Source organism: Perna viridis, chromosome 10, assembly GCF_037379345.1.
Source record: "Perna viridis isolate PV_CMFRI_1.1 ecotype Kerala chromosome 10, ASM3737934v1, whole genome shotgun sequence".
NCBI lineage: Eukaryota > Metazoa > Mollusca > Bivalvia > Mytilida > Mytilidae > Perna > Perna viridis.
Genome location: NC_142454.1, coordinates 36,717,706 through 36,789,794, shown reverse-complemented (window position 1 = coordinate 36,789,794; position 72,089 = coordinate 36,717,706). Strand labels below are relative to the sequence as shown.

At 35.7% G+C, this 72,089-nt stretch overlaps 3 protein-coding genes across 6 annotated transcripts; 1 reads left to right on the top strand and 2 right to left on the bottom strand.

Annotated features, from left to right (window-relative positions):
* Positions 1 to 49,326: 49,326 nt before the first annotated feature.
* LOC148605641 (heat shock 70 kDa protein 12A-like) lies at positions 49,327 to 59,413 on the bottom strand. 2 transcript variants are annotated; one of them, XM_088548689.1, is made up of 5 exons: positions 59,253 to 59,413; positions 55,974 to 56,334; positions 54,577 to 54,795; positions 52,983 to 53,142; positions 49,327 to 52,004 (listed from the first exon to the last, which is right to left on the bottom strand). In XM_088548689.1, exons 2-5 carry the CDS (start codon positions 56,271 to 56,273, stop codon positions 50,950 to 50,952), a joined length of 1,734 nt encoding a protein of 577 aa, XP_088404815.1. In that variant the 5' UTR covers positions 56,274 to 56,334; positions 59,253 to 59,413; the 3' UTR covers positions 49,327 to 50,949. The 2 variants fall into 2 exon arrangements, with proteins under 2 accessions (XP_088404815.1, XP_088404816.1); XM_088548690.1 differs by having other exon boundaries at positions 59,247 to 59,395.
* Positions 59,414 to 59,964: 551 nt separating this feature from the next.
* On the top strand, positions 59,965 to 62,806 carry LOC148605640 (uncharacterized). Of its 3 annotated transcripts, none has more exons than XM_088548694.1 (6): positions 59,965 to 60,490; positions 60,642 to 60,863; positions 61,318 to 61,469; positions 61,582 to 61,714; positions 61,982 to 62,134; positions 62,530 to 62,806. In XM_088548694.1, exons 3-6 carry the CDS (start codon positions 61,363 to 61,365, stop codon positions 62,656 to 62,658), a joined length of 522 nt encoding a protein of 173 aa, XP_088404820.1. In that variant the 5' UTR covers positions 59,965 to 60,490; positions 60,642 to 60,863; positions 61,318 to 61,362; the 3' UTR covers positions 62,659 to 62,806. The 3 variants fall into 3 exon arrangements, with proteins under 3 accessions (XP_088404820.1, XP_088404821.1, XP_088404819.1); XM_088548695.1 differs by having other exon boundaries at positions 59,967 to 60,490; positions 61,318 to 61,449; XM_088548693.1 differs by lacking the exons at positions 59,965 to 60,490; positions 60,642 to 60,863 and having other exon boundaries at positions 61,331 to 61,714.
* A 1,793-nt stretch (positions 62,807 to 64,599) lies between these two features.
* Positions 64,600 to 67,963, bottom strand: LOC148605639 (uncharacterized). Its single transcript, XM_088549288.1, has 4 exons — positions 67,906 to 67,963; positions 67,055 to 67,087; positions 66,093 to 66,191; positions 64,600 to 65,556 (listed from the first exon to the last, which is right to left on the bottom strand). The coding sequence occupies exons 1-4, from the start codon at positions 67,921 to 67,923 to the stop codon at positions 64,615 to 64,617; spliced, it is 1,092 nt and encodes a 363-aa protein (XP_088405414.1). The 5' UTR covers positions 67,924 to 67,963; the 3' UTR covers positions 64,600 to 64,614.
* Positions 67,964 to 72,089: the final 4,126 nt, after the last annotated feature.

Genomic DNA, 72,089 nt, shown 5'->3' with positions numbered 1-72,089 from the left:
TGTAGGAGGAATAGGGCATATGCTGTAAAGAGCCTTATATGATTTGTTTACATTTTTCTTTTGTTTCCATATTATCCAACAATACCGTCAAACAACACATATACACGTAATCAGTGTGTTTTGATCTTTTAGAGTTGTGAACACTGCTCACTTTCTGTACCTCCCATTTTATTAGATCTCTAACTATAATCAATTAAAGCTAAGCCATGCTCAAGTTACAATGTATCTCAAATTATCCGCCTTTTGCTTATAAAATCCATTAAACTTGCTCGATTCATTATATATATATATAGGCCGTTATGAGGGAAAAAAGCAACATACGTAGATACATGTAAAAGTGGTCAAAGGTGTACATGTACGGCACTATAACGTTTTTGAAAACTTCACATGCAACCTGCTCTTATCACGGCCTTGCTCGTAAACATATTGTGTTTTATTTCGTCGGTCCTGATCGCCATGCAGTCAAGGTAGAAGTTAGCTGGCGCACGGGGAAGCGTGCCGAGGGGAGTGAAGGAACTTCGATGTTATAGAAAGACGAAGCTAACGATACCCCAAGAAGGTGATGCGTTGTAAAATCCATGGTGCATCCGTAAAATCCGCGGCGCGACCAAACCAGTACATTCCCAAAACAGTGCCACTTTTAATGACAGAATCATCGAAATCTTTCCAAAAGATTCTTAAATTGATATTTATAATAAAATGCTCAAGGCCCTGCTTGATACAAGTTTCTAGTTACATGTATGCGCACTAGCACTGATAATTACAAAAGACCCCACATTACATTTTAAAGTTTTACGCCGTATTCACATCTTAAATCATAAAAAAAAATTTAAATAAAATAAAATTGAAGTAAATTTTATCTTCTTCAGACCTACAGAAAAACACTTAAATTACAAGTTTCTGCACGTAGGCTAATCGACACATTTTCTGTCCATTCAATGGCAAACGTTGCACGTTTTTTTTCTTTTAAATCAGTACTGACAGGCGCTTGACGATGGTTTACTTATTTAGCAAATAATTGTGTTAGTATCTTTTGTATTTACAGGCTTAGAATTACTATATTAAAGGCAAGTTGCCGCCAAAATATCCTTTACTCTACATGATAGAACAGTAATTCTGATTGGTTGGAATTCCCAGTGAAATTTCAATCCGTGGTATAAAAGGAAAAATTGTGCCTAGACAGTGTGCCATGTCATACAGAGTATGAATTGGTAAAGTAGTCGCCAGGGGAAGTAAATGAGAGAAACGAACTCATAGATTCTCGTATCTGAATACTCTTGAGGGAAGTCAACTAGCTCGGACTGGTGAACTACCAGCTTTTGTGCCATACAAGCCAAGAAGAGATATGTACTTAGATGCCAAAGAACATCCACTCAGTCTGAAGGTCGCAGACTCCGAGAAGATACCAGATGATTTTCATACATAAAACAGCCCTTCTAAGGGCTACCTAATATATTTCAAAAAGATTCTTCAATTGAAAAAAAAGAAAGAAAATGGCATAAAAAGGGTCCCCCTACTGTAGTTTTGTCCCTTCAAATCTATAAACTACATGTACCATACATGTAAGACCTCCGAATTGATGAGAAAAAAAAACCGAAAGCCATTTTATCAGTCAATGGAAGTAGTTCAATTCGAACTTAATATACTTGTAACTTTTCTTCATGTATAAAGTTCATGTACATCTACAAGGTAGAAATTTGAGCCCGATGCATGAATTTTTATGTGTCGATATGCACAGGCACATAATGTAACACTGACCAAATTGTGTATTATGCTTTTACTACACGACTCATTTTCAAAGGACGAGCTTGGTACATGTATTTGTTACAATCATACATGTTCGTTAATGTAGGAGGAATAGGGCATATGCTGTAAAGAGCCTTATATGATTTGTTTACATTTTTCTTTTGTTTCCATATTATCCAACAATACCGTCAAACAACACATATACACGTAATCAGTGTGTTTTGATCTTTTAGAGTTGTGAACACTGCTCACTTTCTGTACCTCCCATTTTATTAGATCTCTAACTATAATCAATTAAAGCTAAGCCATGCTCAAGTTACAATGTATCTCAAATTATCCGCCTTTTGCTTATAAAATCCATTAAACTTGCTCGATTCATTATATATATATATAGGCCGTTATGAAGGGAAAAAAGCAACATACGTAGATACATGTAAAAGTGGTCAAAGGTGTACATGTACGGCACTATAACGTTTTTGAAAACTTCACATGCAACCTGCTCTTATCACGGCCTTGCTCGTAAACATATTGTGTTTTATTTCGTCGGTCCTGATCGCCATGCAGTCAAGGTAGAAGTTAGCTGGCGCACGGGGAAGCGTGCCGAGGGGAGTGAAGGAACTTCGATGTAATAGAAAGACGAAGCTAAAGATACCCCAAGAAGGTGATGCGTTGTAAAATCCATGGTGCATCCGTAAAATCCGCGGCGCGACCAAACCAGTACATTCCCAAAACAGCGCCACTTTTAATGACAGAATCATCGAAATCTTTCCAAAAGATTCTTAAATTGATATTTATAATAAAATGCTCAAGGCCCTGCTTGATACAAGTTTCTAGTTACATGTATGCGCACTAGCACTGATAATTACAAAAGACCCCACATTACATTTTAAAGTTTTACGCCGTATTCACATCTTAAATCATAAAAAAAATTTAAATAAAATAAAATTGAAGTAAATTTTATCTTCTTCAGACCTACAGAAAAACACTTAAATTACAAGTTTCTGCACGTAGGCTAATCGACACATTTTCTGTCCATTCAATGGCAAACGTTGCACGTTTTTTTTTCTTTTAAATCAGTACTGACAGCCGCTTGACGATGGTTTACTTATTTAGCAAATAATTGTGTTAGTATCTTTTGTATTTACAGGCTTAGAATTACTATATTAAAGGCAAGTTGCCGCCAAAATATCCTTTACTCTACATGATAGAACAGTAATTCTGATTGGTTGGAATTCCCAGTGAAATTTCAATCCGTGGTATAAAAGGAAAAATTGTGCCTAGACAGTGTGCCATGTCATACAGAGTATGAATTGGTAAAGTAGTCGCCAGGGGAAGTAAATGAGAGAAACGAACTCATAGATTCTCGTATCTGAATACTCTTGAGGGAAGTCAACTAGCTCGGACTGGTGAACTACCAGCTTTTGTGCCATACAAGCCAAGAAGAGATATGTACTTAGATGCCAAAGAACATCCACTCAGTCTGAAGGTCGCAGACTCCGAGAAGATACCAGATGATTTTCATACATAAAACAGCCCTTTTAAAGGCTACCTAATATATTTCAAAAAGATTCTTAAATTGAAAAAAAAAGAAAGAAAATGGCATAAAAAGGGTCCCCCTACTGTAGTTTTGTCCCTTCAAACCTATAAACTACATGTACCATACATGTAAGACCTCCGAATTGATGAGAAAAAAACCGAAAGCCATTTTATCAGTCAATGGAAGTATTTGAATTCGAACTTAATATACTTGTAACTTTTCTTCATGTATAAAGTTCATGTACATGTACAAGGTAGAAATTTGAGCCCGATGCATGAATTTTTATGTGTCGATATGCACAGGCACATAATGTAACACTGACCAAATTGTGTATTATGCTTTTACTACACGACTCATTTTCAAAGGACGATCTTGGTACATGCATTTGTTACAATCATACATGTTCGTTAATGTAGGAGGAATAGGGCATATGCTGTAAAGAGCATTATATGATTTGTTTACATTTTTCTTTTGTTTCCATATTATCCAACAATACCGTCAAACAACACATATACACGTAATCAGTGTGTTTTGATCTTTTAGAGTTGTGAACACTGCTCACTTTCTGTACCTCCCATTTGATTAGATCTCTAACTATAATCAATTAAAGCTAAGCCCTGCTCAAGTTATAATGTATCTCAAATTATCCGCCTTTTGCTTATAAAATCCATTAAACTTGCTCGATTCATTATATATATATAGGCCGTTATGAGGGAAAAAAGCAACATACGTAGATACATGTAAAGTGGTCATAGATACATGTAAAAGTGGTCAAAGGTGTACATGTACGGCACTATAACGTTTTTGAAAACTTCACATGCAACCTGCTCTTATCACGGCCTTGCTCGTAAACATATTGTGTTTTATTTCGTCGGTCCTGATCACCATGCAGTCAAGGTAGAAGTTAGCTGGCGCACGGGGAAGCGTGCCGAGGGGAGTGAAGGAACTTCGATGTTATAGAAAGACGAAGCTAAAGATACCCCAAGAAGGTGATGCGTTGTAAAATCCATGGTGCATCCGTAAAATCCGCGGCGCGACCAAACCAGTACATTCCCAAAACAGCGCCACTTTTAATGACTGAATCATCGAAATCTTTCCAAAATATTCTTAAATTGATATTTATAATAAAATGCTCAAGGCCCTGCTTGATACAAGTTTCTAGTTACATGTATGCGCACTAGCACTGATAATTACAAAAGACCCCACATTACATTTTAAAGTTTTACGCCGTATTCACATCTTAAATCATAAAAAAAAATTTAAATAAAATAAAATTGAAGTAAATTTTATCTTCTTCAGACCTACAGAAAAACACTTAAATTACAAGTTTCTGCACGTAGGCTAATCGACACATTTTCTGTCCATTCAATGGCAAACGTTGCACGTTTTTTTCTTTTAAATCAGTACTGACAGGCGCTTGACGATGGTTTACTTATTTAGCAAATAATTGTGTTAGTATCTTCTGTATTTTACAGGCTTAGAATTACTATATTAAAGGCAAGTTGCCGCCAAAATATCCTTTACTCTACATGATAGAACAGTAATTCTGATTGGTTGGAATTCCCAGTGAAATTTCAATCCGTGGTATAAAAGGAAAAATTGTGCCTAGACAGTGTGCCATGTCATACAGAGTATGAATTGGTTAAGTAGTCTCCAGGGGAAGAAAATGAGAGAAACGAACTCATAGATTCTCGTATCGGAATACTCTTGAGGGAAGTCAACTAGCTCGGACTGGTGAACTACCAGCTTTTGTGCCATACAAGCCAAGAAGAGATATGATATGTACTTAGATGCCAAAGAACATCCACTCAGTCTGAAGGTCGCAGACTCCGAGAAGATACCAGATGATTTTCATACATAAAACAGCCCTTTTAAGGGCTACCTAATATATTTCAAAAAGATTCTTAAATTGAAAAAAAAGAAAGAAAATGGCATAAAAAGGGTCCCCCTACTGTAGTTTTGTCCCTTCAAATCTATAAACTACATGTACCATACATGTAAGACCTCCGAATTGATGAGAAAAAAAAACCGAAAGCCATTTTATCAGTCAATGGAAGTAGTTCAATTCGAACTTAATATACTTGTAACTTTTCTTCATGTATAAAGTTCATGTACATGTACAAGGTAGAAATTTGAGCCCGATGCATGAATTTTTATGTGTCGATATGCACAGGCACATAATGTAACACTGACCAAATTGTGTATTATGCTTTTACTACACGACTCATTTTCAAAGGACGAGCTTGGTACATGTATTTGTTACAATCATACATGTTCGTTAATGTAGGAGGAATAGGGCATATGCTGTAAAGAGCCTTATATGATTTGTTTACATTTTTCTTTTGTTTCCATATTATCCAACAATACCGTCAAACAACACATATACACGTAATCAGTGTGTTTTGATCTTTTAGAGTTGTGAACACTGCTCACTTTCTGTACCTCCCATTTTATTAGATCTCTAACTATAATCAATTAAAGCTAAGCCATGCTCAAGTTACAATGTATCTCAAATTATCCGCCTTTTGCTTATAAAATCCATTAAACTTGCTCGATTCATTATATATATATAGGCCGTTATGAAGGGAAAAAAGCAACATACGTAGATACATGTAAAAGTGGTCAAAGGTGTACATGTACGGCACTATAACGTTTTTGAAAACTTCACATGCAACCTGCTCTTATCACGGCCTTGCTCGTAAACATATTGTGTTTTATTTCGTCGGTCCTGATCGCCATGCAGTCAAGGTAGAAGTTAGCTGGCGCACGGGGAAGCGTGCCGAGGGGAGTGAAGGAACTTCGATGTAATAGAAAGACGAAGCTAAAGATACCCCAAGAAGGTGATGCGTTGTAAAATCCATGGTGCATCCGTAAAATCCGCGGCGCGACCAAACCAGTACATTCCCAAAACAGCGCCACTTTTAATGACAGAATCATCGAAATCTTTCCAAAAGATTCTTAAATTGATATTTATAATAAAATGCTCAAGGCCCTGCTTGATACAAGTTTCTAGTTACATGTATGCGCACTAGCACTGATAATTACAAAAGACCCCACATTACATTTTAAAGTTTTCACGCCACATTCACATCTTAAATCAAAAAAAAATTTAAAAAAAATAAAATTGAAGCAAATTTTATCTTCATCAGACCTACAGAAAAACACTGAAATTACAAGTTTCTGCACATAGGCTAATCGACACATTTTCTATGCATTCAATGGCAAATCTTGCACGTTTTTTTTTCTTTTAAATCAGTACTGACAGCCGCTTGACGATGGTTTACTTATTTAGCAAATAATTGTGTTAGTATCTTTTGTATTTACAGGCTTAGAATTACTATATTAAAGGCAAGTTGCCGCCAAAATATCCTTTACTCTACATGATAGAACAGTAATTCTGATTGGTTGGAATTCCCACTGGAATTTCAATCCGTGGTATAAAAGGAAAAACTGTGCCTAGACAGTGTGCCATGTCATACAGAGTATGAATTGGTTAAGTAGTCTCCAGGGGAAGTAAATGAGAGAAACGAACTCATAGATCCTCGTATCTGAATACTCGGACTGGTGAACTACCAGCTTTTGTGCCACAGAAGCCAAGAAGAGATATGTACTTAGATGCCAAAGAACATCCACTCAGTCTGAAGGTCGCAGACTCCGAAAAGATACCAGATGATTTTCATACATAAAACAGCCCTTTTAAGGGCTACATAATATATTTCAAAAAGATTCTTAAATTGAAAAAAAAGAAAGAAAATGGCATAAAAAGGGTCCCCCTACTGTAGTTTTGTCCCTTCAAACCTATAAACTACATGTACCATACATGTAAGACCTCCGAATTGATGAGAAAAAAAACCCGAAAGCCATTTTATCAGTCAATGGAAGTAGTTCAATTCGAACTTAATATACTTGTAACTTTTCTTCATCTATATAGTTCATGTACATGTACAAGGTAGAAATTTGAGCCCGATGCATGAATTTTTATGTGTCGATATGCACAGGCACATAATGTAACACTGACCAAATTGTGTATTATGCTTTTACTACACGACTCATTTTCAAAGGACGAGCTTGGTACATGTATTTGTTACAATCATACATGTTCGTTAATGTAGGAGGAATAGGGCATATGCTGTAAACAGCATTATATGATTTGTTTACATTTTTCTTTTGTTTCCATATTATCCAACAATACCGTCAAACAACACATATACACGTAATCAGTGTGTTTTGATCTTTTAGAGTTGTGAACACTGCTCACTTTCTGTACCTCCCATTTTATTAGATCTCTAACTATAATCAATTAAAGCTAAGCCATGCTCAAGTTACAATGTATCTCAAATTATCCGCCTTTTGCTTATAAAATCCATTAAACTTGCTCGATTCATTATATATATATAGGCCGTTATGAAGGGAAAAAAGCAACATACGTAGATACATGTAAAAGTGGTCATAGATACATGTAAAAGTGGTCAAAGTTGTACATGTACGGCACTATAACGTTTTTGAAAACTTCACATGCAACCTGCTCTTATCACGGCCTTGCTCGTAAACATATTGTGTTTTATTTCGTCGGTCCTGATCGCCATGCAGTCAAGGTAGAAGTTAGCTGGCGCACGGGGAAGCGTGCCGAGGGGAGTGAAGGAACTTCGATGTAATAGAAAGACGAAGCTAAAGATACCCCAAGAAGGTGATGCGTTGTAAAATCCATGGTGCATCCGTAAAATCCGCGGCGCGACCAAACCAGTACATTCCCAAAACAGCGCCACTTTTAATGACAGAATCATCGAAATCTTTCCAAAAGATTCTTAAATTGATATTTATAATAAAATGCTCAAGGCCCTGCTTGATACAAGTTTCTAGTTACATGTATGCGCACTAGCACTGATAATTACAAAAGACCCCACATTACATTTTAAAGTTTTACGCCGTATTCACATCTTAAATCATAAAAAAAAAATTTTAATAAAATAAAATTGAAGTAAATTTTATCTTCTTCAGACCTACAGAAAAACACTTAAATTACAAGTTTCTGCACGTAGGCTAATCGACACATGTTCTGTCCATTCAATGGCAAACGTTGCACGTTTTTTTTTTCTTTTAAATCAGTACTGACAGGCGCTTGACGATGGTTTACCTATTTAGCAAATAATTGTGTTAGTATCTTTTGTATTTACAGGCTTAGAATTACTATATTAAAGGCAAGTTGCCGCCAAAATATCCTTTACTCTACATGATAGAACAGTAATTCTGATTGGTTGGAATTCCCAGTGAAATTTCAATCCGTGGTATAAAAGGAAAAACTGTGCCTAGACAGTGTGCCATGTCATACAGAGTATGAATTGGTTAAGTAGTCGCCAGGGGAAGTAAATGAGAGAAACGAACTCATAGATTCTCGTATCTGAATACTCTTGAGGGAAGTCAACTAGCTCGGACTGGTGAACTACCAGCTTTTGTGCCATACAAGCCAAGAAGAGATATGTACTTAGATGCCAAAGAACATCCACTCAGTCTGAAGGTCGCAGACTCCGAGAAGATACCAGATGATTTTCATACATAAAACAGCCCTTTTAAGGGCTACCTAATATATTTCAAAAAGATTCTTAAATTGAAAAAAAAGAAAGAAAATGGCATAAAAAGGGTCCCCCTACTGTAGTTTTGTCCCTTCAAACCTATAAACTACATGTACCATACATGTAAGACCTCCGAATTGATGAGAAAAAAAACCCGAAAGCCATTTTATCAGTCAATGGAAGTATTTCAATTCGAACTTAATATACTTGTAACTTTTCTTCATGTATAAAGTTCATGTACATGTACAAGGTAGAAATTTGAGCCCGATGCATGAATTTTTATGTGTCGATATGCACAGGCACATAATGTAACACTGACCAAATTGTGTATTATGCTTTTACTACACGACTCATTTTCAAAGGAAGAGCTTGGTACATGCATTTGTTACAATCATACATGTTCGTTAATGTAGGAGGAATAGGGCATATGCTGTAAAGAGCATTATATGATTTGTTTACATTTTTCTTTTGTTTCCATATTATCCAACAATACCGTCAAACAACACATATACACGTAATCAGTGTGTTTTGATCTTTTAGAGTTGTGAACACTGCTCACTTTCTGTACCTCCCATTTTATTAGATCTCTAACTATAATCAATTAAAGCTAAGCCCTGCTCAAGTTACAATGTATCTCAAATTATCCTCCTTTTGCTTGTAAAATCCATTAAACTTGCTCGATTCATTATATATATATAGGCCGTTATGAAGGGAAAAAAGCAACATACGTAGATACATGTTTTAGTGGTCAAAGGTGTACATGTACGGCACTATAACGTTTTTGAAAACTTCACATGCAACCTGCTCTTATCACGGCCTTGCTCGTAAACATATTGTGTTTTATTTCGTCGGTCCTGATCGCCATGCAGTCAAGGTAGAAGTTAGCTGGCGCACGGGGAAGCGTGCCGAGGGGAGTGAAGGAACTTCGATGTTATAGAAAGACGAAGCTAAAGATACCCCAAGAAGGTGATGCGTTGTAAAATCCATGGTGCATCCGTAAAATCCGCGGCGCGACCAAACCAGTACATTCCCAAAACAGCGCCACTTTTAATGACTGAATCATCGAAATCTTTCCAAAAGATTCTTAAATTGATATTTATAATAAAATGCTCAAGGCCCTGCTTGATACAAGTTTCTAGTTACATGTATGCGCACTAGCACTGATAATTACAAAAGACCCCACATTACATTTTAAAGTTTTACGCCGTATTCACATCTTAAATCATAAAAAAAAATTTTAATAAAATAAAATTGAAGTAAATTTTATCTTCTTCAGACCAACAAAAAAACACTTAAATTACAAGTTTCTGCACGTAGGCTAATCGACACATTTTCTGTCCATTCAATGGCAAACGTTGCACGTTTTTTTCTTTTAAATCAGTACTGACAGGCGCTTGACGATGGTTTACTTATTTAGCAAATAATTGTGTTAGTATCTTCTGTATTTACAGGCTTAGAATTACTATATTAAAGGCAAGTTGCCGCCAAAATATCCTTTACTCTACATGATAGAACAGTAATTCTGATTGGTTGGAATTCCCAGTGACATTTCAATCCGTGGTATAAAAGGAAAAATTGTGCCTAGACAGTGTGCCATGTCATACAGAGTATGAATTGGTAAAGTAGTCGCCAGGGGAAGTAAATGAGAGAAACGAACTCATAGATTCTCGTATCGGAATACTCTTGAGGGAAGTCAACTAGCTCGGACTGGTGAACTACCAGCTTTTGTGCCATACAAGCCAAGAAGAGATATGTACTTAGATGCCAAAGAACATCCACTCAGTCTGAAGGTCGCAGACTCCGAGAAGATACCAGATGATTTTCATACATAAAACAGCCCTTTTAAGGGCTACCTAATATATTTCAAAAAAGATTCTTAAATTGAAAAAACAAGAAAGAAAATGGCATAAAAAGGGTCCCCCTACTGTAGTTTTGTCCCTTCAAACCTATAAACTACATGTACCATACATGTAAGACCTCCGAATTGATGAGAAAAAAACCGAAAGCCATTTTATCAGTCAATGGAAGTATTTGAATTCGAACTTAATATACTTGTAACTTTTCTTCATGTATATAGTTCATGTACATGTACAAGGTAGAAATTTGAACCCGATGCATGAATTTTTATGTGTCGATATGCACAGGCACATAATGTAACACTGACCAAATTGTGTATTATGCTTTTACTACACGACTCATTTTCAAAGGACGATCTTGGTACATGTACTTGTTACAATCATACATGTTCGTTAATGTAGGAGGAATAGGGTATATGCTGTAAAGAGCCTTATATAATTTGTTTACATTTTTCTTTTGTTTCCATATTATCCAACAATACCGTCAAACAACACATATACACGTAATCAGTGTGTTTTGATCTTTTAGAGTTGTGAACACTGCTCACTTTCTGTACCTCCCATTTTATTAGATCTCTAACTATAATCAATTAAAGCTAAGCCCTGCTCAAGTTACAATGTATCTCAAATTATCCGCCTTTTGCTTATAAAATCCATTAAACTTGCTCGATTCATTATATATATATAGGCCGTTATGAAGGGAAAAAAGCAACATACGTAGATACATGTTTTAGTGGTCAAAGGTGTACATGTACGGCACTATAACGTTTTTGAAAACTTCACCTGCAACCTGCTCTTATCACGGCCTTGCTCGTAAACATATTGTGTTTTATTTCGTCGGTCCTGATCGCCATGCAGTCAAGGTAGAAGTTAGCTGGCGCACGGGGAAGCGTGCCGAGGGGAGTGAAGGAACTTCGATGTAATAGAAAGACGAAGCTAAAGATACCCCAAGAAGGTGATGCGTTGTAAAATCCATGGTGCATCCGTAAAATCCGCGGCGCGACCAAACCAGTACATTCCCAAAACAGCGCCACTTTTAATGACAGAATCATCGAAATCTTTCCAAAAGATTCTTAAATTGATATTTATAATAAAATGCTCAAGGCCCTGCTTGATACAAGTTTCTAGTTACATGTATGCGCACTAGCACTGATAATTACAAAAGACCCCACATTACATTTTAAAGTTTTACGCCGTATTCACATCTTAAATCATAAAAAAAATTTAAATAAAATAAAATTGAAGTAAATTTTATCTTCTTCAGACCTACAGAAAAACACTTAAATTACAAGTTTCTGCACGTAGGCTAATCGACACATTTTCTGTCCATTCAATGGCAAACGTTGCACGTTTTTTTTTCTTTTAAATCAGTACTGACAGGCGCTTGACGATGGTTTACTTATTTAGCAAATAATTGTGTTAGTATCTTTTGTATTTACAGGCTTAGAATTACTATATTAAAGGCAAGTTGCCGCCAAAATATCCTTTACTCTACATGATAGAACAGTAATTCTGATTGGTTGGAATTCCCAGTGACATTTCAATCCGTGGTATAAAAGGAAAAATTGTGCCTAGACAGTGTGCCATGTCATACAGAGTATGAATTGGTAAAGTAGTCGCCAGGGGAAGTAAATGAGAGAAACGAACTCATAGATTCTCGTATCTGAATACTCTTGAGGGAAGTCAACTAGCTCGGACTGGTGAACTACCAGCTTTTGTGCCATACAAGCCAAGAAGAGATATGTACTTAGATGCCAAAGAACATCCACTCAGTCTGAAGGTCGCAGACTCCGAGAAGATACCAGATGATTTTCATACATAAAACAGCCCTTTTAAGGGCTACCTAATATATTTCAAAAAAGATTCTTAAATTGAAAAAACAAGAAAGAAAATGGCATAAAAAGGGTCCCCCTACTGTAGTTTTGTCCCTTCAAACCTATAAACTACATGTACCATACATGTAAGACCTCCGAATTGATGAGAAAAAAAACCCGAAAGCCATTTTATCAGTCAATGGAAGTAGTTCAATTCGAACTTAATATACTTGTAACTTTTCTTCATGTATATAGTTCATGTACATGTACAAGGTAGAAATTTGAACCCGATGCATGAATTTTTATGTGTCGATATGCACAGGCACATAATGTAACACTGACCAAATTGTGTATTATGCTTTTACTACACGACTCATTTTCAAAGGACGATCTTGGTACATGTACTTGTTACAATCATACATGTTCGTTAATGTAGGAGGAATAGGGTATATGCTGTAAAGAGCCTTATATAATTTGTTTACATTTTTCTTTTGTTTCCATATTATCCAACAATACCGTCAAACAACACATATACACGTAATCAGTGTGTTTTGATCTTTTAGAGTTGTGAACACTGCTCACTTTCTGTACCTCCCATTTTATTAGATCTCTAACTATAATCAATTAAAGCTAAGCCCTGCTCAAGTTACAATGTATCTCAAATTATCCGCCTTTTGCTTATAAAATCCATTAAACTTGCTCGATTCATTATATATATATAGGCCGTTATGAAGGGAAAAAAGCAACATACGTAGATACATGTTTTAGTGGTCAAAGGTGTACATGTACGGCACTATAACGTTTTTGAAAACTTCACCTGCAACCTGCTCTTATCACGGCCTTGCTCGTAAACATATTGTGTTTTATTTCGTCGGTCCTGATCGCCATGCAGTCAAGGTAGAAGTTAGCTGGCGCACGGGGAAGCGTGCCGAGGGGAGTGAAGGAACTTCGATGTAATAGAAAGACGAAGCTAAAGATACCCCAAGAAGGTGATGCGTTGTAAAATCCATGGTGCATCCGTAAAATCCGCGGCGCGACCAAACCAGTACATTCCCAAAACAGCGCCACTTTTAATGACAGAATCATCGAAATCTTTCCAAAAGATTCTTAAATTGATATTTATAATAAAATGCTCAAGGCCCTGCTTGATACAAGTTTCTAGTTACATGTATGCGCACTAGCACTGATAATTACAAAAGACCCCACATTACATTTTAAAGTTTTACGCCGTATTCACATCTTAAATCATAAAAAAAATTTAAATAAAATAAAATTGAAGTAAATTTTATCTTCTTCAGACCTACAGAAAAACACTTAAATTACAAGTTTCTGCACGTAGGCTAATCGACACATTTTCTGTCCATTCAATGGCAAACGTTGCACGTTTTTTTTTCTTTTAAATCAGTACTGACAGGCGCTTGACGATGGTTTACTTATTTAGCAAATAATTGTGTTAGTATCTTTTGTATTTACAGGCTTAGAATTACTATATTAAAGGCAAGTTGCCGCCAAAATATCCTTTACTCTACATGATAGAACAGTAATTCTGATTGGTTGGAATTCCCAGTGAAATTTCAATCCGTGGTATAAAAGGAAAAATTGTGCCTAGACAGTGTGCCATGTCATACAGAGTATGAATTGGTAAAGTAGTCGCCAGGGGAAGTAAATGAGAGAAACGAACTCATAGATTCTCGTATCTGAATACTCTTGAGGGAAGTCAACTAGCTCGGACTGGTGAACTACCAGCTTTTGTGCCATACAAGCCAAGAAGAGATATGTACTTAGATGCCAAAGAACATCCACTCAGTCTGAAGGTCGCAGACTCCGAGAAGATACCAGATGATTTTCATACATAAAACAGCCCTTTTAAAGGCTACCTAATATATTTCAAAAAGATTCTTAAATTGAAAAAAAAAGAAAGAAAATGGCATAAAAAGGGTCCCCCTACTGTAGTTTTGTCCCTTCAAACCTATAAACTACATGTACCATACATGTAAGACCTCCGAATTGATGAGAAAAAAACCGAAAGCCATTTTATCAGTCAATGGAAGTATTTGAATTCGAACTTAATATACTTGTAACTTTTCTTCATGTATAAAGTTCATGTACATGTACAAGGTAGAAATTTGAGCCCGATGCATGAATTTTTATGTGTCGATATGCACAGGCACATAATGTAACACTGACCAATTTGTGTATTATGCTTTTACTACACGACTCATTTTCAAAGGACGAGCTTGGTACATGCATTTGTTACAATCATACATGTTCGTTAATGTAGGAGGAATAGGGCATATGCTGTAAAGAGCATTATATGATTTGTTTACATTTTTCTTTTGTTTCCATATTATCCAACAATACCGTCAAACAACACATATACACGTAATCAGTGTGTTTTGATCTTTTAGAGTTGTGAACACTGCTCACTTTCTGTACCTCCCATTTGATTAGATCTCTAACTATAATCAATTAAAGCTAAGCCCTGCTCAAGTTATAATGTATCTCAAATTATCCGCCTTTTGCTTATAAAATCCATTAAACTTGCTCGATTCATTATATATATATAGGCCGTTATGAGGGAAAAAAGCAACATACGTAGATACATGTAAAGTGGTCATAGATACATGTAAAAGTGGTCAAAGGTGTACATGTACGGCACCATAACGTTTTTGAAAACTTCACATGCAACCTGCTCTTATCACGGCCTTGCTCGTAAACATATTGTGTTTTATTTCGTCGGTCCTGATCGCCATGCAGTCAAGGTAGAAGTTAGCTGGCGCACGGGGAAGCGTGCCGAGGGGAGTGAAGGAACTTCGATGTTATAGAAAGACGAAGCTAAAGATACCCCAAGAAGGTGATGCGTTGTAAAATCCATGGTGCATCCGTAAAATCCGCGGCGCGACCAAACCAGTACATTCCCAAAACAGCGCCACTTTTAATGACTGAATCATCGAAATCTTTCCAAAATATTCTTAAATTGATATTTATAATAAAATGCTCAAGGCCCTGCTTGATACAAGTTTCTAGTTACATGTATGCGCACTAGCACTGATAATTACAAAAGACCCCACATTACATTTTAAAGTTTTACGCCGTATTCACATCTTAAATCATAAAAAAAAATTTAAATAAAATAAAATTGAAGTAAATTTTATCTTCTTCAGACCTACAGAAAAACACTTAAATTACAAGTTTCTGCACGTAGGCTAATCGACACATTTTCTGTCCATTCAATGGCAAACGTTGCACGTTTTTTTCTTTTAAATCAGTACTGACAGGCGCTTGACGATGGTTTACTTATTTAGCAAATAATTGTGTTAGTATCTTCTGTATTTACAGGCTTAGAATTACTATATTAAAGGCAAGTTGCCGCCAAAATATCCTTTACTCTACATGATAGAACAGTAATTCTGATTGGTTGGAATTCCCAGTGAAATTTCAATCCGTGGTATAAAAGGAAAAATTGTGCCTAGACAGTGTGCCATGTCATACAGAGTATGAATTGGTAAAGTAGTCGCCAGGGGAAGTAAATGAGAGAAACGAACTCATAGATTCTCGTATCTGAATACTCTTGAGGGAAGTCAACTAGCTCGGACTGGTGAACTACCAGCTTTTGTGCCATACAAGCCAAGAAGAGATATGTACTTAGATGCCAAAGAACATCCACTCAGTCTGAAGGTCGCAGACTCCGAGAAGATACCAGATGATTTTCATACATAAAACAGCCCTTTTAAGGGCTACCTAATATATTTCAAAAAAGATTCTTAAATTGAAAAAAAAGAAAGAAAATGGCATAAAAAGGGTCCCCCTACTGTAGTTTTGTCCCTTCAAACCTATAAACTACATGTACCATACATGTAAGACCTCCGAATTGATGAGAAAAAAAACCCGAAAGCCATTTTATCAGTCAATGGAAGTAGTTCAATTCGAACTTAATATACTTGTAACTTTTCTTCATGTATATAGTTCATGTACATGTACAAGGTAGAAATTTGAACCCGATGCATGAATTTTTATGTGTCGATATGCACAGGCACATAATGTAACACTGACCAAATTGTGTATTATGCTTTTACTACACGACTCATTTTCAAAGGACGATCTTGGTACATGCATTTGTTACAATCATACATGTTCGTTAATGTAGGAGGAATAGGGTATATGCTGTAAAGAGCCTTATATAATTTGTTTACATTTTTCTTTTGTTTCCATATTATCCAACAATACCGTCAAACAACACATATACACGTAATCAGTGTGTTTTGATCTTTTAGAGTTGTGAACACTGCTCACTTTCTGTACCTCCCATTTGATTAGATCTCTAACTATAATCAATTAAAGCTAAGCCCTGCTCAAGTTATAATGTATCTCAAATTATCCGCCTTTTGCTTATAAAATCCATTAAACTTGCTCGATTCATTATATATATATAGGCCGTTATGAGGGAAAAAAGCAACATACGTAGATACATGTAAAGTGGTCATAGATACATGTAAAAGTGGTCAAAGGTGTACATGTACGGCACCATAACGTTTTTGAAAACTTCACATGCAACCTGCTCTTATCACGGCCTTGCTCGTAAACATATTGTGTTTTATTTCGTCGGTCCTGATCGCCATGCAGTCAAGGTAGAAGTTAGCTGGCGCACGGGGAAGCGTGCCGAGGGGAGTGAAGGAACTTCGATGTAATAGAAAGACGAAGCTAAAGATACCCCAAGAAGGTGATGCGTTGTAAAATCCATGGTGCATCCGTAAAATCCGCGGCGCGACCAAACCAGTACATTCCCAAAACAGCGCCACTTTTAATGACTGAATCATCGAAATCTTTCCAAAATATTCTTAAATTGATATTTATAATAAAATGCTCAAGGCCCTGCTTGATACAAGTTTCTAGTTACATGTATGCGCACTAGCACTGATAATTACAAAAGACCCCACATTACATTTTAAAGTTTTACGCCGTATTCACATCTTAAATCATAAAAAAAAATTTAAATAAAATAAAATTGAAGTAAATTTTATCTTCTTCAGACCTACAGAAAAACACTTAAATTACAAGTTTCTGCACGTAGGCTAATCGACACATTTTCTGTCCATTCAATGGCAAACGTTGCACGTTTTTTTCTTTTAAATCAGTACTGACAGGCGCTTGACGATGGTTTACTTATTTAGCAAATAATTGTGTTAGTATCTTCTGTATTTACAGGCTTAGAATTACTATATTAAAGGCAAGTTGCCGCCAAAATATCCTTTACTCTACATGATAGAACAGTAATTCTGATTGGTTGGAATTCCCAGTGAAATTTCAATCCGTGGTATAAAAGGAAAAATTGTGCCTAGACAGTGTGCCATGTCATACAGAGTATGAATTGGTAAAGTAGTCGCCAGGGGAAGTAAATGAGAGAAACGAACTCATAGATTCTCGTATCTGAATACTCTTGAGGGAAGTCAACTAGCTCGGACTGGTGAACTACCAGCTTTTGTGCCATACAAGCCAAGAAGAGATATGTACTTAGATGCCAAAGAACATCCACTCAGTCTGAAGGTCGCAGACTCCGAGAAGATACCAGATGATTTTCATACATAAAACAGCCCTTTTAAGGGCTACCTAATATATTTCAAAAAAGATTCTTAAATTGAAAAAAAAGAAAGAAAATGGCATAAAAAGGGTCCCCCTACTGTAGTTTTGTCCCTTCAAACCTATAAACTACATGTACCATACATGTAAGACCTCCGAATTGATGAGAAAAAAAACCCGAAAGCCATTTTATCAGTCAATGGAAGTAGTTCAATTCGAACTTAATATACTTGTAACTTTTCTTCATGTATATAGTTCATGTACATGTACAAGGTAGAAATTTGAACCCGATGCATGAATTTTTATGTGTCGATATGCACAGGCACATAATGTAACACTGACCAAATTGTGTATTATGCTTTTACTACACGACTCATTTTCAAAGGACGATCTTGGTACATGCATTTGTTACAATCATACATGTTCGTTAATGTAGGAGGAATAGGGTATATGCTGTAAAGAGCCTTATATAATTTGTTTACATTTTTCTTTTGTTTCCATATTATCCAACAATACCGTCAAACAACACATATACACGTAATCAGTGTGTTTTGATCTTTTAGAGTTGTGAACACTGCTCACTTTCTGTACCTCCCATTTTATTAGATCTCTAACTATAATCAATTAAAGCTAAGCCCTGCTCAAGTTACAATGTATCTCAAATTATCCGCCTTTTGCTTATAAAATCCATTAAACTTGCTCGATTCATTATATATATATAGGCCGTTATGAAGGGAAAAAAGCAACATACGTAGATACATGTAAAAGTGGTCATAGATACATGTAAAAGTGGTCAAAGGTGTACATGTACGGCACTATAACGTTTTTGAAAACTTCACCTGCAACCTGCTTTTATCACGGCCTAGCTCGTAAATATATTGTGTTTTATTTCGTCGGTCCTGATCGCCATGCAGTCAAGGTAGAAGTTAGCTGGCGCACGGGGAAGCGTGCCGAGGGGAGTGAAGGAACTTCGATGTTATGGAAAGACGAAGCTAAAAATACCCCAAGAAGGTGATGCGTTGTAAAATCCATGGTGCATCCGTAAAATCCGCGGCGCGACCAAACCAGTACATTCCCAAAACAGCGCCACTTTTAATGACAGAATCATCGAAATCTTTCCAAAAGATTCTTAAATTGATATTTATAATAAAATGCTCAAGGCCCTGCTTGATACAAGTTTCTAGTTACATGTATGCGCACTAGCACTGATAATTACAAAAGACCCCACATTACATTTTAAAGTTTTACGCCGTATTCACATCTTAAATCATAAAAAAAAATTTAAATAAAATAAAATTGAAGTAAATTTTATCTTCTTCAGACCTACAGAAAAACACTTAAATTACAAGTTTCTGCACGTAGGCTAATCGACACATTTTCTGTCCATTCAATGGCAAACGTTGCACGTTTTTTTCTTTTAAATCAGTACTGACAGGCGCTTGACGATGGTTTACTTATTTAGCAAATAATTGTGTTAGTATCTTTTGTATTTACAGGCTTAGAATTACTATATTAAAGGCAAGTTGCCGCCAAAATATGCTTTACTCTACATGATATAACAGTAATTCTGATTGGTTGGAATTCCCAGTGAAATTTCAATCCGTGGTATAAAAGGAAAAACTGTGCCTAGACAGTGTGCCATGTCATACAGAGTATGAATTGGTTAAGTAGTCGCCAGGGGAAGTAAATGAGAGAAACGAACTCATAGATTCTCGTATCTGAATACTCTTGAGGGAAGTCAACTAGCTCGGACTGGTGAACTACCAGCTTTTGTGCCATACAAGCCAAGAAGAGATATGTACTTAGATGCCAAAGAACATCCACTCAGTCTGAAGGTCGCAGACTCCGAGAAGATACCAGATGATTTTCATACATAAAACAGCCCTTTTAAAGGCTACCTAATATATTTCAAAAAGATTCTTAAATTGAAAAAAAAAGAAAGAAAATGGCATAAAAAGGGTCCCCCTACTGTAGTTTTGTCCCTTCAAACCTATAAACTACATGTACCATACATGTAAGACCTCCGAATTGATGAGAAAAAAAACCGAAAGCCATTTTATCAGTCAATGGAAGTAGTTCAATTCGAACTTAATATACTTGTAACTTTTCTTCATGTATATAGTTCATGTACATGTACAAGGTAGAAATTTGAGCCCGATGCATGAATTTTTATGTGTCGATATGCACAGGCACATAATGTAACACTGACTAAATTGTGTATTATGCTTTTACTACACGACTCATTTTCAAAGGACGAGCTTGGTACATGCATTTGTTACAATCATACATGTTCGTTAATGTAGGAGGAATAGGGCATATGCTGTAAAGAGCATTATATGATTTGTTTACATTTTTCTTTTGTTTCCATATTATCCAACAATACCGTCAAACAACACATATACACGTAATCAGTGTGTTTTGATCTTTTAGAGTTGTGAACACTGCTCACTTTCTGTACCTCCCATTTTATTAGATCTCTAACTATAATCAATTAAAGCTAAGCCCTGCTCAAGTTACAATGTATCTCAAATTATCCGCCTTTTGCTTATAAAATCCATTAAACTTGCTCGATTCATTATATATATATAGGCCGTTATGAGGGAAAAAAGCAACATACGTAGATACATGTAAAAGTGGTCATAGATACATGTAAAAGTGGTCAAAGGTGTACATGTACGGCACTATAACGTTTTTGAAAACTTCACCTGCAACCTGCTTTTATCACGGCCTAGCTCGTAAATATATTGTGTTTTATTTCGTCGGTCCTGATCGCCATGCAGTCAAGGTAGAAGTTAGCTGGCGCACGGGGAAGCGTGCCGAGGGGAGTGAAGGAACTTCGATGTTATGGAAAGACAAAGCTAAAAATACCCCAAGAAGGTGATGCGTTGTAAAATCCATGGTGCATCCGTAAAATCCGCGGCGCGACCAAACCAGTACATTCCCAAAACAGCGCCACTTTTAATGACAGAATCATCGAAATCTTTCCAAAAGATTCTTAAATTGATATTTATAATAAAATGCTCAAGGCCCTGCTTGATACAAGTTTCTAGTTACATGTATGCGCACTAGCACTGATAATTACAAAAGACCCCACATTACATTTTAAAGTTTTACGCCGTATTCACATCTTAAATCATAAAAAAAATTTAAATAAAATAAAATTGAAGTAAATTTTATCTTCTTCAGACCTACAGAAAAACACTTATATTACAAGTTTCTGCACGTAGGCTAATCGACACATTTTCTGTTCATTCAATGGCAAACGTTGCACGTTTTTTTCTTTTAAATCAGTACTGACAGCCGCTTGACGATGGTTTACTTATTTAGCAAATAATTGTGTTAGTATCTTTTGTATTTACAGGCTTAGAATTACTATATTAAAGGCAAGTTGCCGCCAAAATATCCTTTACTCTACATGATAGAACAGTAATTCTGATTGGTTGGAATTCCCAGTGAAATTTCAATCCGTGGTATAAAAGGAAAAATTGTGCCTAGACAGTGTGCCATGTCATACAGAGTATGAATTGGTTAAGTAGTCGCCAGGGGAAGTAAATGAGAGAAACGAACTCATAGATTCTCGTATCTGAATACTCTTGAGGGAAGTCAACTAGCTCGGACTGGTGAACTACCAGCTTTTGTGCCATACAAGCCAAGAAGAGATATGTACTTAGATGCCAAAGAACATCCACTCAGTCTGAAGGTCGCAGACTCCGAGAAGATACCAGATGATTTTCATACATAAAACAGCCCTTTTAAGGGCTACCTAATATATTTCAAAAAAGATTCTTAAATTGAAAAAAAAGAAAGAAAATGGCATAAAAAGGGTCCCCCTACTGTAGTTTTGTCCCTTCAAACCTATAAACTACATGTACCATACATGTAAGACCTCCGAATTGATGAGAAAAAAAACCCGAAAGCCATTTTATCAGTCAATGGAAGTAGTTCAATTCGAACTTAATATACTTGTAACTTTTCTTCATGTATATAGTTCATGTACATGTACAAGGTAGAAATTTGAACCCGATGCATGAATTTTTATGTGTCGATATGCACAGGCACATAATGTAACACTGACCAAATTGTGTATTATGCTTTTACTACACGACTCATTTTCAAAGGACGATCTTGGTACATGCATTTGTTACAATCATACATGTTCGTTAATGTAGGAGGAATAGGGTATATGCTGTAAAGAGCCTTATATAATTTGTTTACATTTTTCTTTTGTTTCCATATTATCCAACAATACCGTCAAACAACACATATACACGTAATCAGTGTGTTTTGATCTTTTAGAGTTGTGAACACTGCTCACTTTCTGTACCTCCCATTTGATTAGATCTCTAACTATAATCAATTAAAGCTAAGCCCTGCTCAAGTTATAATGTATCTCAAATTATCCGCCTTTTGCTTATAAAATCCATTAAACTTGCTCGATTCATTATATATATATAGGCCGTTATGAGGGAAAAAAGCAACATACGTAGATACATGTAAAGTGGTCATAGATACATGTAAAAGTGGTCAAAGGTGTACATGTACGGCACCATAACGTTTTTGAAAACTTCACATGCAACCTGCTCTTATCACGGCCTTGCTCGTAAACATATTGTGTTTTATTTCGTCGGTCCTGATCGCCATGCAGTCAAGGTAGAAGTTAGCTGGCGCACGGGGAAGCGTGCCGAGGGGAGTGAAGGAACTTCGATGTTATAGAAAGACGAAGCTAAAGATACCCCAAGAAGGTGATGCGTTGTAAAATCCATGGTGCATCCGTAAAATCCGCGGCGCGACCAAACCAGTACATTCCCAAAACAGCGCCACTTTTAATGACTGAATCATCGAAATCTTTCCAAAATATTCTTAAATTGATATTTATAATAAAATGCTCAAGGCCCTGCTTGATACAAGTTTCTAGTTACATGTATGCGCACTAGCACTGATAATTACAAAAGACCCCACATTACATTTTAAAGTTTTACGCCGTATTCACATCTTAAATCATAAAAAAAAATTTAAATAAAATAAAATTGAAGTAAATTTTATCTTCTTCAGACCTACAGAAAAACACTTAAATTACAAGTTTCTGCACGTAGGCTAATCGACACATTTTCTGTCCATTCAATGGCAAACGTTGCACGTTTTTTTCTTTTAAATCAGTACTGACAGGCGCTTGACGATGGTTTACTTATTTAGCAAATAATTGTGTTAGTATCTTCTGTATTTACAGGCTTAGAATTACTATATTAAAGGCAAGTTGCCGCCAAAATATCCTTTACTCTACATGATATAACAGTAATTCTGATTGGTTGGAATTCCCAGTGAAATTTCAATCCGTGGTATAAAAGGAAAAACTGTGCCAAGACAGTGTGCCATGTCATACAGAGTATGAATTGGTTAAGTAGTCTCCAGGGGAAGAAAATGAGAGAAACGAACTCATAGATCCTCGTATCTGAATACTCTTGAGGGAAGTCAACTAGCTCGGACTGGTGAACTACCAGCTTTTGTGCCATAGAAGCCAAGAAGAGATATGTACTTAGATGCCAAAGAACATCCACTCAGTCTGAAGGTCGCAGACTCCGAGAAGATACCAGATGATTTTCATACATAAAACAGCCCTTTTAAGGGCTACCTAATATATTTCAAAAAGATTCTTAAATTGAAAAAAAAGAAAGAAAATGGCATAAAAAGGGTCCCCCTACTGTAGTTTTGTCCCTTCAAACCTATAAACTACATGTACCATACATGTAAGACCTCCGAATTGATGAGAAAAAAAACCCGAAAGCCATTTTATCAGTCAATGGAAGTAGTTCAATTCGAACTTAATATACTTGTAACTTTTCTTCATGTATAAAGTTCATGTACATGTACAAGGTAGAAATTTGAGCCCGATGCATGAATTTTTATGTATCGATATGCACAGGCACATAATGTAACACTGACCAAATTGTGTATTATGCTTTTACTACACGACTCATTTTCAAAGGACGAGCTTGGTACATGTATTTGTTACAATCATACATGTTCGTTAATGTAGGAGGAATAGGGCATATGCTGTAAAGAGCATTATATGATTTGTTTACATTTTTCTTTTGTTTCCATATTATCCAACAATACCGTCAAACAACACATATACACGTAATCAGTGTGTTTTGATCTTTTAGAGTTGTGAACACTGCTCACTTTCTGTACCTCCCATTTGATTAGATCTCTAACTATAATCAATTAAAGCTAAGCCCTGCTCAAGTTATAATGTATCTCAAATTATCCGCCTTTTGCTTATAAAATCCATTAAACTTGCTCGATTCATTATATATATATAGGCCGTTATGAGGGAAAAAAGCAACATACGTAGATACATGTAAAGTGGTCATAGATACATGTAAAAGTGGTCAAAGGTGTACATGTACGGCACCATAACGTTTTTGAAAACTTCACATGCAACCTGCTCTTATCACGGCCTTGCTCGTAAACATATTGTGTTTTATTTCGTCGGTCCTGATCGCCATGCAGTCAAGGTAGAAGTTAGCTGGCGCACGGGGAAGCGTGCCGAGGGGAGTGAAGGAACTTCGATGTTATAGAAAGACGAAGCTAAAGATACCCCAAGAAGGTGATGCGTTGTAAAATCCATGGTGCATCCGTAAAATCCGCGGCGCGACCAAACCAGTACATTCCCAAAACAGCGCCACTTTTAATGACTGAATCATCGAAATCTTTCCAAAATATTCTTAAATTGATATTTATAATAAAATGCTCAAGGCCCTGCTTGATACAAGTTTCTAGTTACATGTATGCGCACTAGCACTGATAATTACAAAAGACCCCACATTACATTTTAAAGTTTTACGCCGTATTCACATCTTAAATCATAAAAAAAAATTTAAATAAAATAAAATTGAAGTAAATTTTATCTTCTTCAGACCTACAGAAAAACACTTAAATTACAAGTTTCTGCACGTAGGCTAATCGACACATTTTCTGTCCATTCAATGGCAAACGTTGCACGTTTTTTTCTTTTAAATCAGTACTGACAGGCGCTTGACGATGGTTTACTTATTTAGCAAATAATTGTGTTAGTATCTTCTGTATTTACAGGCTTAGAATTACTATATTAAAGGCAAGTTGCCGCCAAAATATCCTTTACTCTACATGATAGAACAGTAATTCTGATTGGTTGGAATTCCCAGTGAAATTTCAATCCGTGGTATAAAAGGAAAAATTGTGCCTAGACAGTGTGCCATGTCATACAGAGTATGAATTGGTAAAGTAGTCGCCAGGGGAAGTAAATGAGAGAAACGAACTCATAGATTCTCGTATCTGAATACTCTTGAGGGAAGTCAACTAGCTCGGACTGGTGAACTACCAGCTTTTGTGCCATACAAGCCAAGAAGAGATATGTACTTAGATGCCAAAGAACATCCACTCAGTCTGAAGGTCGCAGACTCCGAGAAGATACCAGATGATTTTCATACATAAAACAGCCCTTTTAAGGGCTACCTAATATATTTCAAAAAAGATTCTTAAATTGAAAAAAAAGAAAGAAAATGGCATAAAAAGGGTCCCCCTACTGTAGTTTTGTCCCTTCAAACCTATAAACTACATGTACCATACATGTAAGACCTCCGAATTGATGAGAAAAAAAACCCGAAAGCCATTTTATCAGTCAATGGAAGTAGTTCAATTCGAACTTAATATACTTGTAACTTTTCTTCATGTATATAGTTCATGTACATGTACAAGGTAGAAATTTGAACCCGATGCATGAATTTTTATGTGTCGATATGCACAGGCACATAATGTAACACTGACCAAATTGTGTATTATGCTTTTACTACACGACTCATTTTCAAAGGACGATCTTGGTACATGCATTTGTTACAATCATACATGTTCGTTAATGTAGGAGGAATAGGGTATATGCTGTAAAGAGCCTTATATAATTTGTTTACATTTTTCTTTTGTTTCCATATTATCCAACAATACCGTCAAACAACACATATACACGTAATCAGTGTGTTTTGATCTTTTAGAGTTGTGAACACTGCTCACTTTCTGTACCTCCCATTTTATTAGATCTCTAACTATAATCAATTAAAGCTAAGCCCTGCTCAAGTTACAATGTATCTCAAATTATCCGCCTTTTGCTTATAAAATCCATTAAACTTGCTCGATTCATTATATATATATAGGCCGTTATGAAGGGAAAAAAGCAACATACGTAGATACATGTAAAAGTGGTCATAGATACATGTAAAAGTGGTCAAAGGTGTACATGTACGGCACTATAACGTTTTTGAAAACTTCACCTGCAACCTGCTTTTATCACGGCCTAGCTCGTAAATATATTGTGTTTTATTTCGTCGGTCCTGATCGCCATGCAGTCAAGGTAGAAGTTAGCTGGCGCACGGGGAAGCGTGCCGAGGGGAGTGAAGGAACTTCGATGTTATGGAAAGACAAAGCTAAAAATACCCCAAGAAGGTGATGCGTTGTAAAATCCATGGTGCATCCGTAAAATCCGCGGCGCGACCAAACCAGTACATTCCCAAAACAGCGCCACTTTTAATGACAGAATCATCGAAATCTTTCCAAAAGATTCTTAAATTGATATTTATAATAAAATGCTCAAGGCCCTGCTTGATACAAGTTTCTAGTTACATGTATGCGCACTAGCACTGATAATTACAAAAGACCCCACATTACATTTTAAAGTTTTACGCCGTATTCACATCTTAAATCATAAAAAAAAATTTAAATAAAATAAAATTGAAGTAAATTTTATCTTCTTCAGACCTACAGAAAAACACTTATATTACAAGTTTCTGCACGTAGGCTAATCGACACATTTTCTGTCCATTCAATGGCAAACGTTGCACGTTTTTTTCTTTTAAATCAGTACTGACAGCCGCTTGACGATGGTTTACTTATTTAGCAAATAATTGTGTTAGTATCTTTTGTATTTACAGGCTTAGAATTACTATATTAAAGGCAAGTTGCCGCCAAAATATGCTTTACTCTACATGATATAACAGTAATTCTGATTGGTTGGAATTCCCAGTGAAATTTCAATCCGTGGTATAAAAGGAAAAACTGTGCCTAGACAGTGTGCCATGTCATACAGAGTATGAATTGGTTAAGTAGTCGCCAGGGGAAGTAAATGAGAGAAACGAACTCATAGATTCTCGTATCTGAATACTCTTGAGGGAAGTCAACTAGCTCGGACTGGTGAACTACCAGCTTTTGTGCCATACAAGCCAAGAAGAGATATGTACTTAGATGCCAAAGAACATCCACTCAGTCTGAAGGTCGCAGACTCCGAGAAGATACCAGATGATTTTCATACATAAAACAGCCCTTTTAAAGGCTACCTAATATATTTCAAAAAGATTCTTAAATTGAAAAAAAAAGAAAGAAAATGGCATAAAAAGGGTCCCCCTACTGTAGTTTTGTCCCTTCAAACCTATAAACTACATGTACCATACATGTAAGACCTCCGAATTGATGAGAAAAAAAACCGAAAGCCATTTTATCAGTCAATGGAAGTAGTTCAATTCGAACTTAATATACTTGTAACTTTTCTTCATGTATATAGTTCATGTACATGTACAAGGTAGAAATTTGAGCCCGATGCATGAATTTTTATGTGTCGATATGCACAGGCACATAATGTAACACTGACTAAATTGTGTATTATGCTTTTACTACACGACTCATTTTCAAAGGACGAGCTTGGTACATGCATTTGTTACAATCATACATGTTCGTTAATGTAGGAGGAATAGGGCATATGCTGTAAAGAGCATTATATGATTTGTTTACATTTTTCTTTTGTTTCCATATTATCCAACAATACCGTCAAACAACACATATACACGTAATCAGTGTGTTTTGATCTTTTAGAGTTGTGAACACTGCTCACTTTCTGTACCTCCCATTTTATTAGATCTCTAACTATAATCAATTAAAGCTAAGCCCTGCTCAAGTTACAATGTATCTCAAATTATCCGCCTTTTGCTTATAAAATCCATTAAACTTGCTCGATTCATTATATATATATAGGCCGTTATGAGGGAAAAAAGCAACATACGTAGATACATGTAAAAGTGGTCATAGATACATGTAAAAGTGGTCAAAGGTGTACATGTACGGCACTATAACGTTTTTGAAAACTTCACCTGCAACCTGCTTTTATCACGGCCTAGCTCGTAAATATATTGTGTTTTATTTCGTCGGTCCTGATCGCCATGCAGTCAAGGTAGAAGTTAGCTGGCGCACGGGGAAGCGTGCCGAGGGGAGTGAAGGAACTTCGATGTTATGGAAAGACAAAGCTAAAAATACCCCAAGAAGGTGATGCGTTGTAAAATCCATGGTGCATCCGTAAAATCCGCGGCGCGACCAAACCAGTACATTCCCAAAACAGCGCCACTTTTAATGACAGAATCATCGAAATCTTTCCAAAAGATTCTTAAATTGATATTTATAATAAAATGCTCAAGGCCCTGCTTGATACAAGTTTCTAGTTACATGTATGCGCACTAGCACTGATAATTACAAAAGACCCCACATTACATTTTAAAGTTTTACGCCGTATTCACATCTTAAATCATAAAAAAAATTTAAATAAAATAAAATTGAAGTAAATTTTATCTTCTTCAGACCTACAGAAAAACACTTATATTACAAGTTTCTGCACGTAGGCTAATCGACACATTTTCTGTTCATTCAATGGCAAACGTTGCACGTTTTTTTCTTTTAAATCAGTACTGACAGCCGCTTGACGATGGTTTACTTATTTAGCAAATAATTGTGTTAGTATCTTTTGTATTTACAGGCTTAGAATTACTATATTAAAGGCAAGTTGCCGCCAAAATATCCTTTACTCTACATGATAGAACAGTAATTCTGATTGGTTGGAATTCCCAGTGAAATTTCAATCCGTGGTATAAAAGGAAAAACTGTGCCTAGACAGTGTGCCATGTCATACAGAGTATGAATTGGTTAAGTAGTCTCCAGGGGAAGAAAATGAGAGAAACGAACTCATAGATTCTCGTATCGGAATACTCTTGAGGGAAGTCAACTAGCTCGGACTGGTGAACTACCAGCTTTTGTGCCATACAAGCCAAGAAGAGATATGATATGTACTTAGATGCCAAAGAACATCCACTCAGTCTGAAGGTCGCAGACTCCGAGAAGATACCAGATGATTTTCATACATAAAACAGCCCTTTTAAGGGCTACCTAATATATTTCAAAAAGATTCTTAAATTGAAAAAAAAGAAAGAAAATGGCATAAAAACGGTCCCCCTACTGTAGTTTTGTCCCTTCAAACCTATAAACTACATGTACCATACATGTAAGACCTCCGAATTGATGAGAAAAAAAAACCGAAAGCCATTTTATCAGTCAATGGAAGTAGTTCAATTCGAACTTAATATACTTGTAACTTCTCTTCATGTATAAAGTACATGTACATGTACAAGGTAGAAATTTGAGCCCGATGCATGAATTTTTATGTGTCGATATGCACAGGCACATAATGTAACACTGACCAAATTGTGTATTATGCTTTTACTACACGACTCATTTTCAAAGGAAGAGCTTGGTACATGCATTTGTTACAATCATACATGTTCGTTAATGTAGGAGGAATAGGGCATATGCTGTAAAGAGCATTATATGATTTGTTTACATTTTTCTTTTGTTTCCATATTATCCAACAATACCGTCAAACAACACATATACACGTAATCAGTGTGTTTTGATCTTTTAGAGTTGTGAACACTGCTCACTTTCTGTACCTCCCATTTTATTAGATCTCTAACTATAATCAATTAAAGCTAAGCCCTGCTCAAGTTACAATGTATCTCAAATTATCCGCCTTTTGCTTATAAAATCCATTAAACTTGCTCGATTCATTATATATATATAGGCCGTTATGAGGGAAAAAAGCAACATACGTAGATACATGTAAAAGTGGTCATAGATACATGTAAAAGTGGTCAAAGGTGTACATGTACGGCACTATAACGTTTTTGAAAACTTCACCTGCAACCTGCTTTTATCACGGCCTAGCTCGTAAATATATTGTGTTTTATTTCGTCGGTCCTGATCGCCATGCAGTCAAGGTAGAAGTTAGCTGGCGCACGGGGAAGCGTGCCGAGGGGAGTGAAGGAACTTCGATGTTATGGAAAGACAAAGCTAAAAATACCCCAAGAAGGTGATGCGTTGTAAAATCCATGGTGCATCCGTAAAATCCGCGGCGCGACCAAACCAGTACATTCCCAAAACAGCGCCACTTTTAATGACAGAATCATCGAAATCTTTCCAAAAGATTCTTAAATTGATATTTATAATAAAATGCTCAAGGCCCTGCTTGATACAAGTTTCTAGTTACATGTATGCGCACTAGCACTGATAATTACAAAAGACCCCACATTACATTTTAAAGTTTTACGCCGTATTCACATCTTAAATCATAAAAAAAAATTAAATAAAATAAAATTGAAGTAAATTTTATCTTCTTCAGACCTACAGAAAAACACTTAAATTACAAGTTTCTGCACGTAGGCTAATCGACACATTTTCTGTCCATTCAATGGCAAACGTTGCACGTTTTTTCCTTTTAAATCAGTACTGACAGCCGCTTGACGATGGTTTACTTATTTAGCAAATAATTGTGTTAGTATCTTTTGTATTTACAGGCTTAGAATTACTATATTAAAGGCAAGTTGCCGCCAAAATATCCTTTACTCTACATGATAGAACAGTAATTCTGATTGGTTGGAATTCCCAGTGAAATTTCAATCCGTGGTATAAAAGGAAAAACTGTGCCTAGACAGTGTGCCATGTCATACAGAGTATGAATTGGTTAAGTAGTCTCCAGAGGAAGAAAATGAGAGAAACGAACTCATAGATTCTCGTATCGGAATACTCTTGAGGGAAGTCAACTAGCTCGGACTGGTGAACTACCAGCTTTTGTGCCATACAAGCCAAGAAGAGATATGATATGTACTTAGATGCCAAAGAACATCCACTCAGTCTGAAGGTCGCAGACTCCGAGAAGATACCAGATGATTTTCATACATAAAACAGCCCTTTTAAGGGCTACCTAATATATTTCAAAAAGATTCTTAAATTGAAAAAAAAGAAAGAAAATGGCATAAAAAGGGTCCCCCTACTGTAGTTTTGTCCCTTCAAATCTATAAACTACATGTACCATACATGTAAGACCTCCGAATTGATGAGAAAAAAAAAACCGAAAGCCATTTTATCAGTCAATGGAAGTAGTTCAATTCGAACTTAATATACTTGTAACTTTTCTTCATGTATAAAGTTCATGTACATCTACAAGGTAGAAATTTGAGCCCGATGCATGAATTTTTATGTGTCGATATGCACAGGCACATAATGTAACACTGACCAAATTGTGTATTATGCTTTTACTACACGACTCATTTTCAAAGGACGAGCTTGGTACATGTATTTGTTACAATCATACATGTTCGTTTATGTAGGAGGAATAGGGCATATGCTGTAAAGAGCCTTATATGATTTGTTTACATTTTTCTTTTGTTTCCATATTATCCAACAATACCGTCAAACAAAACATATACACGTAATCAGTGTGTTTTGATCTTTTAGAGTTGTGAACACTGCTCACTTTCTGTACCTCCCATTTTATTAGATCTCTAACTATAATCAATTAAAGCTAAGCCCTGCTCAAGTTACAATGTATCTCAAATTATCCGCCTTTTGCTTATAAAATCCATTAAACTTGCTCGATTCATTATATATATATAGGCCGTTATGAGGGAAAAAAGCAACATACGTAGATACATGTAAAAGTGGTCATAGATACATGTAAAAGTGGTCAAAGGTGTACATGTACGGCACTATAACGTTTTTGAAAACTTCACATGCAACCTGCTCTTATCACGGCCTTGCTCGTAAACATATTGTGTTTTATTTCGTCGGTCCTGATCGCCATGCAGTCAAGGTAGAAGTTAGCTGGCGCACGGGGAAGCGTGCCGAGGGGAGTGAAGGAACTTCGATGTTATAGAAAGACGAAGCTAAAGATACCCCAAGAAGGTGATGCGTTGTAAAATCCATGGTGCATCCGTAAAATCCGCGGCGCGACCAAACCAGTACATTCCCAAAACAGTGCCACTTTTAATGACAGAATCATCGAAATCTTTCCAAAAGATTCTTAAATTGATATTTATAATAAAATGCCCAAGGCCCTGCTTGATACAAGTTTCTAGTTACATGTATGCGCACTAGCACTGATAATTACAAAAGACCCCACATTACATTTTAAAGTTTTACGCCGTATTCACATCTTAAATCATAAAAAAAAATTTAAATAAAATAAAATTGAAGTAAATTTTATCTTCTTCAGACCTACAGAAAAACACTTAAATTACAAGTTTCTGCACGTAGGCTAATCGACACATTTTCTGTCCATTCAATGGCAAACGTTGCACGTTTTTTTTTCTTTTAAATCAGTACTGACAGCCGCTTGACGATGGTTTACTTATTTAGCAAATAATTGTGTTAGTATCTTTTGTATTTACAGGCTTAGAATTACTATATTAAAGGCAAGTTGCCGCCAAAATATCCTTTACTCTACATGATAGAACAGTAATTCTGATTGGTTGGAATTCCCAGTGAAATTTCAATCCGTGGTATAAAAGGAAAAATTGTGCCTAGACAGTGTGCCATGTCATACAGAGTATGAGTTGGTAAAGTAGTCGCCAGGGGAAGTAAATGAGAGAAACGAACTCATAGATTCTCGTATCTGAATACTCTTGAGGGAAGTCAACTAGCTCGGACTGGTGAACTACCAGCTTTTGTGCCATACAAGCCAAGAAGAGATATGTACTTAGATGCCAAAGAACATCCACTCAGTCTGAAGGTCGCAGACTCCGAGAAGATACCAGATGATTTTCATACATAAAACAGCCCTTTTAAGGGCTACCTAATATATTTCAAAAAGATTCTTAAATTGAAAAAAAAGAAAGAAAATGGCATAAAAAGGGTCCCCCTACTGTAGTTTTGTCCCTTCAAATCTATAAACTACATGTACCATACATGTAAGACCTCCGAATTGATGAGAAAAAAAACCCGAAAGCCATTTTATCAGTCAATGGAAGTAGTTCAATTCGAACTTAATATACTTGTAACTTTTCTTCATCTATATAGTTCATGTACATGTACAAGGTAGAAATTTGAGCCCGATGCATGAATTTTTATGTGTCGATATGCACAGGCACATAATGTAACACTGACCAAATTGTGTATTATGCTTTTACTACACGACTCATTTTCAAAGGACGAGCTTGGTACATGTATTTGTTACAATCATACATGTTCGTTAATGTAGGAGGAATAGGGTATATGCTGTAAAGAGCCTTATATGATTTGTTTACATTTTTCTTTTGTTTCCATATTATCCAACAATACCGTCAAACAACACATATACACGTAATCAGTGTGTTTTGATCTTTTAGAGTTGTGAACACTGCTCACTTTCTGTACCTCCCATTTTATTAGATCTCTAACTATAATCAATTAAAGCTAAGCCCTGCTCAAGTTACAATGTATCTCAAATTATCCGCCTTTTGCTTATAAAATCCATTAAACTTGCTCGATTCATTATATATATATAGGCCGTTATGAAGGGAAAAAAGCAACATACGTAGATACATGTAAAAGTGGTCAAAGGTGTACATGTACGGCACTATAACGTTTTTGAAAACTTCACATGCAACCTGCTCTTATCACGGCCTTGCTCGTAAACATATTGTGTTTTATTTCGTCGGTCCTGATCGCCATGCAGTCAAGGTAGAAGTTAGCTGGCGCACGGGGAAGCGTGCCGAGGGGAGTGAAGGAACTTCGATGTAATAGAAAGACGAAGCTAAAGATACCCCAAGAAGGTGATGCGTTGTAAAATCCATGGTGCATCCGTAAAATCCGCGGCGCGACCAAACCAGTACATTCCCAAAACAGCGCCACTTTTAATGACAGAATCATCGAAATCTTTCCAAAAGATTCTTAAATTGATATTTATAATAAAATGCTCAAGGCCCTGCTTGATACAAGTTTCTAGTTACATGTATGCGCACTAGCACTGATAATTACAAAAGACCCCACATTACATTTTAAAGTTTTACGCCGTATTCACATCTTAAATCATAAAAAAAAATTTAAATAAAATAAAATTGAAGTAAATTTTATCTTCTTCAGACCTACAGAAAAACACTTAAATTACAAGTTTCTGCACGTAGGCTAATCGACACATTTTCTGTCCATTCAATGGCAAACGTTGCACGTTTTTTTTTTTCTTTTAAATCAGTACTGACAGGCGCTTGACGATGGTTTACCTATTTAGCAAATAATTGTGTTAGTATCTTTTGTATTTACAGGCTTAGAATTACTATATTAAAGGCAAGTTGCCGCCAAAATATCCTTTACTCTACATGATAGAACAGTAATTCTGATTGGTTGGAATTCCCAGTGAAATTTCAATCCGTGGTATAAAAGGAAAAACTGTGCCTAGACAGTGTGCCATGTCATACAGAGTATGAATTGGTTAAGTAGTCTCCAGGGGAAGAAAATGAGAGAAACGAACTCATAGATTCTCGTATCTGAATACTCTTGAGGGAAGTCAACTAGCTCGGACTGGTGAACTACCAGCTTTTGTGCCATACAAGCCAAGAAGAGATATGTACTTAGATGCCAAAGAACATCCACTCATTCTGAAGGTCGCAGACTCCGAGAAGATACCAGATGATTTTCATACATAAAACAGCCCTTTTAAGGGCTACCTTATATATTTCAAAAAGATTCTTAAATTGAAAAAAAAGAAAGAAAATGGCATAAAAAGGGTCCCCCTACTGTAGTTTTGTCCCTTCAAATCTATAAACTACATGTACCATACATGTAAGACCTCCGAATTGATGAGAAAAAAAAACCGAAAGCCATTTTATCAGTCAATGGAAGTAGTTCAATTCGAACTTAATATACTTGTAACTTTTCTTCATGTATAAAGTTCATGTACATCTACAAGGTAGAAATTTGAGCCCGATGCATGAATTTTTATGTGTCGATATGCACAGGCACATAATGTAACACTGACCAAATTGTGTATTATGCTTTTACTACACGACTCATTTTCAAAGGACGAGCTTGGTACATGTATTTGTTACAATCATACATGTTCGTTAATGTAGGAGGAATAGGGCATATGCTGTAAAGAGCATTATATGATTTGTTTACATTTTTCTTTTGTTTCCATATTATCCAACAATACCGTCAAACAACACATATACACGTAATCAGTGTGTTTTGATCTTTTAGAGTTGTGAACACTGCTCACTTTCTGTACCTCCCATTTTATTAGATCTCTAACTATAATCAATTAAAGGTAAGCCATGCTCAAGTTACAATGTATCTCAAATTATCCGCCTTTTGCTTATAAAATCCATTAAACTTGCTCGATTCATTATATATATATAGGCCGTTATGAGGGGAAAAAAGCAACATACGTAGATACGTGTAAAAGTGGTCAAAGGTGTACATGTACGGCACTATAACGTTTTTGAAAACTTCACCTGCAACCTGCTTTTATCACGGCCTAGCTCGTAAATATATTGTGTTTTATTTCGTCGGTCCTGATCGCCATGCAGTCAAGGTAGAAGTTAGCTGGCGCACGGGGAAGCGTGCCGAGGGGAGTGAAGGAACTTCGATGTTATGGAAAGACAAAGCTAAAAATACCCCAAGAAGGTGATGCGTTGTAAAATCCATGGTGCATCCGTAAAATCCGCGGCGCGACCAAACCAGTACATTCCCAAAACAGCGCCACTTTTAATGACAGAATCATCGAAATCTTTCCAAAAGATTCTTAAATTGATATTTATAATAAAATGCTCAAGGCCCTGCTTGATACAAGTTTCTAGTTACATGTATGCGCACTAGCACTGATAATTACAAAAGACCCCACATTACATTTTAAAGTTTTACGCCGTATTCACATCTTAAATCATAAAAAAAAAAATTTAAATAAAATAAAATTGAAGTAAATTTTATCTTCTTCAGACCTACAGAAAAACACTTAAATTACAAGTTTCTGCACGTAGGCTAATCGACACATTTTCTGTCCATTCAATGGCAAACGTTGCACTTTTTTTTTTCTTTTAAATCAGTACTGACAGCCGCTTGACGATGGTTTACTTATTTAGCAAATAATTGTGTTAGTATCTTTTGTATTTACAGGCTTAGAATTACTATATTAAAGGCAAGTTGCCGCCAAAATATCCTTTACTCTACATGATAGAACAGTAATTCTGATTGGTTGGAATTCCCAGTGAAATTTCAATCCGTGGTATAAAAGGAAAAATTGTGCCTAGACAGTGTGCCATGTCATACAGAGTATGAGTTGGTAAAGTAGTCGCCAGGGGAAGTAAATGAGAGAAACGAACTCATAGATTCTCGTATCTGAATACTCTTGAGGGAAGTCAACTAGCTCGGACTGGTGAACTACCAGCTTTTGTGCCATAGAAGCCAAGAAGAGATATGTACTTAGATGCCAAAGAACATCCACTCAGTCTGAAGGTCGCAGACTCCGAGAAGATACCAGATGATTTTCATACATAAAACAGCCCTTTTAAGGGCTACCTAATATATTTCAAAAAGATTCTTAAATTGAAAAAAAAGAAAGAAAATGGCATAAAAAGGTCCCCCTACTGTAGTTTTGTCCCTTCAAACCTATAAACTACATGTACCATACATGTAAGACCTCCGAATTGATGAGAAAAAAAACCCGAAAGCCATTTTATCAGTCAATGGAAGTAGTTCAATTCGAACTTAATATACTTGTAACTTTTCTTCATGTATAAAGTACATGTACATGTATAAGGTAGAAATTTGAGCCCGATGCATGAATTTTTATGTGTCGATATGCACAGGCACATAATGTAACACTGACCAAATTGTGTATTATGCTTTTACTACACGACTCATTTTCAAAGGACCAGCTTGGTACATGTATTTGTTACAATCATACATGTTCGTTAATGTAGGAGGAATAGGGCATATGCTGTAAAGAGCCTTATATGATTTGTTTACATTTTTCTTTTGTTTCCATATTATCCAACAATACCGTCAAACAACACATATACACGTAATCAGTGTGTTTTGATCTTTTAGAGTTGTGAACACTGCTCACTTTCTGTACCTCCCATTTTATTAGATCTCTAACTATAATCAATTAAAGCTAAGCCCTGCTTAAGTTACAATTCATCTCAAATTATCCGCCTTTTGCTTATAAAATCCATTAAACTTGCTCGATTCATTATATATATATAGGCCGTTATGAGGGAAAAAAGCAACATACGTAGATACATGTAAAAGTGGTCATAGATACATGTAAAAGTGGTCAAAGGTGTACATGTACGGCACTATAACGTTTTTGAAAACTTCACATGCAACCTGCTCTTATCACGGCCTTGCTCGTAAACATATTGTGTTTTATTTCGTCGGTCCTGATCGCCATGCAGTCAAGGTAGAAGTTAGCTGGCGCACGGGGAAGCGTGCCGAGGGGAGTGAAGGAACTTCGATGTTATAGAAAGACGAAGCTAAAGATACCCCAAGAAGGTGATGCGTTGTAAAATCCATGGTGCATCCGTAAAATCCGCGGCGCGACCAAACCAGTACATTCCCAAAACAGTGCCACTTTTAATGACAGAATCATCGAAATCTTTCCAAAAGATTCTTAAATTGATATTTATAATAAAATGCTCAAGGCCCTGCTTGATACAAGTTTCTAGTTACATGTATGCGCACTAGCACTGATAATTACAAAAGACCCCACATTACATTTTAAAGTTTTACGCCGTATTCACATCTTAAATCATAAAAAAAATTTAAATAAAATAAAATTGAAGTAAATTTTATCTTCTTCAGACCTACAGAAAAACACTTAAATTACAAGTTTCTGCACGTAGGCTAATCGACACATTTTCTGTCCATTCAATGGCAAACGTTGCACGTTTTTTTTCTTTTAAATCAGTACTGACAGGCGCTTGACGATGGTTTACTTATTTAGCAAATAATTGTGTTAGTATCTTTTGTATTTACAGGCTTAGAATTACTATATTAAAGGCAAGTTGCCGCCAAAATATCCTTTACTCTACATGATAGAACAGTAATTCTGATTGGTTGGAATTCCCAGTGAAATTTCAATCCGTGGTATAAAAGGAAAAATTGTGCCTAGACAGTGTGCCATGTCATACAGAGTATGAGTTGGTAAAGTAGTCGCCAGGGGAAGTAAATGAGAGAAACGAACTCATAGATTCTCGTATCTGAATACTCTTGAGGGAAGTCAACTAGCTCGGACTGGTGAACTACCAGCTTTTGTGCCATACAAGCCAAGAAGAGATATGTACTTAGATGCCAAAGAACATCCACTCAGTCTGAAGGTCGCAGACTCCGAGAAGATACCAGATGATTTTCATACATAAAACAGCCCTTTTAAGGGCTACCTAATATATTTCAAAAAGATTCTTAAATTGAAAAAAAAGAAAGAAAATGGCATAAAAAGGGTCCCCCTACTGTAGTTTTGTCCCTTCAAATCTATAAACTACATGTACCATACATGTAAGACCTCCGAATTGATGAGAAAAAAAAACCGAAAGCCATTTTATCAGTCAATGGAAGTAGTTCAATTCGAACTTAATATACTTGTAACTTTTCTTCATGTATAAAGTTCATGTACATCTACAAGGTAGAAATTTGAGCCCGATGCATGAATTTTTATGTGTCGATATGCACAGGCACATAATGTAACACTGACCAAATTGTGTATTATGCTTTTACTACACGACTCATTTTCAAAGGACGAGCTTGGTACATGCATTTGTTACAATCATACATGTTCGTTAATGTAGGAGGAATAGGGCATATGCTGTAAAGAGCCTTATATGATTTGTTTACATTTTTCTTTTGTTTCCATATTATCCAACAATACCGTCAAACAACACATATACACGTAATCAGTGTGTTTTGATCTTTTAGAGTTGTGAACACTGCTCACTTTCTGTACCTCCCATTTTATTAGATCTCTAACTATAATCAATTAAAGCTAAGCCATGCTCAAGTTACAATGTATCTCAAATTATCCGCCTTTTGCTTATAAAATCCATTAAACTTGCTCGATTCATTATATATATATAGGCCGTTATGAAGGGAAAAAAGCAACATACGTAGATACATGTAAAAGTGGTCAAAGGTGTACATGTACGGCACTATAACGTTTTTGAAAACTTCACATGCAACCTGCTCTTATCACGGCCTTGCTCGTAAACATATTGTGTTTTATTTCGTCGGTCCTGATCGCCATGCAGTCAAGGTAGAAGTTAGCTGGCGCACGGGGAAGCGTGCCGAGGGGAGTGAAGGAACTTCGATGTAATAGAAAGACGAAGCTAAAGATACCCCAAGAAGGTGATGCGTTGTAAAATCCATGGTGCATCCGTAAAATCCGCGGCGCGACCAAACCAGTACATTCCCAAAACAGCGCCACTTTTAATGACAGAATCATCGAAATCTTTCCAAAAGATTCTTAAATTGATATTTATAATAAAATGCTCAAGGCCCTGCTTGATACAAGTTTCTAGTTACATGTATGCGCACTAGCACTGATAATTACAAAAGACCCCACATTACATTTTAAAGTTTTACGCCGTATTCACATCTTAAATCATAAAAAAAAATTTAAATAAAATAAAATTGAAGTAAATTTTATCTTCTTCAGACCTACAGAAAAACACTTAAATTACAAGTTTCTGCACGTAGGCTAATCGACACATTTTCTGTCCATTCAATGGCAAACGTTGCACGTTTTTTTTTCTTTTAAATCAGTACTGACAGCCGCTTGACGATGGTTTACTTATTTAGCAAATAATTGTGTTAGTATCTTTTGTATTTACAGGCTTAGAATTACTATATTAAAGGCAAGTTGCCGCCAAAATATCCTTTACTCTACATGATAGAACAGTAATTCTGATTGGTTGGAATTCCCAGTGAAATTTCAATCCGTGGTATAAAAGGAAAAATTGTGCCTAGACAGTGTGCCATGTCATACAGAGTATGAATTGGTTAAGTAGTCTCCAGGGGAAGAAAATGAGAGAAACGAACTCATAGATTCTCGTATCTGAATACTCTTGAGGGAAGTCAACTAGCTCGGACTGGTGAACTACCAGCTTTTGTGCCATACAAGCCAAGAAGAGATATGTATTTAGATGCCAAAGAACATCCACTCAGTCTGAAGGTCGCAGACTCCAAGAAGATACCAGATGATTTTCATACATAAAACAGCCCTTTTAAGGGCTACCTAATATATTTCAAAAAGATTCTTAAATTGAAAAAAAAAGAAAGAAAATGGCATAAAAAGGGTCCCCCTACTGTAGTTTTGTCCCTTCAAACCTATAAACTACATGTACCATACATGTAAGACCTCCGAATTGATGAGAAAAAAAACCGAAAGCCATTTTATCAGTCAATGGAAGTAGTTCAATTCGAACTTAATATACTTGTAACTTTTCTTCATGTATATAGTTCATGTACATGTACAAGGTAGAAATTTGAGCCCGATGCATGAATTTTTATGTGTCGATATGCACAGGCACATAATGTAACACTGACCAAATTGTGTATTATGCTTTTACTACACGACTCATTTTCAAAGGACGAGCTTGGTACATGCATTTGTTACAATCATACATGTTCGTTAATGTAGGAGGAATAGGGCATATGCTGTAAAGAGCATTATATGATTTGTTTACATTTTTCTTTTGTTTCCATATTATCCAACAATACCGTCAAACAACACATATACACGTAATCAGTGTGTTTTGATCTTTTAGAGTTGTGAACACTGCTCACTTTCTGTACCTCCCATTTTATTAGATCTCTAACTATAATCAATTAAAGCTAAGCCCTGCTCAAGTTACAATGTATCTCAAATTATCCGCCTTTTGCTTATAAAATCCATTAAACTTGCTCGATTCATTATATATATATAGGCCGTTATGAGGGAAAAAAGCAACATACGTAGATACATGTAAAAGTGGTCATAGATACATGTAAAAGTGGTCAAAGGTGTACATGTACGGCACTATAACGTTTTTGAAAACTTCACCTGCAACCTGCTTTTATCACGGCCTAGCTCGTAAATATATTGTGTTTTATTTCGTCGGTCCTGATCGCCATGCAGTCAAGGTAGAAGTTAGCTGGCGCACGGGGAAGCGTGCCGAGGGGAGTGAAGGAACTTCGATGTTATGGAAAGACAAAGCTAAAGATACCCCAAGAAGGTGATGCGTTGTAAAATCCATGGTGCATCCGTAAAATCCGCGGCGCGACCAAACCAGTACATTCCCAAAACAGCGCCACTTTTAATGACAGAATCATCGAAATCTTTCCAAAAGATTCTTAAATTGATATTTATAATAAAATGCTCAAGGCCCTGCTTGAAACAAGTTTCTAGTTACATGTATGCGCACTAGCACTGATAATTACAAAAGACCCCACATTACATTTTAAAGTTTTACGCCGTATTCACATCTTAAATCATAAAAAAAAATTTAAATAAAATAAAATTGAAGTAAATTTTATCTTCTTCAGACCTACAGAAAAACACTTATATTACAAGTTTCTGCACGTAGGCTAATCGACACATTTTCTGTCCATTCAATGGCAAACGTTGCACGTTTTTTTCTTTTAAATCAGTACTGACAGCCGCTTGACGATGGTTTACTTATTTAGCAAATAATTGTGTTAGTATCGTTTGTATTTACAGGCTTAGAATTACTATATTAAAGGCAAGTTGCCGCCAAAATATCCTTTACTCTACATGATATAACAGTAATTCTGATTGGTTGGAATTCCCAGTGAAATTTCAATCCGTGGTATAAAAGAAAAAACTGTGCCTAGACAGTGTGCCATGTCATACAGAGTATGAATTGGTTAAGTAGTCGCCAGGGGAAGTAAATGAAAGAAACGAACTCATAGATTCTCGTATCTGAATACTCTTGAGGGAAGTCAACTAGCTCGGACTGGTGAACTACCAGCTTTTGTGCCATACAAGCCAAGAAGAGATATGTACTTAGATGCCAAAGAACATCCACTCAGTCTGAAGGTCGCAGACTCCGAGAAGATACCAGATGATTTTCATACATAAAACAGCCCTTTTAAAGGCTACCTAATATATTTCAAAAAGATTCTTAAATTGAAAAAAAAAGAAAGAAAATGGCATAAAAAGGGTCCCCCTACTGTAGTTTTGTCCCTTCAAACCTATAAACTACATGTACCATACATGTAAGACCTCCGAATTGATGAGAAAAAAAAACCGAAAGCCATTTTATCAGTCAATGGAAGTAGTTCAATTCGAACTTAATATACTTGTAACTTTTCTTCATGTATATAGTTCATGTACATGTACAAGGTAGAAATTTGAGCCCGATGCATGAATTTTTATGTGTCGATATGCACAGGCACATAATGTAACACTGACCAAATTGTGTATTATGCTTTTACTACACGACTCATTTTCAAAGGACGAGCTTGGTACATGCATTTGTTACAATCATACATGTTCGTTAATGTAGGAGGAATAGGGCATATGCTGTAAAGAGCATTATATGATTTGTTTACATTTTTCTTTTGTTTCCATATTATCCAACAATACCGTCAAACAACACATATACACGTAATCAGTGTGTTTTGATCTTTTAGAGTTGTGAACACTGCTCACTTTCTGTACCTCCCATTTTATTAGATCTCTAACTATAATCAATTAAAGCTAAGCCCTGCTCAAGTTACAATGTATCTCAAATTATCCGCCTTTTGCTTATAAAATCCATTAAACTTGCTCGATTCATTATATATATATAGGCCGTTATGAGGGAAAAAAGCAACATACGTAGATACATGTAAAAGTGGTCATAGATACATGTAAAAGTGGTCAAAGGTGTACATGTACGGCACTATAACGTTTTTGAAAACTTCACCTGCAACCTGCTTTTATCACGGCCTAGCTCGTAAATATATTGTGTTTTATTTCGTCGGTCCTGATCGCCATGCAGTCAAGGTAGAAGTTAGCTGGCGCACGGGGAAGCGTGCCGAGGGGAGTGAAGGAACTTCGATGTTATGGAAAGACAAAGCTAAAAATACCCCAAGAAGGTGATGCGTTGTAAAATCCATGGTGCATCCGTAAAATCCGCGGCGCGACCAAACCAGTACATTCCCAAAACAGCGCCACTTTTAATGACAGAATCATCGAAATCTTTCCAAAAGATTCTTAAATTGATATTTATAATAAAATGCTCAAGGCCCTGCTTGATACAAGTTTCTAGTTACATGTATGCGCACTAGCACTGATAATTACAAAAGACCCCACATTACATTTTAAAGTTTTACGCCGTATTCACATCTTAAATCATAAAAAAAATTTAAATAAAATAAAATTGAAGTAAATTTTATCTTCTTCAGACCTACAGAAAAACACTTAAATTACAAGTTTCTGCACGTAGGCTAATCGACACATTTTCTGTCCACTCAATGGCAAACGTTGCACGTTTTTTTCTTTTAAATCAGTACTGACAGGCGCTTGACGATGGTTTACTTATTTAGCAAATAATTGTGTTAGTATCTTTTGTATTTACAGGCTTAGAATTACTATATTAAAGGCAAGTTGCCGCCAAAATATCCTTTACTCTACATGATAGAACAGTAATTCTGATTGGTTGGAATTCCCAGTGAAATTTCAATCCGTGGTATAAAAGGAAAAACTGTGCCTAGACAGTGTGCCATGTCATACAGAGTATGAATTGGTTAAGTAGTCTCCAGGGGAAGAAAATGAGAGAAACGAACTCATAGATTCTCGTATCTGAATACTCTTGAGGGAAGTCAACTAGCTCGGACTGGTGAACTACCAGCTTTTGTGCCATACAAGCCAAGAAGAGATATGTACTTAGATGCCAAAGAACATCCACTCAGTCTGAAGGTCGCAGACTCCGAGAAGATACCAGATGATTTTCATACATAAAACAGCCCTTTTAAGGGCTACCTAATATATTTCAAAAAGATTCTTAAATTGAAAAAAAAAGAAAGAAAATGGCATAAAAAGGGTCCCCCTACTGTAGTTTTGTCCCTTCAAACCTATAAACTACATGTACCATACATGTAAGACCTCCGAATTGATGAGAAAAAAAACCCGAAAGCCATTTTATCAGTCAATGGAAGTAGTTCAATTCGAACTTAATATACTTGTAACTTTTCTTCATGTATAAAGTTCATGTACATGTACAAGGTAGAAATTTGAGCCCGATGCATGAATTTTTATGTGTCGATATGCACAGGCACATAATGTAACACTGACCAAATTGTGTATTATGCTTTTACTACACGACTCATTTTCAAAGGACGAGCTTGGTACATGCATTTGTTACAATCATACATGTTCGTTAATGTAGGAGGAATAGGGCATATGCTGTAAAGAGCATTATATGATTTGTTTACATTTTTCTTTTGTTTCCATATTATCCAACAATACCGTCAAACAACACATATACACGTAATCAGTGTGTTTTGATCTTTTAGAGTTGTGAACACTGCTCACTTTCTGTACCTCCCATTTTATTAGATCTCTAACTATAATCAATTAAAGCTAAGCCCTGCTCAAGTTACAATGTATCTCAAATTATCCGCCTTTTGCCTATAAAATCCATTAAACTTGCTCGATTCATTATATATATATAGGCCGTTATGAGGGAAAAAAGCAACATACGTAGATACATGTAAAAGTGGTCATAGATACATGTAAAAGTGGTCAAAGGTGTACATGTACGGCACTATAACGTTTTTGAAAACTTCACATGCAACCTGCTCTTATCACGGCCTTGCTCGTAAACATATTGTGTTTTATTTCGTCGGTCCTGATCGCCATGCAGTCAAGGTAGAAGTTAGCTGGCGCACGGGGAAGCGTGCCGAGGGGAGTGAAGGAACTTCGATGTTATAGAAAGACGAAGCTAAAAATACCCCAAGAAGGTGATGCGTTGTAAAATCCATGGTGCATCCGTAAAATCCGCGGCGCGACCAAACCAGTACATTCCCAAAACAGCGCCACTTTTAATGACAGAATCATCGAAATCTTTCCAAAAGATTCTTAAATTGATATTTATAATAAAATGCTCAAGGCCCTGCTTGATACAAGTTTCTAGTTACATGTATGCGCACTAGCACTGATAATTACAAAAGACCCCACATTACATTTTAAAGTTTTACGCCGTATTCACATCTTAAATCATAAAAAAAAATTTAAATAAAATAAAATTCAGACCTACAGAAAAACACTTATATTACAAGTTTCTGCACGTAGGCTAATCGACACATTTTCTGTCCATTCAATGGCAAACGTTGCACGTTTTTTTTTTCTTTTAAATCAGTACTGACAGCCGCTTGACGATGGTTTACTTATTTAGCAAATAATTGTGTTAGTATCTTTTGTATTTACAGGCTTAGAATTACTATATTAAAGGCAAGTTGCCGCCAAAATATCCTTTACTCTACATGATAGAACAGTAATTCTGATTGGTTGAAATTCCCAGTGAAATTTCAATCCGTGGTATAAAAGGAAAAATTGTGCCTAGACAGTGTGCCATGTCATACAGAGTATGAATTGGTAAAGTAGTCTCCAGGGGAAGTAAATGAGAGAAACGAACTCATAGATTCTCGTATCTGAATACTCTTGAGGGAAGTCAACTAGCTCGGACTGGTGAACTACCAGCTTTTGTGCCATACAAGCCAAGAAGAGATATGTACTTAGATGCCAAAGAACATCCACTCAGTCTGAAGGTCGCAGACTCCGAGAAGATACCAGATGATTTTCATACATAAAACAGCCCTTTTAAGGGCTACCTAATATATTTCAAAAAGATTCTTAAATTAAAAAAAAAGAAAGAAAATGGCATAAAAAGGGTCCCCCTACTGTAGTTTTGTCCCTTCAAACCTATAAACTACACGTACCATACATGTAAGACCTCCGAATTGATGAGAAAAAAAACCGAAAGCCATTTTATCAGTCAATGGAAGTAGTTCAATTCGAACTTAATATACTTGTAACTTTTCTTCATGTATAAAGTTCATGTACATGTACAAGGTAGAAATTTGAGCCCGATGCATGAATTTTTATGTGTCGATATGCACAGGCACATAATGTAACACTGACCAAATTGTGTATTATGCTTTTACTACACGACTCATTTTCAAAGGACGAGCTTGGTACATGCATTTGTTACAATCATACATGTTCGTTAATGTAGGAGGAATAGGGCATATGCTGTAAAGAGCCTTATATGATTTGTTTACATTTTTCTTTTGTTTCCATATTATCCAACAATACCGTCAAACAACACATATACACGTAATCAGTGTGTTTTGATCTTTTAGAGTTGTGAACACTGCTCACTTTCTGTACCTCCCATTTTATTAGATCTCTAACTATAATCAATTAAAGCTAAGCCCTGCTCAAGTTACAATGTATCTCAAATTATCCGCCTTTTGCCTATAAAATCCATTAAACTTGCTCGATTCATTATATATATATAGGCCGTTATGAGGGAAAAAAGCAACATACGTAGATACATGTAAAAGTGGTCATAGATACATGTAAAAGTGGTCAAAGGTGTACATGTACGGCACTATAACGTTTTTGAAAACTTCACATGCAACCTGCTCTTATCACGGCCTTGCTCGTAAACATATTGTGTTTTATTTCGTCGGTCCTGATCGCCATGCAGTCAAGGTAGAAGTTAGCTGGCGCACGGGGAAGCGTGCCGAGGGGAGTGAAGGAACTTCGATGTTATAGAAAGACGAAGCTAAAAATACCCCAAGAAGGTGATGCGTTGTAAAATCCATGGTGCATCCGTAAAATCCGCGGCGCGACCAAACCAGTACATTCCCAAAACAGCGCCACTTTTAATGACAGAATCATCGAAATCTTTCCAAAAGATTCTTAAATTGATATTTATAATAAAATGCTCAAGGCCCTGCTTGATACAAGTTTCTAGTTACATGTATGCGCACTAGCACTGATAATTACAAAAGACCCCACATTACATTTTAAAGTTTTACGCCGTATTCACATCTTAAATCATAAAAAAAAATTTAAATAAAATAAAATTCAGACCTACAGAAAAACACTTATATTACAAGTTTCTGCACGTAGGCTAATCGACACATTTTCTGTCCATTCAATGGCAAACGTTGCACGTTTTTTTTTTCTTTTAAATCAGTACTGACAGCCGCTTGACGATGGTTTACTTATTTAGCAAATAATTGTGTTAGTATCTTTTGTATTTACAGGCTTAGAATTACTATATTAAAGGCAAGTTGCCGCCAAAATATCCTTTACTCTACATGATAGAACAGTAATTCTGATTGGTTGAAATTCCCAGTGAAATTTCAATCCGTGGTATAAAAGGAAAAATTGTGCCTAGACAGTGTGCCATGTCATACAGAGTATGAATTGGTAAAGTAGTCTCCAGGGGAAGTAAATGAGAGAAACGAACTCATAGATTCTCGTATCTGAATACTCTTGAGGGAAGTCAACTAGCTCGGACTGGTGAACTACCAGCTTTTGTGCCATACAAGCCAAGAAGAGATATGTACTTAGATGCCAAAGAACATCCACTCAGTCTGAAGGTCGCAGACTCCGAGAAGATACCAGATGATTTTCATACATAAAACAGCCCTTTTAAGGGCTACCTAATATATTTCAAAAAGATTCTTAAATTAAAAAAAAAGAAAGAAAATGGCATAAAAAGGGTCCCCCTACTGTAGTTTTGTCCCTTCAAACCTATAAACTACACGTACCATACATGTAAGACCTCCGAATTGATGAGAAAAAAAACCGAAAGCCATTTTATCAGTCAATGGAAGTAGTTCAATTCGAACTTAATATACTTGTAACTTTTCTTCATGTATAAAGTTCATGTACATGTACAAGGTAGAAATTTGAGCCCGATGCATGAATTTTTATGTGTCGATATGCACAGGCACATAATGTAACACTGACCAAATTGTGTATTATGCTTTTACTACACGACTCATTTTCAAAGGACGAGCTTGGTACATGCATTTGTTACAATCATACATGTTCGTTAATGTAGGAGGAATAGGGCATATGCTGTAAAGAGCCTTATATGATTTGTTTACATTTTTCTTTTGTTTCCATATTATCCAACAATACCGTCAAACAACACATATACACGTAATCAGTGTGTTTTGATCTTTTAGAGTTGTGAACACTGCTCACTTTCTGTACCTCCCATTTTATTAGATCTCTAACTATAATCAATTAAAGCTAAGCCCTGCTCAAGTTACAATGTATCTCAAATTATCCGCCTTTTGCTTATAAAATCCATTATTATAAATCATTCCCTTCCCATCTGCGACGGAAAATATCCCAATACCGCAGATGTAAAAAAAAAGTACGTCACTCGGAAAACAGGAAGTAGATGACCAAAAAATCTGGAAAGGGGAGATACTGTACAAGTCATTATGCTTATGCTTAAGCCATATACAAATAATCTAATAATTCCTTCCAGTGGGTGCTGAGAAATCAGCGACGGAAAATTTCTAACTACATCACATGTAAAAATTCTCAGTCGCTCGGAAAACAGGAAGTAGATCACCTAGAAATCTGGGAAAGGGAGACGCTACAAGACATCACGCGTAAACCATATACCAAATATCTAATCACTCCCTCCAGTAGACGCAAAGAAATCTTCGACAGAAATATTTGTTACGGACCGAATGACAACGGACGAACACCCTATCACTATATAGCTATAGAGGGAAATATAAGGTGGATTTTTTTCGGGTGTGGCCCTTTTGATGCCTTATAACTCGAAAACCGTAAAAGATATCTGAAATCGGATTGGAAATCGCAGTGACTTTTATGAGGAATGCAATCATGTACATTGAATTTACCGCGGAGAAATTTTGTAGAAATTGGGACTAAAAAAATTTCTACTGTATTTTAAATTCGTTCATTTTTACAGGAATTTCCTTATGTTAAACGTTCACCGACGCAACCTGTTATACTGCTCAGTTCGTGAAAAAAGACAAAAGAAAAGGACACATATAACTTGAAATTATGTACTTTGTAAAAGATAAGGTTTACCAAATTAATTTATTAATAAAATCAAGTCACATGCACAATCTTTCACAATACCATGAAAAATTAGTATGTCATTGCATTTGAAGTATCATGAAATATGTACTTTATTGTATAAACAAACAAGATCAATTATTATCACAAAACAATTACTAAGTCTTTATATGTCACATAGATCATTACGATACTGCGAAATCAACATCAGCCAAAGACCCCAATGTAAATAAAAAAAACTTTTAATCGTTGGATAGATATGATTTGTATTACCGGTTGACTTATCTTGTCCAGGGGATAAATCCTTTGAAAACCTGTCCCTAATTTACTTTCTAGTGCATGCTATCGTAACAATGGGAAGGAGGGGGTAGAACAAGAGGTTTTGGAACACTCAGGTGTTATATTACCTTAGCAGGCAGATTCATAGGTAGACGCTGTGAGCGCCCATCCCCTATAATTGATTTTATTTCTGCTTTAAATCTTGATTTCACACCAATAATACCCCAGAAATTTTTCTTGTCTCACTTCGCATGTCCCTTTTTCACCCCTGAAATTCTGGATTTGCCCCTGATTATGATAGGTTCTGGTACATGCAAGCTCAAGCGTCAATTCTGAAACCCCAGTGATATGGCTTAAACAGAATCGAAAGGTAAGACTTGAAATCTAAGGGGAGGGATGTTCATTCTCTATATGGTGGTGATTTCACTTTCTTATCTTTAACTTTGATTATATTACATCACAGATTGTGTAATTCCAAAACAGTTGGAGTTCCATTTTCAAATATGAAAGGAAGATAATAAAGAAATTTTGATTATGTAAAATAAAGAAATTTACGAATATGATTTCTCAAGTTTCATGGTTTCTGTTGATTGAAGGATAGAATATGACAACATAAATACACTGTAACAGTTACAATAAACTTTAACTGAGTAATCAAGTAAATACATGTCCTCAAAGCACATCTACATTTAATGGGCTTTAATCCATTCTTTTCAGTCACAGCATATAAGATCTAACAACACTCCATTTCACTTTCCCTGGGGTTTTCCCTTTAAATCATGCTTTCAAAATCATGAAAGCTGAAATCTGATTGGACAGGCTGAAAGGTCATCTGAACAGAAAGTCCAATGGAATTTAACAGAAAAGCTTGATCTATTTAAATTAGAATGAATTGGTACTGAATGTGAAATAGATTATTTGCTGTTTTTCCTCATTTCAATTATGATATGCTAGAAAACTGAATTTATTCCTATATTTCTCGAAAGTTGAATTTATTTTTCAGCATTTCTCCAATTTTTAAAAAGATTTCATCTTCTGAGATTTTTCACAAATCTACAATAAATCTTACTTTGTTTTTTTCCCGATTTTTCAAAAGCATTCCATCCTGAAAGATTTTTCTTAAATCTTGAATAATCTTTTCTGCTTTTCAATAGTTTTCAAAAACATTTCATCATCCTCTGTGAAGATACAAGTCTGACAAAACCCAATTGGTGTCAAACTAGGAACTTACCATAAAATAAATCTATTCTTCAAGCTATTCATCCTGATTTTACACATGTAAGAACTAAAATGACCAAAGACTTAACAGATGAAAAAGACAAAGTGTACATTTAAGTGCATTTGATTACACTCAAAGTAGGTCAAACTGGGTTTCTACTACTCTTCCTGTATGTAAGTCTCTAGCTCTAACCAACAGTTCAGTGTCACCAAAAATCATGGTTTCTTCAATTTCTAATGTCTGACCTGGGCGAATTTCTGGTAATGGAATGATTAGATTTCCAAGACGTTGACAGCTAGGGTCAGTAACATACCGTGGATTGGGGTCAGTAGATGTGTAGATTGTACATTCTAAGGTTCTCTCGTCTGGTTTAAGAGCCTGGAATACCTGTGATTCTTCATGTCCTGTCTCAACCTGCTGTCCAACCTGTACATACTTAAAGAAAACATCTTTACAGCGGGTAATTCCGCCAAGATTAACTTTCTTAGTCTCCGGATGCATTTGTGGATCCCACTCTGGCCAGCTCTGTATGCCGTATGTACGACGCAATACTCTAGCACTGATTGCTTTAGGTTGGTGACCAAACAAAACGGCCCCCTTCAATACAGCTAACCCAGCTTCCTCAGGGATAATTATTTTCTTGTTTTTGCCAAATTTTTCTTTTATTCTATGCTGCATAAGCTCACATTCTGAAAACCCTCCAACCATTATTAGATTCTCACAATTATCTAATTTTTCATCTCTAAATAATTTTTCTAAATGCTTGATGAGGCAATCGGCTGTAGACTTAAAAAGATCTCTAAACGTATCGGGTGAAATATGTAACTTTTGCTTACTATAAGACACAGCTTGACCATATGGTGAATGTTCCAGCGCTGTCTCCATCTTGCCCCTATGTTGTTTCACCAAATCCAGTAAAGATACTGGTAGCGTTACTACAACTTTATTAGTCTGGTCAACTCGTATTGATCGTTTTTTAGTCTCAAACTCTCTGAATAAGTCTATAAAATCCTCCAATTCAATTTTCTTCAACTCTTCCATCGTTTTAGGACCGCATATACGCTTAAGGAAGCTATGGAAGGCCTCATCAATAGATTTACCACCCCAAGGTCCCCCACTTGCGGGGATTATTTCCTTCAAAGTTCCATCAGCAAATCTCTCGTGAACAGTAATATCAGCTGTACCTCCTGTAAAAATAATGGAATACATGTATATATAGTAACAAATTGTCTATACAAATTATGTAAAAAAACTGACATCAAAGTTCACAATACCCTCTGTGACTTAGACCTTGAAAATCGCTATAGTTTCAGATTTTTCAAAGAACTAAGATGTATACATGTATATCTAAGCATTCTCTCCAATAGAAGCCGAGAAATCTGTTACGAAAAGTGAAAGACGGACAGAAGGTTGGGTCCACTGACTGGTTCCTTTTTTGACTCAATAAGTTGTTTTTGCTACACATAAGTCATGTTAGAGTACTAACAACCAATCTATCATTTTACTGAATACATTTTGTACACTTTGAAACTACTTGTCATTTTGTAAGAAGAATTTCATGTTTTGTGTTATTAAGGGCAGCCACAGTAAAGCATTATATTTTGAGTTGGAAATGATAGTAAATCAAGCATCACAATTACCAATATCTTGATCTTAATTTAGTTTTCACCACAAGCAAATTTAATATGTACAGTAACTAAGCGTCCAATGCAACAGGAACCTGACACATTTGTAATAATGCAATATGCTTGGGTGAGTTTGGAAAGACTAAGAGCTGTCCCTCTTTCCATGTCAATTTACATGTAATCAGTCTGAAATAATGCAATTCTTAACCAGCCCAAAGCTCCCTTGAAAACTCTATCTGTTCCCCAAGTATGTACAGTACAGAAAAAGACATACCATGACTGACCATTGACATAGTGGTACACCACTATGTATTGATTACCCATAATTTTATTTTTCAAAAGAAACATTCACAATTTTTTCATGTTGTTTGAAAGGTAGGTTATGCCAAACAACTTCCAAAAAGAATTTATAGGAAATCTAAAGAAATAATAATGTTATTTGCTGCCACTCTCAGAGTGGTGTACCACTATGTTGGTGATAAATCCTGGTATGTCTCTTTCTGCACAAATAATTTCCAAGTTTTCTGATAATGTGCTTACCTCCAAGGTCTACTACCATATATTTGGTCCCAGGTTTAATTGTAGCAGAAAACAAGTTTTTCCCTTTGGCTTCTGAACGGTCTGTTTTAAGGTTTTGACAGTATATACTGGCTGCTTCTGGTTCTAAAGCTATACTCAGTTGTCCTGCTTTAATACCAGCCTAGATATACAGTGAAAAAATGTAGACATATATATTGGTATAAATATATATCGTAAACTTTCACTTCATTATAGTTTTAAATTGATCCAACAAAAAACACTTATGATCAGAAGTAAACACGGAAGGAAAAAACAACCGAGCCAGGATTCAAATGCTTATTAATAATAGAATATAATCCAAACTTAATAACTAGGGAAAAAAGGCACACACAACTAAGAACTTATAATCGACAAAATAACAAGTACAAACAAACAAATGTAAATGAGCAACTTGGACTCAACTAAAAACTGGGAGCATCTATAGACAAGATGCTCCAGCAGGGTTTGCATACTCTACTTGAACTGTTTGAACAAAACTTTCAAAGTCCACAGACAATAGTTTAATAAAAAAATTAAATCCAACATTTACATAAAAAAAAACAGCTCCATATCTATTTGTACTGTTTCAACAAAACTTTCAAAGTTCACAGACAATAATTTAATAAAAAATTAGATCTAACAATTACATACAAAAAAAAACAGCTTCATATCTATTTGTATTGTTTGAACAAAACTTTCAACGTTCACAGACAATAGTTTAATAAAAAATTAGATCCAACATTTACATACAGAAAAACAGCTCCATATTTATTTGTACTAGAATTAAACACTGTATAAAATAACCAATTTGTGGTATTGCACCTTGTGGTACAATTTCAAAGAGATCAATTCACTTACATGTACAGTCAAATTACAGTCTGGACATCAGAAAAAAGCTTATTGTGGACTTATTGGCCCCTACTAGGCTAATTCAGAAATGGTACAAGTCACAACCACCAGAAATCAATCACAACCTTTCTTGCATGGCATGCAACTTTCATAGTGGCACAATTTCAAAGAGATCCACACATTTACATTCAATTCATGCAACTTTTTGTCCAGACACCAAAGGCCTATGAATGAGAGATTGATATCTTTATCTATAGCAATTTTTTTGCAGTCATACAAATATCCACTATTATACACATTGGCCACATTAAAACACATTTGTTTTATAACTCAATAGTGAAACCTTCATGTACAGAACTTTTCTGTTGAATGGTAATGTACAAACATCTAAATTCTAGCTCTATTTTCACCAAATTGTGACCATAAATCCCATGAATGTCTTTCTATGTCACTCAAGCTTCCATCAACCCAAGTTTTATTCAAATTCTTCGTAATAAGAATAACTTAATGAAATCACAGTTTTCTTATATAGGCTTCAGAAAAATTGTTGAAGCAGTGGTGTACTTGCAGCCTGCCTTGGGGTGTGAAGATTTACTTGTTGTCATTAAAGACCCAGAGGGTGGCCTTCAGCTGAAATTTTTCATTCTGGTGGTGGTGTCTCTTTGACATATTCACCAAATCTATTCTCCTTATATTTTACTGGCTCCCTAGGACATGAAATACAAACCTGCAAAGCAGCCTCTCTCATAAATTGTTTTGCAGAATCTTCCCAGATTGCTGGTACAGTCAACACATAATGTAGATCATGCTCCTTGATTCCTTTAATTTTGTCAGAAATACTCTTGAATAAATGTTCCTTTAGAAACTGTATACAAAACTGAAACACTTTCAATGCTTCCATTTCTTTGCCTGTTTCATCTTTAATTTTTATGTCTCTAGTAATTCTCTGCAAAGACAAAATGAGATCCAGTTATATTACAGACAACAAGACTCGGAACTATAGGGCATATAATATTTAGCTTAACATGAATGAAATATTGAGCACTGTTAAGGTATATGCTTTTGTTTGTTTGTTTATTGTTTTTGTTTTTTTTTCGTTTTTTTTATTTTGGGGGGATAAAACAGAACTTCAATCAAATTTCCTAAAAAAAACATGGCAGATCAAGTTATACAGTCATAAAGGTACTGACATTAAACTTTTATGTTAATCTCATCCTTTTGGTCATGTTGATGAAATTTCAGTGTTCTAGGATTTTTAAAAAAATTGTGGTTTCCTTGGAAAAAATCCATATAAAATCAACTTTCCCACAATCAATGACTGTTTTCCTAACAAAACAAATCCTTACAGCATTTGAAGTTTTCAACTTGCCACAGGAAAGTGTAACTAAGTACCTAACTTTCCCTGACCCAAATTTCACTTGCCCTGGGTAACAGGAATCCTAGAACACTGTTTCACTTGCCCATACTAAAAGCAAATTTATTGTCCTTAGGATAATGATATTAAAAAAAACATAAAATATGGTTGTACTTTGGGCAAGTATGATTTTTAAAAAAATATGTGTGGTTCCAGTCACCCAATTTTTGCCAAAATAAATTTAAAAAAACACAAAAAAAACGACTGACCCTACCCAGTTTGGGTAATGGGTGAATCCAGATTTTTTTTGGTAACCTCTCCAGACCAGACCTGCAGCCCTTTTCACAAAAAAATTGTAAGAGTAAAATTAATCGTAAGTTGTGACGTCACAATACTTCACTCTATTATGACATCATAAATTACGACTAATTTTACACATACGATTTTTTGTGAAAAGGACCGCTGATATTTAAAATAGTAAACAACATTGGCAGTACACTTGCATGCATCTGCAGTTATGTGACAACTGAAAGCCATAAATTTTACAGCCAGTTGATGTTTCATTCCTGTCCATGTGATGATTTCTAGTGATAAGTTGTTGTAATTAATGCTGTCATTGAACCTTTAGCAACATTTCAAGGTGACTTTATCAGTCGTTTGAAAAAAAAAAATAATAATAATTTTCCAACTTACCAAACCTATTTTATTCAAAGAGGTGACAAGAATCACTTATATAATAATTTTTTTTTTATTTCACCAAATGTACATACTCTTTCGTGCAGAAGCATTTTAAAGCGATGGAAGTAGTAAAATGGTTCATTCTCCTCATCAGCCACCAGTTCTGAATACTTATTTTCAGCTTCATAGCCAAAAGCCACAAATTCTTGGTTGTTATCAAGTAGACATGCTGTTGGAGCTTTCAGCGACAACAACCTGGATCCAGACCAAACATTAGTATTGATCTTTGTTGGCTCTTTCTCAAAGTCATCCTTAGAACTGAAGGCATAGCCAGAATAAGTTGTTCCAAAGTCTATAGCAGCACAAAATAACTTGTTACCACCAGTTGCCATTCTTCAGAGTTTATTTAAATAAAATTTTCCAACATCAACATCAACTCAACATGCCGTTAATCTGAAATGAGTAATATTATATCCACTTTATTTGTAAAGTAAATAACACTAAGAATAAATGACTTTTTTGGTTTGAATTTTTTTAAATTTAAAAAGAAGCAATTCGACTGATTGATTGATTAAAAATAGTAAAAAACCAATCAAACTGACCCTACTTTGTACTAGCCCAACATGAAGTTGGTTCTTAATTGTGTTAGCTTACAGAAGAAACAACCCACAGGTATATATATCATTCCACCTTGACAAAATATTCTGTCACTCTACCTTTTAAGTATCGCATACTTGGTGGAGAAGCAGTGATTACAGATTTTCAAGTTTTCAGTACGACTTGGCCAGGGATCTAACCCATGACCTCCCACACTCAAGGCGAGCATGCTACCATAAGACCCCAAGGTGGTTAAAAGTAACATTTTAAGTCTAATGAAATTTTGGGTTTTCATTTTATAAAAAAAAAATTAAATTATAATTGAAATTATAAAAAAAAAAACTGTCCTTCTGGAGTCAGGTCATCATAAAATTCTATTAAAAGCCTTATATTATGTTCTTAGGGCAACCCAGGGATGATTTTGACTTTTTTCAACTGGGTCCCCCATTCAAGCAATTGGGAATTTTTCCTCGCCAAAAAAAAAAATCAGGAAAAAATAAAGAAATGGAAAGATCAAGAGACAACTGTATTTTTTCTGTGCTGTCAGGAATTATGCGTGTAAATGCACTTTACCTTCTGCAAATGATTAAACACACTACAATAACTATAAACTGGGCACAGATGCGAAAAAAATATGGAAAATAAAGTTTGCTCGCTGAGATGGGGAATGAGTCCACCAGGAGGGGAATGAGGCCGCCAGGTGGACCTAAATACTAATGTAGCGTCATCCCTGCAACCACTTGATTTTACAGGTTTCTGGCACTATTGTTATATATATAGAAGGGTCTGAAAAATTCCCAACGATGTTAAAACTGTCATATTTGCGAAGCAATTTTTTGTCGTTCCCTCCGCGGGACTCAAACTCATACCGCTGTGACATCTATGGCAACACCGCCTGCACTAAGTCCAGCGCCCTAGACCACTCAGCCAGCTATATCCTATATATATATATACCACCTGCTACACATGCATATATATATATATATGCATGTGTAGCAGATGGCTGCAAGTAAGGATCTAACCTGTGAGGAGAGTTCCAAGTAGAGTGAGTAGTAGACTCCTTGGTGCTAACCAAAGATCTGCAGTTACAGTAGAGATTGATTAGGTTGCGAAGATTTTTAGGAGGATCCCTCAGTAAAATCAGTAAGGTATATACATCCAGCCATGATCAGCTGGGCTAGGTAGTTACATGTAACTCTCTAGCTCAGTTGGTTAGAGCACTGACTATAGAATAAGAGGTTAGTCCAAATAATTATGCCATCTTGGGAAGCTAATTTTTTATTGTTTGATGGACCCCTTGCCTCATAAACGTCAGATTGAAAATATATGTCTCAGTGAATGTCACGATTATCTGGACTAATGACACTGATTTGAATCCCACTTGATCAAGATGAAGATGTGAAATTATATAAAGGCTTCAAAACTCAGTTAGTATTCCAGTGTTAATCAATGTCTTAAATAACAGGGCCAACGAAACCTCTAGCATTTCTCACCTCTTGAACAACAAGTCAACATAATAGTTATTTAAATCAAATAATAATTTAATGCAAATTGTTTCTTCCACACTACCATAGTCACTCACAAAGTTATCTTGGCTGCTGCATATTTCGTTCATACATTTTTTTAATATTGTATACAGTTATAAATTTTACATAAATTTGTATTTACAGCTGCATTAGCTGTCATTTTCGTCAATTTTTGTTTCTGTTGAAATAAACCTTAACTTTAAATTATTTCTACTAAATTGTACTTTTCCTGTATAACTTCATATGATATCCACAAATAAAATGCATTAAATACATGAATTAGGTGTCTATATATTTATTGTCTTGCAAGACAAAAAATCGACATAGATAAATTCTTATGCATGTGACTTCTGGTGACCTCAATCAGCGCAAATGCTGTAATATTCACTTCTTTAATAACAAATCTGATGGCAAAGCGAAAGTGGTTATTCAACGGTAGGTAAGACTGACGGACTCAAGCCGTAAAAGAAAAAAGTTCGAATATAACGCAAGGATCCTTTTGAAATTTACCTATTGTGATATAATGTAGCTCAAATAATACGGTCATTATTTATTTGAAAACTAATCAAGAAGTACATGAAATGAAATGAAAACAAGACACGTGCTTACCTGTGTATCCCTTATTATTTTTTTACAAAGGTTAAAGTATTTTTAACCCAGGTGAATGTCCTGTCGGCAATCTTTAGAAGTAATGACGAAAAATAATAAGATCAGAGCTATCAATCTTCTCTGATTAAAAAAAATGTTGTTTTCACAATATTCTTTTGGTATTATCAACAATTATTGCTTCAATTTCATTACTACAAACTTATTTCATTGAATCAGCAAATTTCAGTAGAATCAAAACTGAACAAATTTGACAGCTAATGCAGCTTTGAGTAAAATAAAGATCATGATGGATGACAATGGCAAACTTATTAAATTATGATAATAATTTATTTAAAAAAACATTTTTCATAGTAATTAGAAAAAAAAGATAAATACACATGATGATTAAATGATGAGTGGAATGGAAATTAAATTACATACTGATTGCATATCAAAAGCAATGGCCGAAACGACTGTGGCTGAAATAGACTATGGTCAAAAAGTACTTTGGCTGAAACGTTCAATGGCCGAGATGACTAGAAAACTAATATTTTTATCATTTTGGTGTGTTTCATTAAGGAAGTAAAAAACTATTAGAGAGTGTTGTAAGTGAAGACTATCAATGTTTAGTCTCTTTTTCAGTTTGGACGGTACCTGTGCCTGAACATCCATATAAATGAGTCAGCTGTAAATGAAGATGACCTGCGTACACTTCTGCATACCAAAACTGTAAGGAATTTGGGCAGCAACTCCGGCAACTTTCGTTTTCATTGAAATCTGTATACTTGAGCATGCGCAAAACGCAAAATTCTTCTTAAGAATTTAGAGTCGGATCCGGACAATTTTCACCGGAAATTAGTTTCGACTTATAGGCTAAAAACCACTAATTCCACTTCCCATAGGCTTCTATGCTAATTTCACAATATTCAATGGCTTCTCTGGACTTTACCTTAACTTTAACCTGCAGATGACTATACATCAGCATGATTCTACATATGTCAGCTCACAATCCTCAGAATGGCATGTGGGGTTAGCAGACTTGCAGTGCAGTACTGGTCACCGGAAGTGAAGGGTCTATAAATAGCATGGGAAATCCCAGTGTTTTCACAAGATAGGGGTATATTTAAAAATCATTATGGAGATTAGGCTTCACATCACAAGAAGCAAAATGCACATATAAAATGTACAGAAATGTTTTTCCTTTCAGAAACTGTTTAAATTTTTTAAATAAGACGAGAACTTTTTTCACAGCACTATGAGGAACAGGGGTAATTTCTGCGTAGGACAATTTTTGCGTACGTTCCAAATGCTCATTGGTTGAATTGGTGGTCTGTAACCTTATTCTCGAAGTCACATAAATAACATACTGTTAAAATTTGAATAAAAATATTTTCTACGACTTTATTGACACCAACCTCGTTTAAATTGTCTTAAATGACTTGCTCATTCGTTTAGTCAAACAGCTTCTCAAAAACAAGTCGCTTATTAGCTTTAATCATGCGTAACAAATCCTTACGGGAAAATCCCATACTAATATCCGCCATGTTGGTTTTTACGGGACGATTTGTTTACAAACGAAGTTCGTAAGTTCCCGTCGAACTCCGGTGACAATCGTCTGCTTGATCAACTTCTCGGTATTGTACGTTGTTCGCGTAAAATAAATCCGAGATATCCGAAATAACGCCGAAGTGCATTCTGGGTTCTTCGGTTTTTGGACAAACCATTTAAACGTAAACAACATCTCCTAGCAACCCGATCACTGTAAACATGGCCGACTTTTTACAATGTAAATATTGGCACCTAGAATTAAAATCTGACCGGAATTTAACGATTCAATGTTTAGGGAGAAGCCGTTTGGCTAAACGAATGAGCAAGTCATTTAAGACAATTTAAACGAGGTAGGTGTCAATAAAGTCGTAGAAAATATTTTTATTCAAATTTTAACAGTATGTTATTTATGTGACGCCGACTATAGTAGTTCTCTAAATGTAACATGTACCGGCAAAAATACACAACAGAAGAAATTAGTCTTGTTAAACTGCTTTTCAGGCTTTTGTGTATCCTTGTGTAGTTTGTACGACAGAAGTAAGACCAAGACAGCATGCCTTGTCGTGTGACTCTTGTTCCAGATGGCAACATCGAAAATGTGGCACAGGTATTACCTTAGCAGAATACCGCAACTGGGGAGAACGCAACTTTTTATGCCAAGCCTGCAAAGATGCTGAACCTGAATTAGCAGAGGAAGCCACAGAAGATTCATTTAACATTGAGGTATTTTTAATTTTATTTCTTTAAATTGTCAATATTCAGTAGAAGACGTGATATAAGATTCAAGTGATGGAATTTAAGGGGCTCGCGGTTATACCACTGAGCATTTGACTTTTCATTGTTTTAGGAAATAATTCTTTGTCTTTTATTCTTAAAACTTAAAAAAATGGTTTTATCTATCATTATTTTATCAATTAACCACAACTTAGGTATAAATAAGACAATTTTAAATTTCCCCGTACTTTTTTCAAGGGAGATAATTGTATAGAATGTATAGGAAAATTTCAAGGGTAAAAAGTTGTAAAAAATAATTAAATAGAATACATGTACATGTAAGGTATAGAGAGAAAATGAACTTGTGAATGTTGCCTTGCAATTCGTGTGTATTGTATACTTTTAAGTCATTGTAATGCATCATTTTTCATAAAAACTCAACAATTTCTATTATTTTTTTCAGGATGATGACCATATTCCAGAGTGTAATCCTGACTTACTAGAAGCCATGGAAGTCACCTTCAACATGAATGCCACCTTCATCGTTGATAGACCAGACCAGAACTCCTTTGACGTTTCACTTCCAGTTGACGAAGTAAATGCAGTGGTTGAGAGGTTTTTTTTTTACATACATGTATATTTTTCTCTTCCGTGGTTCTACAATTACTCATATACTTGTTTTTATTTCCGATAATATCAATTTTCATTATATTTATTTATTTTTTAGTGACATCGAAGATGTAGTTCCTTCAGACCAGGATGTACCAGAACAGCAAGTTATGTACGAGATAGTAGAGACGGGTACCAAACGCCAGGCCAAGAAGCTAGTGAGCAGCAACGGGTTTGCTTACACTGTGAAGGTATGCTTTTATGTTTTATAACAAAATATCAATGAACGAGTAAATCAAATATACTAGAAATAATAGTACATGTAATAAGTTGCAAAAGAATTAATATTTATTAGAATGAATGTATTTATAGTTGAAACATGTAATGCATATAATATCCTTGTATTTTTTAAGATTAATATTCAAATATTCATATAATAAATATGCCATCATTATTTTATTTATTTGATTATTATGATAGAATGTTTGAAATGAAATGATTTTTTTTTATTTTTTCAGAAAGCAGGTGTCTGTACTACCAACTGTAGGTGTAGTGTACGCAGTACTCGTCTTTGGTGCAAGGCTACAGTAGTACAACGTGGTAACCAGTTTATTCCAGGACCCAATCCTCATCTTCATTCCAGTGACCCTGGTTTGGTTAAGAAGTCAGAGGTCAGGTATTTTAAAGCACATAAAGACCTTTTATTTCTTTTTTATTAATGTGCAAGATTACGACCGTCATTGATTTGTCAGATACAGGTATTGTTTGTATTGGTTATTAGGTCAAGGTTTAAACAAGATCGAACAACGGCAATATTGAATATAATACGTTTTATACCATATGCTACTACAATTACATATATGACAACTCATTATAAGCAATCTGCGAGAATGATGTCCATACTGGTCAATTGCATACATATTTGTTCATATAATATGCATTATGTATATATTATAAATACTGTTTTTCATACTGATGTTCATGTTGTGTACTGATGATTGTTGTATGTGTTTGTTGTATTTGCTTAACCTGTTTGATTTATTTGCAATAAAGATATATTTTTCAGGCTATACAGGATTCCAGACTACACCCCTACAGGTCAGCAGCAGACATTGTGCAAGACACCATGCAGGAAGTTATTACAGACCATGACTTCAATGTGAAAGTGTGTGATAGTTATTTAATGAAAATGTGAACGTGTGTTACAGTCATTTAATGACAATTGTGAAATTTTGTGATAACCATGTGAATTGTAATAGATCATGCTTGATTGTTTCTGTATTAAATTACTATAATAGATATCAGAAAAAAAACTTACTTTAATACCAGTGCTATGTTTTGTATAGTGCATATATATTACATTGTGATATCATGCTAAATTGTTATCTGTATTGTTAAACTATTATAATAAATATGAAAAATCTTGCCTCATTTATTAATCATGGAGTTTCCAGTGCTGGTAAAATATATTGAAATTTATGCGGAAGTATGGGTTCATATTCAAAGGCTTTAAGTTTTCCTTGGTGTAAGTTTTTCTGTTGTTGTATTCAGTTCTTTCATGATAATTCAATATCGTCTTGTTTCCAAATGATACATATCAATAAAAAAAACTGGGGCCGGAACGACTTTTCTGTTGTTGTATTCAGTTCTTTCAAGAACATTCAACATCGTCTTGTTTCCAAATGATACATATCAATAAAAAAAACTGGGGCCGGAACGACATTTCTGTTGTTGTATTCAGTTCTTTCATGATAATTCAATATCGTCTTGTTTCCAAATGATACATATCAATAAAAAAAACTGGGGCCGGAACGACTTTTCTGTTGTTGTATTCAGTTCTTTCAAGAACATTCAACATCGTCTTGTTTCCAAATGATACATATCAATAAAAAAAACTGGGGCCGGAACGACATTTCTGTTGTTGTATTCAGTTCTTTCATGATCGTTCAACATCGTCTTTGTTTCCAAATGATACATATCAATAAAAAAAACTGGGGCCGGAACGACTTTTTTGTTGTTGTATTCAGTTCTTTCAGTATTGGTGGTCATGATCATTCAACATCGTCCTGTTTCCAAATGATACATATATATATACAATAAAAAACTTGGGCCGGACAGGTTTGGGGCCGGAACGGCTTGCATCCTATAAGTTTACGTTATCTTCCCTGTATGAATTTGATCCGATTGAGCTGTGTAGCGAATAGTGTCGTCACATGTTGAGATGCTGACCCGGCCAGCGAAAGCTATATTTTTATATAGCCTAGCTGGCCGAGTGGTCTAGGGCTCTGGACTTCGTGCAAGCGGTGTTGCCATAGATGTCACAGCGGTACGAGTTCGAGTCCCGCGGGACTAGACCACTCGGCCAGCTAGGCTAAATAATAATATACCTTTCTATACGTTTACATATCTTCCCTGTATCAATTTGATCCGATGGAGCAGTGTAGTGAATAGAGTCGTCACTTTCTGAGACGTTTGTATAATATTGATTTGTTGTGACATGCATCATTAATTTGATCCTCTATCCTACATAATAACATCTAAATGAACTGTCCCCTACTACCATACATCGTGTACTAAGTTACAGCCCTAGATTAATCCTACGAGGAGGAATGACCCGGCCAGCGAAAGCTATATTTTTATATAGCCTAGCTGGCCGAGTGTCTAGGGCGCTGGACTTTGTGCAGGCGGTGTTGCCATAGATGTCACAGCGGTACGAGTTCGAGTCCCGCGGAGGGAACGACCAACAATTTGCATCGCAAATTTGACAGTTCTAACATCGATGGGAATTTTTCAGACCTTTCTATACGTTTACATATCTTCCCTGTATCAATTTGATCCGATGGAGCAGTTGAGACGGTCTAAGATTCATATGTCTCAGAATGTGACGACCCTATTCACTACACTGCTCCATCGGATCAAATTGATATATATATATATCTGGTTTGTAATAATTTGTTATTTATTGTTGTTGTGTGTTTGTTTTGTTTGTTTTTGTTGTTTTTTGTTTAGCTCTCTTTTTTCTGCATGATTGCTTTATAGCAGATTTGTGGTCTACTCACTTTACACAAAAAGCGTCAGTAATTGCCAAAATATATGATATATAATTATATCGATATGTTTAGTTTGAAAACTAAGCTACTATTAATATATTTTAATAATCTTTATTCCTGCAAAGTTTCCCGGGAGGTGATGACATCGAACGAAAGTGATCTAAATCATGAATCGATTTATCTCCGGAAGCAGCTTTTATGTTTTGCAAACTTGCTTTGGACCTGTTCAAGCCAACGCAAGACTTTTTCATACCACCGCTGCCGTTGTAGTTTGCCAGCTCAGTTTGATTAAGCGTATAGTTTAGCTTGCGAGACCTCCAGTCTTCCGCTTTATTCATTGGTTGAGACGGTCTAAGATTCATCTGAAGACCAGTTTCACTTGTTTTCGTAGGTGGAATGCCCCGGTCATCTAAATCTTCCAAGGTAAGTATATTTTCAAAAGATGTCGGCTCTTTTACCAAAATGCTTGCATCAAGTTCTTTTTCTACAAATATTCGCCTTCGTTGACGCAATGACTGGTGTTGTTGTTGTGTACGAGGTTTGAACCTCACGGGGAGGGGCGTTAGCCTTATGCGGGACGCATTTTGAAATTCATCATCTGGTACATCTAAAAGCTCCATAAAATCGGACTTTTCTAAATCTCCATCGCCGTTTTTCTTTGATTTATTTATTTTATATTCTTCTCTTCTGTCTTTATGATCTCCACAGTTTTTGTCACCACATTCACCGAAATTCATATCGTTATCGACTGAATGCATGAAGTTTCCATTGGCATCCCCTTCTTCTAAATCATAACGGGGAGTGTCACAAAACTGATTAAACAGACCGCAGTCGTACCTTACGTACTTTCCCGTAATCGGGTCTACTCCTTCTGTAATCAAAGGTGGAGTATTGCTCTTGTCGTATTTACTCTTTACGAAGATAATTATCGGCTTTTTGACTTTCAGTTTGATTGGATGTGCTTGATGTGCATTTATATGAGAAGTGCACGCGCTCTGACTAGATTTCATGCAATTAGTCGTACTGTCATCTTCTGGTTGTTCCTGAAATAGAGACATGCCATTTCTTAACGACCTTTAAATTGAACAGAATGCACGTGCTTGTCGTGCAGATTTATTGGAATCGCCTTAAATGATTTAGAGCCTTCCCGGTCACAAGCACACAAGTCCTATTAATCAATTTTGGTGAATGCACAACGACACACCACGTACGTACTACGTACGTAATTAGAATCAATAATGTATTTATTTGGAGCTGATGAATGCACAAATATGTATGTACGAAGATATTAGGTATATAATAGACAATATGATAAAACACATTCTTCATAGGGATCAGTTTCCGCAAAGTTTCATCCCTAAACGCAGGTTTTGCTCCTACTATCAAATATGCAGTATTATATCAAAGTCGGGCTGCATATTTGATATTGGGAGCAAACCCCTGTACCCCTTGCGGTTACTGTTTTGTTAAACCTATGATTAATTGAATTTACGCCTCTATAAAAGATTTAGTATTTTAGATTTTTTAATTATTATTATTATTTGATTTGGTACCGAATATTGAGCACGGAAAGTCTCACCTGTTCATCTTCTTGATAGAAATGGAATGACTTGGCTTCTCTGTTAATAACAGCATAACTGACATCTATTAAACCTCCAGCTATTCCAGAAGAAATCACCTACCAAGGTAAAAAATCCTCGTTCAAATTCAGATGATAATATTGGACAGCGACGGTGTAGACCATTAAGTCACTGCATGAAGGATCTAACAACACTCAATTCTCAATTTAACTGGAGTGTAGAATGGAATTCATGCAGGGGCTAAGTGGAACAGTGAGTAAGTCTTCTTTTAATTAGATTGTGATTTTAGCTTGTCTATTATATCTGTATTTAAGTAACAAACCAAAACTCACTTAAATTTGGTCAAAATAATACTGTATGAAATCTAGAAAAGATTTCGAAATCATTAGTATCATAAGTTCGGACGGCATGTTTACATTGCAGTTAAGTAATAATCTATTTAAAATTCATGCAGACCAGCCCTATGGTAGAGGTGTTTCAGGGCCTAGAAGACCACTGTCTACATACGTAATATATTTCATAAGTCTTTTTGACTAAGATGTATACAGGCCTGGTTTTCATTTAAAAAAATCACCAAATCCTTGAGTGTTTCCGTAAATCTTCAATTTCAAGTGAATACATTGCATGCATGGTCGAAATGTGAGTTGAGAACGTATGTGAGGAAAAAAATAACTCAATATGAGATTCTCTATTAAAACGAGCCCAGATTTGTATTTTGGAGATCTCCGGTCTTAACAAGAACGATAACTCTTGCCAAATGCTAATTCCGTACACAATCTAAACATAAATTCATATATACATGTATATTTTTATCTAGAAAGTGCAACAAGAAGAAGAAAGTCTAAGTCTAACTGTTTTTGAATTAGAAATAAAAATTAAATTTGTAGGGTTTTTTTTAATCACCCTATGTATACCCAATGTAGTTTTCACTGGCAACTTTGATGTATCATATGTTACTCACCTTGACAATCTCTTCTCTCGGACCTAATATGCTCTGAAAAAGAGTGTTAATAGAATCCAGTAAAAGGACATCCGGATTTGGATAACTTCACTACCCATGTATAGACAAATCCAAACGAGGGGTTGGTCCGGATCCCCATTTCAACATTTATGTTTTTTATGCCATAAAATGAAAAAGGATTAAGCATGAAAATTCGTTATTCAGTTTTGTATCCTGTTCACAAATGAGGCCAAATAAAATTATACCTATGTTTCTTGTTACATGTAAACAAAATATTTCATTTTTTGTTTGCTCATTTTTTCCCAAATTAATTAAAAAACAACCTTTAAGAATCTTATTATCCACCCGGACTTCGTTGAAACGGCAAATTGACTATCATATGTAAAATGTCGGGTCGTTTGGTGGTAAGTTGTTTGTTGACTTTAAAATATGTCAGTCGGGGGTCGCGGCATTAGTCCCTCGGGTAACAGGAAACAGAGGTATAACTTTATTTGACCTAAATATAAGGAAAAAATATTTCCCGTGTTTCACTCTCCAAGTTTTCACCCCTACTGTAAATTTCTGGATTCGTCACATTAACAACACAACAAGCTGGCGGTTTTTATTTGATCGTAAATTAGTTGTATAAGGATACTGGCTGAGATCTGTTGTTGAACCGTTTTCCTTAAATGAAATTATGAGTTTTCAACTGGATTTCCTTATATGTATGCTTTTAGATATTTTGATTCACCCCGCGACAACTTATATATAGAATTACAGAAACAGACCTATAGCTATATTGTATGCTTTTTCGATTATGTGAGGCGCGCTATCAAAACTCACAAAGTGCATGGACTTTGAATAGTACTCACAAAAATGCTTTCATCCATGTTTTCGAAAGGCAAGTTGGTCGACTTAGTGTTGCGACGCAACGACTGTGGCGTCACGACTTCTAGTATTACATCTTCGGGGAATCCCCTTCTCTCGCCGCGTTACCTTTTGTGGAAGTCCATCGGTAACCAAAATCTCTGTGAACGCTGTCAAAGGCTTTTTTTAAATCGATGAAGTTGATGAATAAATGAATAAATGTGCGTTCAGTTCTAATCAATACTAGTACACTGTTGAATGTTCTAATGCATTTTGGTTTGGTTTGGTTTGGTTAATGCATCCTCTTCCTCTTCTGAATCTTCTCTGAACTTTTTAACTGCGGTTTCAATTCTGTTTGGTATGAAATACTTTGCTTGGTACAGAAAGGATGGCGATTCCTCTTCAGTTATCATAACACTGTAAATCGCCTTTTTTGGAAGCTTTATTCAAGTCTGATGGTATGATCTCCTGCTCCCAGATGTTCATAAAAAGATGGTTCACACCTTAGTCTTAGTCTTAGTTATATTGACATCACGTTTTAATATCTCAGCATGGATGGTGTCAACTCCTACTGCATTTCTGTTTTTCAAAGTGTTCACTGCTTCTATTATCTCATGCAATGTTTTATCAATTTCAGTGTCTTCCTTAGATTGTATAAGTGTTGTACCCATCTCTTTGCCTGGTCTTCTTCCTTTGTTCCTTTGGTCTATGATTTTTTTCAGCTCTATACTTCTGTTCCCCATATTCACTTAAAATCCCGACTCAAAAACATTATACATTGTTGTAACTAAAAGAAAAAAACGGTACAGCTAGATACAAATATGTAGTACTTGGTAGAGATTCTTCATACTTTGTAAAAGCGATTCCAAATCATCTTCCAATATACCAAAGATGCTTTCAAAATGCTGGAATTTCTTATCAACAACATATTTGTTCGATGTGCATGGTGAACGCGTTTATTTTCAACAAACGATCGGAATTCCAATGCAAACAAAGTGTGCTCCTCCACTCCCTGACCTATTCCTTCTCTCTTATGAGGCTGACTTTATGGCTGATCTAAAAGAAGGAACATTGTTTAGCCAGTTCTTTTATCTCAGTTTTCGCTGTACTGATGACGTATTATAGTTAAACAATCTTTAGGCTAGTTTCAGGGATTTCATACATCGCATCAACCCCAAAGAACTTGAATCAAGTTGATATAAAGGATACTACAGACACTGTGAAGTCAGCCTCATATCTTGACCTGCACTTAAAGATCGATAGTAAAGGAAAACAATTGACCAAACTATACGACAAAAGCGATGACTTTTCATTCCGTATTGTCAACTTTCTTTTCATTTGTGGTTACACCCCTTCAGCACCTGCGTATGGAGTTTTCATATCACAATTAACTCATACGTTATGCCAGATTCCGTAACTACGCATGCTTTTTGTACCGCACTAGACTTCTTACAATTAGGTTTCTGGAACAGGGTTATAATGCTACAAGATTAACGTCATCTCTACAGAAGTGTTATAATCGTCATCATAAACTCACGGAACGTTACAATGTATCCATCTGCACCATAAGAACCGGTTTGTTCATCATGTCATAGTTTTCCTTTCCTCTTTCGTCTACTCTGAACTTGACTCTTTATGAGCTGCTCGGTGGGTGTGTATAGAAAAGCAGAGGACGCTAACCCTACCGGTGTACCAGGTCCATGCTCCCAGTTTTTAGTGGAATCCGGGTTGCTCATTTACTTTGTTGCTCGGTACGTATTATTTTTGTTATTTTATGTTATTTGTTGCGTGTGTCTATTTTCCATGTCTGGTCTTTGTCCCTAGATTACTTTCTTTTGATTTCCGCTAAAATCTTGGTTCCCTTGATTACTATTTAAACGACTGGAAGACCTGGACTTTGCTGAAGACCACAAAATCAAATTCATTTGCACAAAAGACCGGATGGAACATAAATGCAAGAAAAACTAAAGTAATGGAAATTAACACGAATTTAGCAGAACCAGTTGCAATAAACAATCAACCTGTAGAAACTGTAAACGAATTCACCTTGGAAGTACGTGTATCATAAGGGATCACAACGGAGCAAGGAAAGACATACAGGCAAGACATGTAAAGTTCGTACAGATTTCTGTCGACTTCAGTCATTCCGGGATTCCAAAAACACCAGTATCAACACCAAGCTGAAAATGTTTACATAATGTTAAATCAGTCCTTCATTACGGATCTGAGTGTTGATGGATAACACAGAGCGACTTACAGAAAGTAGAGTAATTCCACAACAGCTGCCTTCGTAAAATTCACAAAATCTTCTGAAAATTTCTAACTGCAATAAAGTACTAGTATTACAACACGATTAAACAGCAACACTTTAGTTGACTAGGTCATGATTGTGCTAATTATAAGAATGTCAAAATGAGAGAACACCAAAGATGGCTTTGTATTGGGCATCAGCAGCATAAAGGGAGCTAGGAAGACCTTGGACTGCCTGGAGGAGAACCATCCAAACAGAGATTCAAAAGCTTGGTTATAGATGGGGAGCAGGTTCAGCAGTTTTCCAAGGCCAGAGAGAAGTGGCAGAAGCTTGTTGCATTGGTGCCTTATGTACCAGCGGGGATGGAAAGGACTGATGATGATAATTTAGGAAGTCATTAGTATTTTTATCCAAGGATTGTAGTTTTTAGTTGCATTGTAGAGTATTGTCAGAACAATTATTATATAAAATCAAGAAACTTAATCATTGGGGAAAGAATCATTGTTTTAAGAGCAAGCCTAATAAGTTCTGTTTGGCACGCATCATTAGATGCATTGCAGTTAACTTATAAAACTTCTTTAATGAATTTCAAATATAGATGGTCAATATCTGTGAACAAGGTCAAGTCCCGTTTTACGCTTCTTTTTTAAATAGTAGTCTTCGGGGCGGATCTAGAAACTTTTTTTTTTAAATCCAGAAATATAGAGAATTCCTGGCCATTTTTGTTCATTTGTTTCCAATTGTTTTGCCCGAAATTAACCGCTACATTTTCCCTAAAGTGGTGTTCCAATCTCAGACCCGGCCCTTGGATCCGCCACATACTGTTCTATTTATGGTGAAAGGTGCATGCGCACGTTGGTTGTGGGATGATGGCGATCGGAATATGTGTCATCTGAAAGGGATGGGACAGCAATTAAGCCAGTGCAAACAGTGGCGGATGCAGTTGTACCCCACACCTATCCGACCTAAATTGGAAAATTTTGTCATCTGTAAATTTACATTTTTTGGCTGTTGTTGAAAATTACCAATAATTGGCAAAATAATAAACGGATATTTATAGAGACTTCAGTTTATTAGAAGCACATTCATGCACATTTAGTATGGTACTGACTAGACTTTATGAAGTTATTAATAATTTTTTACACTTAAGAATTTTTAAACACTATACAATGTAGCTTTAAAAACTTGAGTTATATCATAGACATGTAATTTAATTATATGTCTCTGGTTATATTGTGGACAGGTTTATTTTTTTTATTTGCACAGATTAACAGAGCGCGGACCTACGGTCTTTAAATTTTGATTTTTTACAAATTTATTTTTGCATATGCCTTTAATTCTATTCAGGGCTAATCCCCCGTGCTGGGACTAATTAAATAAAACAACGTTAGTTATATCAGAGACCTGCAATTAGGGACATCATTTTTTACCTGGGAGGGGGGGGCTGGTCAAAATGCACGGGGTGGTCAAGTTTTTTTTCTATAAGTGGAAAAGGGGGGAGGGTTCAGATTTTTTTTTATAAATTCAAAGATGAGGATCATTTTTTGCACATGGATTTCAAGGGAGGATAAAACTTTTTAATTAACCAGAGCATTACACCAGTCAAATAATCTTATTTTACCACCATTAAACATTGTCACATACATGTACAATAATGTATATATGTATTTTATATGTCACCGGTAAGGTCAAGTTCACACATCAACATAACCATCAGGACCGAAAGCCTTTACAGTTATTAAATCAAATGGGTCCGATTCATCTCCTGACGATTTAATTTTCTTATCTATGATGAGCTGTGTCTGATTCTGCTTGATTTTGATCCGACTTTTCCATAGTATTAAGTTTTGGAATTGATTTTTTATTGTAAGAATACGGTATCCAATGAAAATAATGAACATAACAAGATTACTTATGTTACAAGCAACAAAATTTCAA

Excerpts from the sequence above, each read along its gene's own strand:
- LOC148605641 (XM_088548689.1), bottom strand. The coding sequence starts at position 56,273 with ATGGCAACTGGTGGTAACAAGTTATTTTGTGCTGCTATAGACTTTGGA. Across the intron at positions 54,796-55,973 it reads AAATGCTTCTGCACGAAAGA|AGAATTACTAGAGACATAAA; the intron begins GTATGTACATTT and ends TTGTCTTTGCAG. Across the intron at positions 53,143-54,576 it reads TGAGAGAGGCTGCTTTGCAG|GCTGGTATTAAAGCAGGACA; the intron begins GTTTGTATTTCA and ends CTGTATATCTAG.
- LOC148605639 (XM_088549288.1), bottom strand. Across the intron at positions 66,192-67,054 it reads CGAGAGAAGAGATTGTCAAG|GTGATTTCTTCTGGAATAGC; the intron begins GTGAGTAACATA and ends TTACCTTGGTAG. Across the intron at positions 65,557-66,092 it reads TCTATCAAGAAGATGAACAG|GAACAACCAGAAGATGACAG; the intron begins GTGAGACTTTCC and ends TCTCTATTTCAG.
- LOC148605640 (XM_088548693.1), top strand. The coding sequence starts at position 61,454 with ATGCAGTGGTTGAGAGGTTTTTTTTTTACATACATGTATATTTTTCTC. Across the intron at positions 61,715-61,981 it reads GGTTTGCTTACACTGTGAAG|AAAGCAGGTGTCTGTACTAC; the intron begins GTATGCTTTTAT and ends TTATTTTTTCAG. Across the intron at positions 62,135-62,529 it reads GTTTGGTTAAGAAGTCAGAG|GCTATACAGGATTCCAGACT; the intron begins GTCAGGTATTTT and ends TATATTTTTCAG.